Raw genomic sequence first — 70,492 nt, forward strand, 5'->3', positions numbered from 1 at the left:
TGCCCTTCTCTGATTTCACTCTAGCACCTCAAGGTCTTTCCTGTAGTGAGGGGCCCAAAACTGGCCCCTGGGTTCAAGGTGGGACTTCAGCAGGGCCGAGTACAGGAGGATGATTACTTCCCTCATCCTGCTGGACACTGTATTGCTGATACACGCCAGGATGCTGTTGGCCTTCTTGGCCACCTGGGCACGCTCCCGGCCCATGTTCAGCTAGCTGTCGATGTCTTTTTCTGCTGGGCAGCTTTCCAGCCACTCTTTCCTGAGCCTATAGTGTTGTATGAGGTGGTTATGACTCAAGTCCAGGATCCAGAACTCAGCCTGTTCAACCTCCTACAGCTGGCCTCGGCCCATAGATCCAGCCAGTCCAGATCTCTCTCTAGAGCCTTTCTACCCTCATGCACATCAACAATCCCACCCAACGTGGTGTCATCTGCAGACATACTGACCATGCACTGGGATGCAGCTCCCACTTTGCCCTTTGCCCTTCTCCAGTCTGGAGCACCCAGGAATTGGAATAAAGGTGGAGGAAGAGGAGGAGCAGGATTTGAGTGTGCCCCATGCAGGCTGCTAGTCAGACCATGAGGCTCTATGAACTACAAGCATCACTGCCATAAACAGGATGGGCAGTCAGCACCTTTCATTAAAAAAATTGTGCTTCAAGTCTGTGCAGCCTAGAATTATCTATTTTCCCCTCCAAGTTTATTGGGACTCAATATTCACTACAGAGAGACTGGAGGGGAAAAGGGTAGATATTGATCTGAACATGCCTCCCCAGCACATCTGCGACTCTTCAGGTCTTCTAGTCTCTAAGATATAGAATCATAGAATAGTTGGGGTTTGAAGGGAGCTTCAAAGGTCCTCTAGTTCAATGCCTACCCTGAGCAGGGACATCTTCACCCAGATCAGGTTGCTCAGAGTCCCATCCAGCCTGGCCTGGGATGTCTTCAGGGATGAGGTATCTACCACCTCTCTCAGCAATCTCTGACAGAATTTTTCCACCCGCATTGTAAAAAATTTCTTCCTCGTGTCTTCAAAGTGTAGTCTGGCTCTGAACAGTTGCATTACCCTTAAGATTAATTTTATGAGCAACCTGGTTGAAAGACTAATTCATATGACACAACTACAGCTAAAATAAGTTCCAATGCCAAAGTTGTCTTAATACACATCTTAAGTATTGCACAGGGGCTTCTTCTTCATCTGTTTTCCTCTTGAGACAATCTAATTGCATGCAGTGGAATTAGTTACTTTGAGAATGGGAAAGATCATACTCATGAATACCAATCCGCAGCCTTTATTATACTGAAGTTAAAGGATGGGGGTGGGGTGAGGAGGAAGAGAAAGCGGTGCTTGAAATGTAAGCCAGAACAAACCTGCAAGAGGAACCTTTTCTCTGTGCACTCCTCAGGTGTTATAAGAACAGTAGAGCACCGCACGTGTGTGTGTGTGTGTGTGTGTGTGTGTGTGTGTGTGTGTGTATGTGTGTGTGTGTGTGTAATTGAACTTATTTGTGGCTCGATGCACAGACCGAAATGGGAGTGCTACACTGACTGTAATATGCAAAAGCAGAAGTAGCTTCATGACTGGCATCTTTGCCTAAGTCTTCACCATAACCTTTTTCTATTCCTATTGCATTAAAGTGTCTTTAACTGGTTATGCAGGATCTCAGCCTGCTATGTGATCCTGTTACCTTCAGGCATAATTGCAAATGAGACAAGAAATCTCAGCTGCACTGCTCCTTATAATGTTATTCATTCTTTTTCCAATGTTAATTATTCCTTGCAGTTGACAATGAAGCACAAAGACCAAAGAGTTGATTTTCAGTGTAATGAAAAACCAGTACATGCTAATATGTTCCATGTTACTTTGCTTATTAACATCGAAAAGCACTATTTTGTTTTTCTCTATAAATACTTAAAAGCCAGACACTAAATAAAAGGTGAGAACAAAAGACACATAGAAAAACATCAGATTTGTGTGCAAACCAAAGAGGATGTGCCACAAGCTGTGCTCAGAGAAAGCACTAACTGAGTAGAAACATCATACGTTTTCTTTCGTACCTTTGATGCTGCATTTCCCCCCGTTGCACAGGATATTGGCCACCACACCATGCAGCACTGCAGTGGAGGTGTGCAGCTCACCTGACGGATGGGAGGGAGGATGGAGACGCCCTCATGAACCCCATCCTAAGCCTCCCCAACAGCCATGGCAGAGGGAAGAAGGAGATCTTCCATGGAGACTCCTCCTTCTCATTGGAAGTTCTGCAGAGGGCTGCAAGTGGATCACCCTCTTGACACTGGGGCTGTCCAGGATGCAGATGCGATTGTCCTGGAATAGAGAACTGAGAGCACTGCGTAACAGGCAGGATCCAGGAGAAGGCGGGCAAACAGAGCTGAGCCGCCCACTGCCTGCATTAGAACCAAGGCCACCAAGAAAGGGGCACACATGGGGCAGACCAGCATCCAGACTGATCAGTTAGGTCATTGCATGCCATTAGCAACATGCTTCCTATTTAAGGAGAATCGGGATCTTCCGGCTAGTGTCAGAGCTGGGACGGAGACCTGTTTGGAGGAGTTCTGGTTGGGAGGTTCTTTATTTCAGTCTTTTGCCATTCTGCCATTTTGCAGAGGCCTCTGGGCCTTTCTGCCTCTTTCTCTCTTCTCTCTCTGGGATCGCTTGTTCTGGACGAGGGTGCTGCTTCCTTGGATGGGCTGCTCGGTGCAGACAGAGTTCAAGAGGAATTGCACTGGTTGCCTTTTATGTTTTATTTCCATTTTATAGACATTATTTTTACTAGTGGTGTATTAGTGATTCTGGCAGAATGCAAACCCTCCTCTCTCCCCCTCCCTCCTTCAGCAGGCATCAGTGAGCCGCTGGGCACCTGCGACCAGTGTGGGGGATGTTTGGAGGCTTCAGGGGCACCCACAGCCAGTGTGGGGGTGCAGAGAAGCTTCTAGAATGCCTACAGTCAGATCTGATCAGCCAATAGAAATGGGATTCTCATCGAGACTCCGCCCATTGTCACGGGTCTCTCGGAGCACGAGCAAGTGGCTGCCGCCGAGAGCCCCCCGGGATGGAGACTGCGCTTGCCTCGCCACCATGTGTGTAATTAAAAATAATCCCACACCGTGTTTAGGCAAGTGTGTATTTCTCCGGGACTCAGGGCCGGCTCCGGCATTGTTTTGAGTGAAGCCACGTGCATGCACTCTGTGGACCACCTGTTGGAGTAGTTGCTGCCCCTTAATAATTTTCCTCAACTGATATCCGAACCTTTATTTAAGTCACTTTGGAGTGCTAAAACGCTGTATCTTACTGGTTTAATAAAAGTTGTTTTGGACCCTGTTGTCCCTTAAACTAACCTCGGGGTGCCTCCGTGACAATTTTGGCGCAGCGAGCAGGGTATCAGAGAACAAAGAGGAGGCACTGGTAACCGCCCCCCTCCCTGAGGACAAATGAAACATTAACCCTTTCGTATCCTCACAAAGGGAGCCAAAAAACTGGTAGAAGCGGATGGTAACCAGGACCGCCCCACCCGCTTTGTATTTTCTTGCCAATGGTCCAGTGGTAAAGAACCATACATACATATCCCCGTTGGTCCAAGGCGGATAAGTGTGAAATTTCTAATGGACACGGGCGCACAAATCAGTGTTTTGAATAGGCGACAAACTGACAAACTCGGGATTAAACCATCAAGGAAAGCCCGGTTCCGCCACCCGGGACCGAGGTCTGTTCTTGTGTTTTCTTGCAGGGCGAAGAAAGATGACAGGGTGGAAGAGGATCCAGATGCCTACGGGGCCTTGGTGCGGTGCCTGAGCAGGGACAAGCTGAGGAACTGTCAGCTGCCTCTGGGAACCCGTCACGCTGGCTCTGGGCATGTTCTCTGGAGGCTTTGTGCACAGGAGCCGACCCATGGGAGTGCAAGAGCTCCTGCAGATATCTTGCACAGACCTTGTTCTGGCAGTTTCAAACGGAGCCTTTACTCCAGGGGAGCTGGATCCCTTCTGAGTCCAAAGCGCAGGAAAACTTGCTCTTTGAGTTTTTGCTTTTCTTGACATTTCTGGATTTGACTGTTCAGCTGTCGATTGTACGCACCGAGCAGTAACAGTGCAGAAACGTTCAGGGCTCCATCACTGGGTCTTTTTTCTGCCTCTATGCTGGAGTTAAGGAAGGCAGCCGATAAAAGGGCACACTAATGAACTGTGACTGATATTTGGACTCAATAATTACCTCGGGCAATTGTTGATTGTTGTAATTCTTTCAGTTCTATTTTTGTTTGTTGCAATTACTTTAATTCTATTGTTTATTGTTATTAATAACTGTTTTGCAGGGGTAAGTCAACACATGAGATATGGTGATCCACAGTGGACATTAAGGCTCACCGGAAGAAGTGTCCCCTTTGTACTTTGGAGGCAAGAGGTGGCTGCCACAGCACTCCAGAGTTATATCAGATCATGACTGTAGTCACAGGGTGGGATTGTGGCAGAATGCAAACCCCTCTCTCTCCCCCTCCTTCCTTCAGTAGGCGCCAGTGAGCCGCCAGGCACCTGCGGTCAGTGTGGGGAATGTTTGGAGGCTTCAGGGGCACCCACAGCCAGTGTGGGGGTGCAGAGAAGCTTCTAGAATGCCTACAGTCAGATCTGATCAGCCAATAAAAACGGGACTCTCGTCAAGACTCCGCCCATTGTCGCGGGTCTCTCAGAGCACGAGCAAGATGCTGCCGCCGAGAGCCCCCCGGGATGGAGACTGCACTTGCCTCGCCGCCACGGGTGTAAGTAAAAATAATCCCACACCGTGTTTAGGCAAGTGTGTATTTCTCCGGGACTCAGGGCCGGCTGCGGCATTGTTTTGGTGAAGCCACGTGCATGCACTCTCCGGACCGCCTGTTGGAGTAGTTGCTGCCCCTTAATAATTTTCCTGAACTGATATCCGAACCTTTATTTAAGTCACTTTGGAGTGCTAAAACGCTGTATCTTACTGGTTTAATAAAAGTTGTTTTGGACCCTGTTGTTCCCTTAAACTAACCTTGGGGTGCCTCCGTGACAATTTTGGCGCAGCGAGCAGGGTATCAGAGAACAAAGATGAGGCACCGGTAACCGCCCCACTCCCTGAGGACGAACGAAACATTAACCTTTTCGTATCCTCACAAAGGGAGCCAAAAAACTGGTAGAAGCAGATGGTAACCAGGACCGCCCCACCCGCTTTGTATTTTCTTGCCAATGGTCCAGTGGTAAAGAACCATACATACATATCCCCGTTGGTCCAAGGCGGATAAGTGTGAAATTTCTAATGGACACGGGCGCACAAATCAGTGTTTTGAATAGGCGACAAGCTGACAAACTCGGGATTAAACCATCAAGGAAAGCCCGGTTCCGCCACCCGGGACCGAGGTCTGTTCTTGTGTTTTCTTGCAGGGCGAAGAAAGATGACAGGGTGGAAGAGGATCCAGATGCCTACGGGGCCTTGGTGCGGTGCCTGAGCAGGGACAAGCTGAGGAACTGTCAGCTGGCTCTGGGAACCCGTCACGCTGGCTCTGGGCATGTTCTCTGGAGGCTTTGTGCACAGGAGCCGACCCATGGGAGTGCAAGAGCTCCTGCAGATATCTTGCACAGACCTTGTTCTGGCAGTTTCAAACGGAGCCTTTACTCCAGGGGAGCTGGATCCCTTCTGAGTCCAAAGCGCAGGAAAACTTGCTCTTTGAGTTTTTGCTTTTCTTGACATTTCTGGATTTGACTGTTCAGCTGTCGATTGTACGCACCGAGCAGTAACAGTGCAGAAACGTTCAGGGCTCCATCACTGGGTCTTTTTTCTGCCTCTATGCTGGAGTTAAGGAAGGCAGCCGATAAAAGGGCACACTAATGAACTGTGACTGATATTTGGACTCAATAATTACCTCGGGCAATTGTTGATTGTTGTAATTCTTTCAGTTCTATTTTTGTTTGTTGCAATTACTTTAATTCTATTGTTTATTGTTATTAATAACTGTTTTGCAGGGGTAAGTCAACACATGAGATATGGTGATCCACAGTGGACATTAAGGCTCACCGGAAGAAGTGTCCCCTTTGTACTTTGGAGGCAAGAGGTGGCTGCCACAGCACTCCAGAGTTATATCAGATCATGACTGTAGTCACAGGGTGGGATTGTGGCAGAATGCAAACCCCTCTCTCTCCCCCTCCTTCCTTCAGTAGGCGCCAGTGAGCCGCCAGGCACCTGCGGTCAGTGTGGGGAATGTTTGGAGGCTTCAGGGGCACCCACAGCCAGTGTGGGGGTGCAGAGAAGCTTCTAGAATGCCTACAGTCAGATCTGATCAGCCAATAAAAACGGGACTCTCGTCGAGACTCCGCCCATTGTCGCGGGTCTCTCAGAGCACGAGCAAGATGCTGCCGCCGAGAGCCCCCCGGGATGGAGACTGCACTTGCCTCGCCGCCATGTGTGTAATTAAAAATAATCCCACACCGTGTTTAGGCAAGTGTGTATTTCTCCGGGACTCAGGGCCGGCTCCGGCATTGTTTTGGTGAAGCCACATGCATGCACTCTCTGGACCGCCTGTTGTAGTAGTTGCTGCCCCTTAATAATTTTCCTGAACTGATATCCGAACCTTTATTTAAGTCACTTTGGAGTGCTAAAACGCTGTATCTTACTGGTTTAGTAAAAGTTGTTTTGGACCCTGTTGTCCCTTAAACTAACCTCAGGGTGCCACCGTGACAATGATAATTTCACAGAATCACAGAATCGACTGGGTTGGAAAAGACCTCAGAGATCATCGAGTCCAACCCGTGGTCCAACTCTAGTCCATGTATTAGATCACGGCACTAAGTGCCATGTCCAATCTGAGTTTAAAAACCTCCAGGGACGGCGAGTCCACCACCTCTCTGGGCAGGCCATTCCAATGCCTGACCACTCTCTCTGTAAAGAATTTCTGATGAATTTGCTGATGATGGTCTCAATCCCGTCATCTAAATCATCAATAAAGATGTTAAACAGGACTGGACCTAACACTGACCCCTGGGGAACACCACTAGTGACTGGCCGCCAGCTGGATGCAGCCCCATTCACCAGCACTCTCTGGGCCCGGCCCTCCAGCCAGTTCTTAACCCAGCATAGAGTGCACTTGTCCAAGCCACGGGCTACCAGCTTTTGCAGGACTATATTATGGGAGACAGTGTCAAAGGCCTTGCTGAAGTCCAGATAGACCACATCCACGGCTTTCCCCTCATCCACCAGGTGAGTCACCTGATCATTAAAGGAGATCAGGTTGGTCAGACAGGACCTGCCCCTCCTAAACCCATGCTGGCTGGGTCTGATCCCTTGTCCATCCTGAAGGTGCTGTGTGATTCCATTCAGGATGATCTGCTCCATAACCCTGCCAGGCACCGAGGTCAAGCTGACAGGCCTGTAGTTGCCAGGGTCAGCTTTGCAGCCCTTTTTGTGGACTGGGGTAACATTGGCCAATTTCCAATCATATGGGACCTCCCCAGTGAGCCAGGACTGTTGGAAGATGATGGAGAGCAGCTTGGCAAGTTCTTCCGCTAGCTCCCTCATCACCCTAGGATGGATCCCATCTGGTCCCATAGACTTGTGAGGATCCAGATGGCTCAGTAAATCACCAGCTATTTCCTCCTGGAATACAAGAGGCCTATTTGGCTTCCTATCTCTGTCGACCACCTCCAGAGATGAGCTGTCCTGAGGGCCACCTGTCTTACTGGTAAAAACTGAGGCAAAGTAGGTATTAAGTACCTCAGCTTTCTCCTCATCTTTGTTAACTACATTTCCCTCAAAGTCCAACAGAGAATGGAGGTTTTCCTTGCCCCTCCTTTTGTTATTAACATATTTGAAGAAGGACTTTTTATTATCCCTGACAGAATTGGCCAAATTAACTTCAAATTGCACTTTTGTTTCCCTGATTTTTTTCCTGCATGATCTAGCTATTTCCATAAATTCTTCATAAGTAGCCAGCCCATTTTTCCACAGTCGGTAAAGTCTCTTTTTATTTCTGATTTCATTCAGAATCTCCCTGTTTAACCAAGCCGGTTGTCTTCCCCGCCGGCTAGCCTTTCGGCACACTGGTATAGCCTGTTCCTGCGCACTCAAAACCTCCTGCTTGAAGCATGTCCAACCCTCCTGGGCCCCCTTGTTTTTAAGCATTGTTTCCCAGGGTATGCTCTGAACTAGACTTCTGAATAGGCAAAAATCTGCCCTCCATTTGCTATTTTATTAAACTGTGTTTGTTTCATTTGCACGAGTTTCTCCCTTCCCTTTCACGTCTCTCCCCTAGTTGGGGATGGGAGGAGGGGGGGAGTCAACAAGTGGCTATCATGGCTCTGTTGCTAGCTGGAGCTTCACCATGACATGGAGCTGCGAGATCGCTCACGAGACTGCTCATCACCAGACAGGCTCTGAAAGAGCTCTTCATGCCCAGAGCTGTGTTTGCGAGGCTCACAGCTGACTGCAGGCGACAACTTCATACCATAGGGACATGGTGTGGAGACTAGGGTGGCTACAAAGATGATTTTTTCCCTACTTTCCCTCACACTCTCACAACTGTGGTGGCGATTTCACATGGGAAAAGAAACTCCTTGGCAGCTCCAACTGCAGTGGGACCAAGAGAGAGACACCGCTGATGTGTCTCCGCGTGTTCACTGGGGTCCAGGTGGAGAATCTGCTGATCCCAGACACACTCCCGGGAGCTGGTACCACAGAACTGAACATGCCGGACGTGGAGAAACCAGTGCTCTATCGGCAGAGGGAGCTGCCCACTGGGAAAACTCCACCTGCAACCCCTCATCACCCGTAGGAATTGTCTCTTTGGAAGCAACGTCCTCTCTCAGTGGCACAGCAGGAAGAGAGATCCTGCCACGGAGAGGCCCCATCTCCCAGTCACAATTTCCACCATCACCCATCCCGGAGTGTCATGAAGGCAACAAGGGCCCATCCATGACCACCAGAGCAGCGGCCAGCAGCAAGGGAGCTGATCCCATCTCACGGGATAGGATGTCAGGGAGCAAAGCATCCATGGGTCACATCGCCCAGTTTTATACTTGGGAAGGGTCTGGGGGGCTTCCGTCTGCTTGGTAAACAGAACCCTGGGAGTGCTGTCCGGCTCGCTGGCTCTGTGCATTGTCAGGGTTGGTGTTTGGCTGCCAGGGGCAGCTGCGAGTGGCTGGGCCAGGGTGGTCCGGACGGGCAGGGCCGGCGGGCGTGCCTGTGACGCGCTCTGGCGCCTGTGACATCACAGGGGACCAGTCCTCACGGGGCGGTTATCAGGGGCGCCAGCAGCAGCGCTGCCTCAGTCCGGCTTGGTCCAGCGGTGAGTGCGCAGGCGGGGGGAGGCCGGGCTGGACGGGGCCGGGGCAGAAACGCGGCCCCCGGGGGTGGGTTCTCACCCTGCATGGAGGGCCCGGCCGCTCGCGGGAGCACCTTGGCCAGGGCACGGAGCCACCGGGCCGGGGCAGCCCTTGCTGCCTCCCAGCTGCCTCGGCCCCGTTCCTACCTGCCCCCAGCTCCTTGCGGCCCCCGGCCCCGCTCCCCCTTCACCTGCCCCCTCCCTCTCACCCAGCCCCACTGAGCCCCTTCTCTCCCTTCTCCTGCAGGACATGGCTCTCTTGGACATTTTCGTCGGGCTTTTTCAAATTCTTACCCTCAACGTGCAGTTGGTGGGCTATGACCTGGATGAAGAGACACACGAGCGCATGGAGCAGCGTGCGCAGATGCTGAAACGGGAGATGACTCGGCTGTGGCAGGAGATAGAGGAGAGGAGCCGCGAGCAGAGGATCCAGGAGCAGAGTGGCTTTGCCTGGGCACCCCTGCTCCTCTCTGCCTTGCAACACTGGCTGTGCTGGGCCCTTGCTGCACTCCTGGTCGTGCTCTTTGTGCTCTGCTGGTGTCTCAGGAAACGGAGCCGTGAGTCAGAGACAGAAGAGGAGAGCTCTGGTAAACAGGTGGAGAAGGAGAAACAGGAAGGAGAGAATGAGGACGCAAATGAAGCTGAAGAAGCAAGTGATCATGCAAATGAAGCTGAAGAGAATGGTGATGCAAATGAAGACGAAGAAGGCAATGATGATGCAAACGAAGCTCAAGAAGAGCGTGATGATGCCAATGAACCTGACGAAGACAACGATGATGCAAATGAAGATGAAGGAGAGAATGATGATGAGAATGAAGATGAAGACGACAATGATGATGAAAATGAAGATGAAGAAGAGGATAATGATGAAGACGATGATGATGAAGAGGATGATGATGAAGACGAAGATGGAGATGAAGAAGAGAATGATGATGAAGATGAAGCTGAAGAAGCGAATGATAATGCAAATGACCTGGGAAGGTTTTTTGAGGAGGACATGCCGTGGCCAGTTTGGCAGCTGCACAGAGATTGCAAGGCGGTGACGAGCTTTATGGAAATCTTCATCTATGTCTACCAGCGTATCTTCTCAAATACCTGTTTCCCAGTGCTGGAAAAAGCCATCAAGGTGGGCAGTGCCTTTGAAGGTTGGAGTCCCCGTGAGGAAGACGTCACCTACCGCCTGATTTTGCCCCTGAAGCCTCCCCGTGGACACATCTTCCACCTGGAGCCGGGCCGCGTGTGGCCAATGAGGAACTTCCGCATCCGTGTGGAGTTGGTGTGTACCTGTGAGATGGAGCAGCCGGCAGGAGAGACACGTTGCTTCCTCCACCACCCCGAGCAAGAGCACGGGAGGAATGCAGGCTTCAGCATCCTAGACGACCTCTGCACTGCCTCCTACCTGGATGTGCAGAAAACGGCGCACTATTTCCAGATGTTCGTGAGACGTTCCTGGAGGGTTATGCATTTCTCAGCCATATGCCGCCTAACAGTGCTGCCCTCTGACCGCTCCTGCAAATTCTGTGTGACAAATCGCCGGGGGAAAAGGTTTTTGATTGAGTTGATGTTTGGGGTGCAAGAAGGTAACTCAGACATCTTCGTGAGCAGCCAGTATTCAGAGGCTGCCTACACTCCAAGCACGATGTGGCCAGAGACCTATGCTGTGGCAGAGAAGAAGTTCTTCAGGTATATTGCCAGAAAGGCACATCCTGACACCTGCTACCTCAGGTGCCTGCAGCTCTGTGTCCGCTGCCTGCTGGGCAGAGACTTTTCCACCTATACGCTGAAGACAGTTATGATGCACGTGCTGACCACCATGCCGCTGTCACCCTGGCACAGGAGGTATTCCTGGGAATGGCTGAATGACATCCTGTTCTACCTGCAGAGATGTCTGCACGAGAGACGCCTGAACCACTTCTTTATTGGCAACGAGAACGTGCCTGAGGAGATCATCTTGCCCCTAGAATTGCGAACGGCTGAACCCTTCAACCTCTTCCAGCACCTGACGCAGAATCCTTACGCCTCTGAGCACGCAAAGCTTGAGTTTGAGGAGCTGCGAAGTCGGGTTCGTAGGATGCTTCTCGACGGACGTTGAAAGAGGCCATCCTGCAAAGAGCTGTGTCTGTGCAGGTCACAGCTGCTGGCAGACGACCGTGTCTTCCAGGAAGAAGAAAGAGAATGCAGGGCACGGAAAGGGAAGGAAAGGAAAGGGTGCCACACCTTTCCTGCCCAGCAAAAGCGCATCCTGGGGAGTGGGACACGATGCAGCTGAAGAGGCCATCACGAGGAGTCTTGTGACAGGGACTCCATTACCACCCGGACAGCAACTGCCCTCTCTCCCTCTTCAACAGTGTCCATTCCATGCATTCTGGGAGCTTTACCATGTGCAAAGCTGTCCATAAGTGTTGTGTTTGAATAAAGGTTGTGTTGTGAGTGATTGCATCGCTTTTGTGGGGATCGTGGGCATAAGGTGCTGACTGCTCAGCTGCCACAGAGTCAGGGAGTGTTGTGCAGAAGACCTGATGGGATGGGCTGTGGTCTCTCTGATTCTGTAAATCAGGCTCCTCCTCACGTCCACGCGTCCTCATCAGGGCAATGAGAATAACTCATCAGCCTCTGGAAGGTGGTCCATCCAGTGCAGCAGAGGGAGCAGAGGACGCAGGAGCAGAGTGGCGTGGCCTTGGGAGCACTGTGCTTTTCTGCCTTGCAGCAGTGGCAGGTCTAGTCTTTCTCCTGCTCTTTGGGCTCTGCTGGCAGCTAGGAAAAGGAGCTGTGCCTGTGTCGGTATTAATGAGGAGGAGAGATCCAGCAGCAACACAGCACAGTAGAAGGTAGAGGAGACAGGAGCAACATGAGGAAGAGGAAGGTGAAGAACACCACTCTGATGATAGTCATTTGAGCATGGTTTCTGACAAGCACATTCAGTATCCAGTGCGGAACATGGCCAGCAAGTGCCAGGTGGCAGAGGAAGTAGCGGTGACTTCCTCCATGTTTTCAGATTGCTCTTCTTCAATAGTTTCTTCCTCACACTGCAGCCCGTCATTGAGGCAGGCAGCACTTTTGAAAGCTGGAATCCTCATGGGAACCATGCTGTCTACCCCCTGCTTGTGCCCCTGCATCCTGCCCTTGGCCATGCCTTCCACCTCGATCTGAGCATCGTGGAGCAGGTGCTGGCAAGAGACCCCTGCAACCATGTGGAGCTGCAGCATGCCTGGATGAGGAAACATCTGGTGGAGAATGTGCTGAGCATGTGCATATCCCTGAGGACACTCTGAGTAAAATCACCCTGCATCACCTCTCTTCCACGTTATGGTGCTCCCCTTCTCCCGCTAATGCTGGATTGACGCCAGCTCCACATCGAGCACTCAAGATTGGTTTTGTATATTTTGTGTCTATATTCTCTTTCTAGTAGTAGTATTAGTAAAAGCCTTTAAAACCTTTCAACTTGAAGTCTAAGTCTCCCTTCCTTCCTCCTTATTTTTCCTATCATCTCGCTGATGTACAGGAAGTGGGTGGCGGGAGGTGAGGGGGTAACAGGGAGTGTCCACCACAGCTTTTTGCTGACTTGCCTTAAAGCGTGACACACTCCAGATGGGTTCACGTGTAGGAGGTAGGAACCACTCTGCTGCCAGGCAGTTGTACATATTACAGATGAAAGACCTAACTACTCTCAGTGGCAGTTCCCACCAACTTTGTTGCAAACCCTGCTCGTGATCCTGTTGCAAGAGGGACAAGCTCAGACAGGCAGCAGAGCTCCTGTGGGCTTTCTGGGTTGGTGTAGCTTTCTCTTAGCACTTGAGTAGACTTAAAGGAAGGGAGGGGGTTATTGGTGGATATAGAAGAAAACAATACACGGAATTGAAAGGGAGAAATAAACTTAACAGCTGAGTCAATTATACTGTTAAGTAGGCGTCTTTTCTTGTATCAGCACTGGGGAACACTGGGGATCATCCTCCGTAAGTGCTCCAATGACTGGACGCTCTTGCATTGCTTATATTCCTATAATTATGTATGCATTACAATTTTTGGAAATTTTGACACAGTCCCTAAGTTTCGTGTCTACACATCTTTTGAGTACCTCCAGCCACTGTGCCTCCAGCACTTCCCTGGGTATCTTCTTTGAATGCTCATTAACCCTTTCAATGTAGAACTTTTTCCTGAGAGCCCATCCAAACTTCCTCTGGAGAAACTTGAGGCCATTCCTCTCTTCCTATCACTTGTTACCTGCCAAAAGAGACCAACCCCCACCTCGCCACAACCTCCTTTCAGGCAGCTGGACACAGTGATAAGGTCTGCCCTCAGCCTCCTTTTCTCCAGGCTGAACCCCCCCCGGTCCTTCAGCTGCTCCCATCACACTTGTGCTCCAGACCCTTCGCCAGCCTCATTGCCCTTCTCTGATTTCACTCTAGCACCTCAAGGTCTTTCCTGTAGTGAGGGACCCAAAACTGGCCCCTGGGTTCAAGGTGTGACTTCAGCAGGGCCGAGTACAGGAGGATGATTACTTCCCTCATCCTGCTGGACACTGTAGTGCTGATACACGCCAGGATGCTGTTGGCCTTCTTGGCCACCTGGGCACGCTCCTGGCCCATGTTCAGCTAGCTGTCGATGTCTTTTTCTGCTGGGCAGCTTTTAGCCACTCTTTCCTGAGCCTATAGTGTTGTATGAGGTGGTTATGACTCAAGTCCAGGACCAGAACTCAGCCTTGTTGAACCTCCTACAGCTGGCCTCGGCCCATAGATCCAGCCAGTCCAGATCTCTCTCTAGAGCCTTTCTACCCTCATGCACATCAACAATCCCACCCAACGTGGTGTCATCTGCAGACATACTGACCATGCACTGGGCTGCAGCTCCCACTTTGCCCTTTGCCCTTCTCCAGTCTGGAGCACCCAGGAATTGGAATAAAGGTGGAGGAAGAGGAGGAGCAGGATTTGAGTGTGCCCCATGCAGGCTGCTAGTCAGACCATGAGGCTCTATGAACTACAAGCATCACTGCCATAAACAGGATGGGCAGTCAGCACCTTTCATTAAAAAAATTGTGCTTCAAGTCTGTGCAGCCTAGAATTATCTATTTTCCCCTCCAAGTTTATTGGGACTCAATATTCACTACAGAGAGACTGGAGGGGAAAAGGGTAGATATTGATCTGAACATGCCTCCCCAGCACATCTGCGACTCTTCAGGTCTTCTAGTCTCTAAGATATAGAATCATAGAATAGTTGGGGTTTGAAGGGAGCTTCAAAGGTCCTCTAGTTCAATGCCTACCCTGAGCAGGGACATCTTCACCCAGATCAGGTTGCTCAGAGTCCCATCCAGCCTGGCCTGGGATGTCTTCAGGGATGAGGTATCTACCACCTCTCTCAGCAATCTCTGACAGAATTTTTCCACCCGCATTGTAAAAAATTTCTTCCTCGTGTCTTCAAAGTGTAGTCTGGCTCTGAACAGTTGCATTACCCTTAAGATTAATTTTATGAGCAACCTGGTTGAAAGACTAATTCATATGACACAACTACAGCTAAAATAAGTTCCAATGCCAAAGTTGTCTTAATACACATCTTAAGTATTGCACAGGGGCTTCTTCTTCATCTGTTTTCCTCTTGAGACAATCTAATTGCATGCAGTGGAATTAGTTACTTTGAGAATGGGAAAGATCATACTCATGAATACCAATCCGCAGCCTTTATTATACTGAAGTTAAAGGATGGGGGTGGGGTGAGGAGGAAGAGAAAGCGGTGCTTGAAATGTAAGCCAGAACAAACCTGCAAGAGGAACCTTTTCTCTGTGCACTCCTCAGGTGTTATAAGAACAGTAGAGCACCGCACGTGTGTGTGTGTGTGTGTGTGTGTGTGTGTGTGTGTGTGTGTATGTGTGTGTGTGTGTGTAATTGAACTTATTTGTGGCTCGATGCACAGACCGAAATGGGAGTGCTACACTGACTGTAATATGCAAAAGCAGAAGTAGCTTCATGACTGGCATCTTTGCCTAAGTCTTCACCATAACCTTTTTCTATTCCTATTGCATTAAAGTGTCTTTAACTGGTTATGCAGGATCTCAGCCTGCTATGTGATCCTGTTACCTTCAGGCATAATTGCAAATGAGACAAGAAATCTCAGCTGCACTGCTCCTTATAATGTTATTCATTCTTTTTCCAATGTTAATTATTCCTTGCAGTTGACAATGAAGCACAAAGACCAAAGAGTTGATTTTCAGTGTAATGAAAAACCAGTACATGCTAATATGTTCCATGTTACTTTGCTTATTAACATCGAAAAGCACTATTTTGTTTTTCTCTATAAATACTTAAAAGCCAGACACTAAATAAAAGGTGAGAACAAAAGACACATAGAAAAACATCAGATTTGTGTGCAAACCAAAGAGGATGTGCCACAAGCTGTGCTCAGAGAAAGCAGTAACTGAGTAGAAACATCATAGGTTTTCTTTCGTACCTTTGATGCTGCCTTTCCCCCCGTTGCACAGGATATTGGCCACCACACCATGCAGCACAGCAGTGGAGGTGTGTGGCTCACCTGACGGATGGGAGGGAGGATGGAAATGCCCTCATGAACCCCATCCTAAGCCTCCCCAACAGCCATGGCAGAGGGAAGAAGGAGATCTTCCATGGAGACTCCTCCTTCTCACTGGAAGTTCTGCAGAGGGCCGCAAGTGGAGCACCCTCTTGACACTGGGGCTGTCTTTTACTCATCACACATCACAGGATGAGCCCAATTGAAGGTTTATATTAATCATTGAGCTTAAGTAAGTACGTTTGGAATAGAATCAATCACTTCGAATTACAAGGTTGTGGGATTTTTAATACACTGTCTGTTTCACGTTACTTAGTAAGCGAAATTTGCTGAAATCTTAAACCACATGTTGAAAATTCTGCCTCATTCTTGATCTAAACACCCCCAGAGCTGCTGTTCCTACAGGTACTTATCTATGATGTTAGATACTGGGGGGTTTCACAGAGGTGAAAGAGGGTCCAGGATGCAGAAGAGATTGTCCTGGAATAGAGAACTGAGAGCACTGCGTAACAGGCAGGATCCAGGAGAAGGAGGGCAAGCAAAGCTGAGCCACCCACTGCCCGCACTAGAACCAAGGCCACCAGGAAAGGGGCACACATGGGGCAGACCAGCATCCAGTCTGATCAGTTAGGCCATTGCATGCTATTAGCATCATGCTTCCTATTTAAGGAGAATCGGGATCTTCCGGCTAGTGTCAGAGCTGGGACGGAGACCTGTTTGGAGGAGTTCTGGTTGGGAGGTTCTTTATTTCAGTCTTTTGCCATTCTGCCATTTTGCAGAGGCCTCTGGGCCTTTCTGCCTCTTTCTCTCTTCTCTCTCTGGGATCACTTGTTCTGGACGAGGGTGCTGCTTCCTTGGATGGGCTGCTCGGTGCAGACAGAGTTCAAGAGGAATTGCACTGGTTGCCTTTTATGTTTTATTTCCATTTTATAGACATTATTTTTACTAGTGGTGTATTACTGATTCTGGCAGAATGCAAACCCTCCTCTCTCCCCCTCCCTCCTTCAGCAGGCATCAGTCAGCCGCTGGGCACCTGCGGCCAGTGTGGGGGATGTTTGGAGGCTTCAGGGGCACCCACAGCCAGTGTGGGGGTGCAGAGAAGCTTCTGGAATGCCTAAAGTCAGATCTGATCAGCCAATAGAAATGGGATTCTCATCGAGACTCCGCCCATTGTCACGGGTCTCTCGGAGCACGAGCAAGATGCTGCCGCCGAGAGCCCCCCGGGATGGAGACTGCGCTTGCCTCGCCACCACGGGTGTAAGTAAAAATAATCCTACACCGTGTTTAGGCAAGTGTGTATTTCTCTGGGACTCAGGGACGGCTCCTGCATTGTTTTGAGTGAAGCCACGTGCATGCACTCTCTGGACCGCCTGTTGTAGTAGTTGCTGCCCCTTAATAATTTTCCTGAACTGATATCCGAACCTTTATTTAAGTCACTTTGGAGTGCTAAAACGCTGTATCTTACTGGTTTAATAAAAGTTGTTTTGGACCCTGTTGTCCCTTAAACTAACCTCAGGGTGCCACCGTGACAATGATAATTTCACAGAATCACAGAATCGACTGGGTTGGAAAAGACCTCAGAGATCATCAAGTCCAACCCTTGGTCCAACTCTAGTCCGTTTATTAGATCATGGCACTAAGTGCCATGTCCAATCTCAGTTTAAAAACCTCCAGGGACGGCGAGTCCACCACCTCCCTGGGCAGCCATTCCAATGCCTGACCACTCTCTCTGTAAAGAATTTCTTTCTAATATCCAGCCTAAATTTCCCCTGGCAGAGTTGAAGCCCATGCCCCCTTGTCCTATTGCTGATGCCTGGGAGAAGAGACCAATCCCCACCTGGCTATAACTTCCCTTCAGGTAGTTATAGAGAGTGCTGAGCTCACCTCTAAGCCTCCTTTTCTCTAGACTAAACAACCCCAGCTCCCTCAGCCTCTCCCCATAGGTCTTATGCTCAAGTCCCTTCACCAGTCTTGTTGCTCTTCTCTGGACTCACTCCAGCACTTCAATGTCTTTCCTGAACTGAGGGGCCCAGAACTGAACACAATACTCCAGGTGTGGCCTCCCCAATGCAGAGTACAGGGGAAGGATCACTTCCCTTGTCCTGCTGACCACGCTATTTTTGATACAGGACAGGATACCATTGGCCTTTTTGGCCACCTGGGCACACTGATGGCTCATGTTGAGCTTCCTGTCAATTAGTACCCCCAGGTCCCTTTCTGTCCGACTGCTCTCCAGCCACTCTGTGCCCAGCCTGTAGCGCTGCAGGGGGTTGTTGTGACCAAAGTGCAGCACCCGGCACTTGGCCTTATTGAACTTCATCCCATTGGAATCAGCCCATTTTTCCAGTCTGTCCAGATCCCTCTGCAGAGCCCTCCTGCCTTCCAGCAGGTCGACACTCCCTCCCAACTTGGTGTCATCAGCAAACTTGCTGATGATGATCTCAATCCCCTCATCTAAATCATCAATAAAGATGTTAAATAGGACTGGACCCAACACCGACCCCTGGGGAACACCACTAGTGACTGGCCACCAGCGAGATGCAGCCCCATTCACCAGCACTCTCTGGGCCCGGCCCTCCAGCCAGTTCTTAACCCAGCGTAGAGTGCACTTGTCCAAGCCATGGGCTACCAGCTTTTGCAGGAGTATATTATGGGAGACAGTGTCAAAGGCCTTGCTGAAGTCCAGATAGACCACATCCATGGCTTTCCCCTCAGCCACCAGGTGAGTCACCTGATCATTAAAGGAGATCAGGTTTGTCAGACAGGACCTGCCTCTCCTAAACCCATGCTGGCTGGGTCTGATCCCTTGTCCATCCTGAAGGTGCTGTGTGATTCCATTCAGGATGATCTCCTCCATAACCCTGCCAGGCACTGAGGTCAGGCTGACAGGCCTGTAGTTGCCAGGGTCAGCTTTGCAGCCCTTTTTGTGGACTGGGGTAACATTGGCCAATTTCCAATCATATGGGACCTCCCCAGTGAGCCAGGACTGTTGGAAGATGATGGAGAGAGGCTTGGCAAGTTCTTCTGCTAGCTCCCTCATCACCCTAGGATGGATCCCATCTGGTCCCATAGACTTGTGAGGATCCAGATGGCTCAGTAAATCACCAGCTATTTCCTCCTGGAATACAAGGGGCCTGTTTGGCTTCCAATCTCTGTTGACCACCTCCAGAGATGAGTTGTCCTGAGGGCCACCTGTCTTACTGGTAAAAACTGAGGCGCTTTCTCCTCATCTTTGTTAACTACATTTCCCTCAAAGTCCAACAGAGAATGGAGGTTTTCCTTGCCCCTCCTTTTGTTGTTAACATATTTGAAGAGGGACTTTTTATTATCCCTGACAGAATTGGCCAAATTAACTTCAAATTGCACTTTTGTTTCCCTGATTTTTTTCCTGCATGATCTAGCTATTTCCATAAATTCTTCATAAGTAGCCAGCCCTTTTTTCCACAGTCGGTAAAGTCTCTTTTTATTTCTGATTTCATTCAGAATCTCCCTGTTTAGCCAAGCCGGTTGTCTTCCAATCCGGCTAGCCTTTCGGCACACTGGTATAGCCTGTTCCTGTGCACTCAAAACCTCCTGCTTGAAGCATGTCCAACCCTCCTGGGCCCCCTTGTTTTTAAGCATTGTTTCCCAGGGTATGCTCTGAACTAGACTTCTGAATAGGCAAAAATCTGCCCTCCATTTGCTATTTTATTAAACTGTGTTTGTTTCATTTCCACGAGTTTCTCCCTTCCCTTTCACGTCTCTCCCCTCGTTGGGGATGGGAGGAGGGGGGGAGTCAACAAGTGGCTATCGTGGCTCTGTTGCTAGCTGGAGCTTCACCATGACCTGGAGCTGCGAGATCGCTCACGAGACTGCTCATCACCAGACAGGCTCTGAAAGAGCTCTTCATGCCCAGAGCTGTGTTTGCGAGGCTCACAGCTGACTGCAGGCAACAACTTCATACCATAGGGACATGGTGTGGAGACTAGGGTGGCTACAAAGATGATTTTTTCCCTACTTTCCCTCACACTCTCACAACTGTGGTGGCGATTTCACACGGGAAAAGAAACTCCTTGGCAGCTCCAACTGCAGTGGGACCAAGAGAGAGACACCGCTGATGTGTCTCCGCGTGTTCACTGGGGTCCAGGTGGAGAATCTGCTGATCCCAGACACACTCCGGGGAGCTGGTACCACAGAAATGAACATGTCGGACATGGAGAAACCAGTGCTCTATCGGCAGTGGGAGCTGCCCACTGGGAAAACTCCACCTGCACCCCCTCATCACCCGTAGGAATTGTCTCTTTGGAAGCAACGTCCTCTCTCAGTGGCACAGCAGGAAGAGAGATCCTGCCACGGAGAGGCCCCATCTCCCAGTCACAATTTCCACCATCGCCCATCCCGGAGTGTCATGAAGGCAACAAGGGCCCATCCATGACCACCAGAGCAGCGGCCAGCAGCAAGGGAGCTGATCCCATCTCACGGGATAGGATGTCAGAGAGCAAAGCATCCATGGGTCACATCGCCCAGTTTTATACTTGGGAAGGGTCTGGGGGGCTTCCGTCTGCTTGGTAAACAGAACCCTGGGAGTGCTGTCTGGCTCGCTGGCTCTGTGCATTGTCAGGGTTGGTGTTTGGCTGCCAGGGGCAGCTGCGAGTGGCTGGGCCAGGGTGGTCCGGACGGGCAGGGCCGGCGGGCGTGCCTGTGACGCGCTCTGGCGCCTGTGACATCACAGGGGACCAGTCCCCACGGGGCGGTTATCAGGGGCACCAGCAGCAGCGCTGCCTCAGTCCGGCTTGGTCCAGCGGTGAGTGCGCAGGCGGGGGGAGGCCGGGCTGGACCGGGCCGGGGCAGAAACGCGGCCCCCGGGGGTGGGTTCTCACCCTGCATGGAGGGCCCGGCCGCTCGCGGGAGCACCTTGGCCAGGGCACGGAGCCGCCGCCACCGGGGCCGGGGCAGCCCTTGCTGCATCCCAGCTGCCTCGGCCCCGTTCCTACCTGCCCCCAGCTCCTTGCGGCCCCCGGCCCCGCTCCCCCTTCACCTGCCCCCTCCCTCTCACCCAGCCCCACTGAGCCCCTTCTCTCCCTTCTCCTGCAGGACATGGCTCTCTTGGACATTTTCGTCGGGCTTTTTCAAATTCTTACCCTCAACGTGCAGTTGGTGGGCTATGACCTGGATGAGGAGACACACGAGCGCATGGAGCAGCGTGCGCAGATGCTGAAACGGGAGATGACTCGGCTGTGGCAGGAGATAGAGGAGAGGAGCCGCGAGCAGAGGATCCAGGAGCAGAGTGGCTTTGCCTGGGCACCCCTGCTCCTCTCTGCCTTGCAACACTGGCTGTGCTGGGCCCTTGCTGCACTCCTGGTCGTGCTCTTTGTGCTCTGCTGGTGTCTCAGGAAACGGAGCCGTGAGCCAGAGACAGAAGAGGAGAGCTCTGGTAAAAAGGTGGAGAAGGAGAAACAGGAAGGAGAGAATGAGGACGCAAATGAAGCTGAAGAAGCAAGTGATCATGCAAATGAAGCTGAAGAGAATGGTGATGCAAATGAAGACGAAGAAGGCAATGATGATGCAAACGAAGCTCAAGAAGAGCGTGATGATGCCAATGAACCTGACGAAGACAACGACGATGCAAATGAAGATGAAGGAGAGAATGATGATGAGAATGAAGATGAAGATGAGAATGATGATGAAAATGAAGATGAAGAAGAGGATGATGATGAAGACGAAGACGAAGATGGAGATGATGAAGAGAATGATGATGAAGATGAAGCTGAAGAAGCGAATGATAATGCAAATGACCTGGGAAGGTTTTTTGAGGAGGACATGCCGTGGCCGGTTCGGCACCTGGACAGAGATTGCAAGTTTGTGACGAGCTTTATGGAAATCTTCATCCGTGTCTACCAGTATATCTTCTCAAATACCTGTTTCCCAGTGCTGGAAAAAGCCATCGAGGTGGGCAGTGCCTTTGAAGGTTGGAGTCCCCGTGAGGAAGACATCACCTACCGCCTGATTTTGCCCCTGAAGCCTCCCCATGGACACATCTTCCACCTGGAGCCGGGCCGCGTGTGGCCAATGAGGAACTTCCGCATCCGTGTGGAGTTGGTGTGTACCTGTGAGATGGAGCAGCCGGCAGGAGAGACACGTTGCTTCCTCCACCACCCCGAGCAAGAGCACGGGAGGAATGCAGGCTTCAGCATCCTAGACGACCTCTGCACTGCCTCCTACCTAGATGTGCAGAAAACTGCGCGCTATTTCCAGATGTTCGTGAGACGTTCCTGGAGGGCTCTGCCTCTTTCAGGCATACGCCGCCTAACAGTGCTGCCCTCTGACCGCTCCTGCAAATTCTGTGTGACAAATCGCCGGGGGAAAAGGATTTTATTTGAGTTGATATTTGGGGTGCAAGAAGGCGACTCGGACATCTTTGTGAGCAGCCAGTATACAGAGGCTGCCTACACTCCAAGCACGATGTGGCCAGAGACCTATGCTGTGGCAGAGATGAAGTTCTTCAGGTATATTGCCAGAAAGGCACATCCTGACACCTGCTACCTCAGGTGCCTGCAGCTCTGCGTCCGCTGCCTGCTGGGCAGAGACTTTTCCACCTATACGCTGAAGACAGTTATGATGCACGTGCTGACCACCATGCCGCTGTCACCCTGGCACAGGAGGTATTTCTGGGAATGGCTGAATGACATCCTGCTCTACCTGCAGAGATGTCTGTACGAGAGACGCCTGAACCACTTCTTCATTGGCAATGAGAATGTGCCTGAGGAGATCATCTTGCCCCTGGAATTGCGAATGGCTGAACCCTTCAACCTCTTCCAGCACCTGACGCAGAATCCTTACGCCTCTGAGCACGCAAAGCTCGAGTTTGAGGAGCTGCGTAGTCGGGTTCATAGGATGCTTCTCGACGGACGCTGAAAGAAGCCATCCTGCACAGAGCTGTGTCTGCGCAGGTCACAGCTGCTGGCAGACGACCGTGTCTTCCAGGAAGAAGAAAGAGGGGAGAATGCAGGGCACGGAAAGGGAAGGAAAGGAAAGGGTGCCACACCTTTCCTGCCCAGCAAAAGCGCATCCTGCGGAGTGGGACACGATGCAGCTGAAGAGGCCATCAAGAGGAGTCTTGTGACAGGGACTCCATTACCACACGGACAGCAACTGCCCTCTCTCTCTCTTCAACAGCGTCCATTCCATTCCTTCTGGGAGCTTTACCATGAGCTAAGCTGCCCATAAGTGTTGTGTTTGAATAAAGGTTGTGTTGTGAGCGCTTGCATCACTTTTGTGGGGATCGTGGGCATAAGGTGCTGACTGCTCAGCTGCCACAGAGTCAGGGAGCGTTGTGCAGAAGACCTGATGGGATGGGCTGTGGTCTCTCTGATTCTGTAAATCAGGCTCCTCCTTGCGTCCATGCTTCCTCATCAGGGCAATGAGAATAACTCATCAGCCTCCGGAAGGTGGTCCATCCATTGCAGCAGAGGGAGCAGAGGACGCAGGAGCAGAGCGGCGTGGCCTTGGGAGACTGTGCTTTTCTGCCTTGCAGCAGTGGCAGGTCTAGTCTTTGTCCTGCTCTTTGGGCTCTGCTGGCGACTAGAGAAAAGGAGCTGTGCCTGTGTCGGTATTAATGAGGAGGAGAGATCCAGCAGCAACACAGCGCAGGAAACGGAAGAGGAGACAGGGTTGAGCAACACGAGGAAGAGGAAAGTGTAGAAGATCCCTGTGATGATAGTCATTTGAGCATGGTTCCTCAAAAGCACATTCAGTATCCAGTGCGGAACATGGCCAGCAAGTGCCAGGTGGCAGAGGAAGTAGCGGTGACTTCCCTCATGTTTTCAGATTGCTCTTCTTCAATAGTTTCTTCCTCACACTGCAGCCAGTCTTTGAGGCGCGCAGCACTTTTGAAGGCTGGAATCCTCATGGGAACCATGCTGTCTACCTCCTGCTTGTGCCCCTGCATCCTGCCCTTGGCCATGCCTTCCACCTCGATCTGAGCATCGTGGAGCAGGTGCTGGCAAGAGACCCCTGCAACCATGTGGAGCTGCAGCATGCCTGGATGAGGAAACATCTGGTGGAGAATGTGCTGAGCATGTGCATATCCCTGAGGACACTCTGAGTAAATGTCACCCTGTATCACCCCTTGTCGTAAGACGATGTGGAGAATGCAAAATTGCCGGCAGGGCAATACCCTTTCATGAACTCTTAACAACACTGAATATCAATGTCCGCCAGACCACGTTTTTCCAACCCTTCTATACTCTATACCCAAAAGGCCATGCAGCAAGTACAGGCTACGATTAGTTACACTTGCAGTCACTCTTCCCCCCCCACTATGGTGATCAGCTGCAGGGCACTGTCCACACACTATTCATGCGCAGCGACCACGGCGGTGCTCCTGCAGCCTGGGTTGAGGGCAGACCAGCTTCTGTTTACTTCCTTTCAGCCTTTGGTGTCTCTAGGAAAAACCTCCGTGCAGGTGCTAGCCCAAGCGCTGGCTTGTTCATAGCACACAGCCAAAAACTTTCCACAATTCCTACTTTTTTCTTTTTTTTTCTTTTTGGACAAGCCAGGCTTGCTTAGCTATGCATTCTAACTCCTCTTTGATACGTGATAGAAAACAACTTATACATAACATATCAATTACAACAACAATCAACATAAACAATGCACTTTGCAATAAACTCTTAATCCACCCTCCTAGGCCAAGCCAATTTGTTAAACTTTTTAAACCAAAAATCAATCGGTTTGATTTCCTGTGGCTCTGGCCCTACGGAAAGGCGATCATTGCAATTGTCATGGTTGTCAAACCATGCGCTAATATTTTGATTCTTAGTAAACCTGAGGTATTCTATTGCCGTTTAAATATCACAATGGATTGATTAAACAAATTTCAAGAACTTTGGTTTAATGGTACTCCTATTTAGCATGTAACAAGCGATGTGCTGGGTGTTGATAAACTTACTCAGAAGGTAGTGGTGTTTAAAGGCCTACTTATATAACTACATTACACATACATGTCACAGCTAAATTAATGCAAAGGTTACGCCTCACTCTGTGTCCTCCGAAGGTTCTGTTGCAGGGAGTTGATTCGGTTGAATTTGTTTCAACTCCGGCTTTACTGCTCGGCTTGGAACCCACAATGGACCTTGATCTGTGGAGAGACGCATGTACCCTCTACCGTTAAAAATAACAGGTACTGGTCCCTTCCACATTCCAGTGGTGGGATCACGATATCTCACCACGAATTCCGGTAAAGTGTTCTTCCTTCCTAGTCTGATCTGATAATGATGAATGATCACAGGAGGCTCCTCATGATCTCCAGTTAAACATAAATAATTCAAGGTAAACAACACCTTTGATAAGCGCTGTTGACAATCTGACTCTTCCTGCTTCTGTTTGTTCAAATACCCCTTAATCATTTGATGTGAAAGTTCTAACTTTCTGGCTAACATAGGCAGGGCCACTGTCTGTCTTAATCTTTTCTGGGACACCCATTACAGCAAAGCAAGCTGTGAGATGTTTACATACATGTTGTGCTTTTTCTCCTGGTAAAGCAGTAGCCCATATCATTTTTGAAAAAGTATCAATTGTGACATGCACATATTTAAGTCTTCCAAATTCTGGCACATGTGTCACATCCATTTGCCATACTTCTAAGGCTTTTAAACCTCGAGGATTGACACCGATTCCTATACCTAACATCTGGCCTCCACGCTGAGGACATGCCTGTACAATACTTCTTGCTTCATTTAAAGTTAAATCGAATTGTCTTTGCAGACCTCTGGCATTTTGATGAAAGTTCTCATGACTTTGTCTTGCTTGTTGGAATTTATCTGTTGGAGGCATGTGCTGTACTGAACTTACTAAACTATCTGCAATTTGATTTCCTTCACCTAGACCAAGATTCCATTGATGACTACGAACGTGAATCACACAGCAGGGTTCTTTTCTTTGATTTAAAATAGCTCTCAACTGTACAAACAATTTTCCTAATCGAGGATTATTTTATTGTCTTAACAGAGCATTTTCCATTCGGGGTATTACACCTGCTACATACAAAGAATCTGTGACAACATTTAAAGCAGATTTCAGCCAATTATTTAAGGCCCATATTACTGCCGTGAGCTCTATAGTCTGCAATGAATCCTCTTTTGAACCTTCAATTAAATGCTGTTTCCACTGACTATTCTCTTGCCAGACACATGCTGCCTGGTGTCTTCGTTTTCCTGCATCTGTATATACTGTAAGCCCTTCAGCAGGTTTTGCTTTTACTTTGCTTCTCTAACCACTGATTTGTTCTAAGAAATTGCCATAGCTTCCCTTTTGGTTGTCGTGAAGGTACCTTGCCTATAAATCCTAAGAATGCATTCTGAATAGGCACCGAATTTCTCAGCCACCATTCTAAATCGGCTCCATTTATCGGAATACTGATGTCATCTGGTTCCTGACCGCTAATTTCTATTATTCGAGATCTTCCTTTTCGAATCAATTCTCCAACGGCTTCTGGTCTTGGTTGAATGCTGAATTCTGGTTGGACACTGAGAAAAAGCCATTCTAATAATCATAAATCATTTTCTGTTTTCAATCTGACAGTGGCACAAAAGGAAGAATCTGTAGCAAGATCTATGGGGAATTCCCCGTCTTTGTTTTGCCACTGGCAGATGATTGCACATGGATGTTCTAGATTGTTAATAAGAAGAGAAATTGGTCGATCAGAAAGTCTTTGGCTAGACCAATATTTCTGTACCTTTTGTATAATATCAGAAAGACATTTGAGCTTAGCTGGATCACCTCCTTTTAGAAGTGAAGTAAGAGGTGCTATATCATTGTTAGTAATGCCTACACACTTTCTAATCCATTGTACATCCCCTCATCATTTAATGTCTGTAAATCAGTATGTAATTCGATTTTTTGTGGACGAAGATCACTGAATTGCTGCTACAACTGGTTGTATTGTAGATGAGACTTGCTGGCTAACTTGTCGAAGAGATCTCTGCATGACCCCTTCAAAAGCGGCAGCCATCACCTCCGCACTTTGGTGTTCTTCTGATCTGGCTACTCGCGTTAGCATTTGTTCCACTGAAGATCCCGGGGGCAGAGTTGCTAATATTTGTTTAGTCTTTGAATTTGCATTAGCGAAAGCTAGCAACCGAAACATTTGATTTTTCATTTCTTCTGACAAGTCCAGGTTTTGCATTACTCCTTCATGTAGCCGGTCAATAAAATGCAAGAAATTTTCTGTAGTGCCTTGGCGTATTCCGCTGAATGAGGGAGCTAAGGGTCCTGGTAAGGTTAAGAAAGCATCTAGGGCAAGTTGTGCAGCTTTCCGGAGAACTTCAGCACCAAATCGCAGTTGGACTTCTATTGTAGCATACTGTCCACGACCCGTATAGGCGTCCGGTACCACATTGGTTAATGGGTCATTTGGACTGGGGTGTTTGGCTGTTTCTTGCTGCGCTCGTTGATACCAGGCCGATTCCCACAGGAGGAATTGTGCCGGCGTTAGTAATAAGCACATTAAATTTTGGCAGTCCATGGGACACAATAAGTCAGCGGTAAAAATCCAGTGCAGTATTTGTCTGGTCGCTTCTGAACGTATACCATAGTTGGTGATTGTTTGTTTTGCTTGCTGTAAAATTTTCCATTCATGTGGTTCCCATACCGCTCTCTGGGTGTTCATATTCCGAATTAGCGGTAGGGCTAATTTTGCTGGAGACCAATCACCTTCTAAGATGGCATCTTTGATGACCCCCGACCATCTGCCAGGTCGGGGCTGTGGTTGGTCAGTAGAACCTATAGGTACCCTTGGTTGCATTGTTTGTGGAAGGCAAGCTGGTTTTTGAAACTCTATTTGTCTCTTATTTTTCTCTACATCTGACATTCGCAAGTCAAGTTGTCCACGCTTGCTGGTAATCTCTTGCAGTAACTGCTCTACTACTTGGGGTGAGCGCAATGATGTAGAAGGAGGCTCACAAGAAACTTCCACAGGTGTTTGTGGAGGCAGGTTGTGGGGCAACCCCGACCCCAGCGGCCTGGCCGTGCCCGGCCCGGCTGACGCGATGGTCTGAGAGGGGCGCGTGTCTGGCTCGGGGCAGGCCAGAGGGGGAGCTGTAGGTGAAGGGCGGCACTCAGGGCCTCCCGCATCTGGACAGTCCCCTAGCTGCACTTCCGCTTTCTTGTCACGTTGCCCCAGAGAATCAGAGGGGGAAACTTCCGGTTCTTTGCTTACGGACGGCAAAGTTTCCAACTCCCGCCGCAGATCGGATTGCGAGAGTGTAGGCTGAGCCGGGACCCCTCGGCCACCCCGAACGGCAGGCAGACCCCACAGAGTAGCCCACAGGGCCCTCTTCTCTTTTGGCCGACAAGTTTTATCAGTCCAGCTTTGTTCTGGGACAAGCGCCCTCGCGGCTCTCAGGGCAGCGCTTTGTTCGGACTTCATTACTTCTCATGATTCTAACACGTTTCTCCACAATTCTCTCAGAGCTTTAATTTCTTTCTCTTCTTCCCCTCTGATAGTCTTATGGTGTCCCACTCCGTTGGGGAAAACGAAAGTGGAATTTCTCCAAAGTGTCCCCACTCCAGAGCTAAAAAAATCAATGTGATTAGGTTTTCCTGTGACGATCCGATACCTCTCTTAGAGAGTATACTCGTCGACAGTGCCGCTGTGGCCTCGAGCTCCAAATTTTGTGCTTATAGGCAAATGGTCTTTTTGGTAGAAGGCGAGTAGTCAGCTCATCTGGTGCTTGTCTTTTGACATCGGACAAAGCACACACTCCTACCACCCCGGCTTGGCTCTGTCTTTGTGAATGCTGCTTACCGCAGTAAATTGTGCTCCAGACATCCTGCTTTGCGAACCATCCTCTGCTACCATTTGTTGTAAGACAATGTGGAGAATGCAAAATTGACAGCAGGACCTCTTTGAGCACAACGGGCGGGCCGGCGAGAGTAATGAGTCTAATTCAATATGAATTTAACATCAATACCCTTTCATGAACTCTTAACAACACTGAATATCAATGTCCGCCAGACCACGTTTTTCCAACCCTTCTATACTCTATACCCAAAAGGCCATGCGGCAAGCACAGGCTATGATTGGTTACACTTGCAGTCACTCTTCCCCCCCCACTATGGTGATCAGCTGCAGGGCACTGTCCACACACTATTCATGCGCAGCGACCACGGTGGTGCTCCTGCAGCCTGGGTTGAGGGCAGACCAGCTTCTGTTTACTTCCTTTCAGTCTTTGGTGTCTCTAGGAAAAACCTCCGTGCAGGTGCTAGCCTAAGCGCTGGCTTATTCATAGCACACAGCCAAAAACTCTCCACGACCCCTCTTCCATGTTATGGTGCTGCCCTTCTCCCGCTAACGCAATCTTCAGCTAGCTGACTGCTTCAACAGGGCTGTTTTCATTGTGTGAACAAGCGGCGGGGAGAAAGGCAAGTCGGACAACTTCGTGAGCATTTGGTAGACCGAGGCGGCTTTCCATCAGATTCATTTGAAAACCAAAGAGGATGTGCCACAAGCTGTGCTCAGAGAAAGCAGTAACTGAGTAGAAACATCATAGGTTTTCTTTCGTACCTTTGATGCTGCCTTTCCCCCCGTTGCACAGGATATTGGCCACCACACCATGCAGCACAGCACTGGAGGTGTGCGGCTCACCTGACGGATGGGAGGGAGGATGGAGACACCCTCATGAACCCCATCCTAAGCCTCCCCAACAGCCATGGCAGAGGGAAGAAGGAGATCTTCCATGGAGACTCCTTCCTCTCACTGGAAGATCTGCAGAGGGCCGCAAGTGGATCACCCTCTTGACACTGGGGCTGTCTTTTACCCATCGCACATCACAGGATGAGCCCAATTGCAGGTTTATATTATAAGTACGTTTGGAATAGAATCAATCACTTCGAATTACAAGGTTGTGGGATTTTTAATACACTGTCTGTTTCACGTTACTTAGTAAGCGAAATGTGTTGAAATCTTAAACCGCATATTGAAAATTCTGCTCCTACTTCTCAAACTTGTATCTGCTTCACGAACACAACGCAGCTACAAACCATCAGCACCTGCAAGATAAGGCCTGTGTCCCTCACAACCTTGGGCTGGCGTGGAAGGGACTGGCCAGCAGGTCTTGGCAGACTTGGGTGCTGCTGACCATGCTCGCGGTGTCTTCCTGCCATGGGAAGCATTAAGAAACTTCTGATTTTTTCCCTACTTTCCCCTCACACTCTCACAACTGTGGTAGCAATTTCACATGGGAAAAGAAACTCCTTGGCACCTCCACCTGCAGTGTGACCAAGAGAGAGACACCGCTGATGTGTCTCCGTGTGTTCACTGGGGTCCAGGTGGAGAATCTGCTGATCCCAGACACACTCTGGGGAGCTGGTACCACAGAACTGAACATGCCGGACGTGGAGAAACCAGTGCTCTATCGGCAGTGGGAGCTGCCCACTGGGAAAACTCCACCTGCACCCCCTCATCACCCGTAGGAATTGTCTCTTTGGAAGCAACGTCCTCTCTCAGTGGCACAGCAGGAAGAGAGATCCTGCCACGGAGAGGCCCCATCTCCCAGTCACAATTTCCACCATCACCCATCCCGGAGTGTCATGAAGGCAACAAGGGCCCATCCATGACCACCAGAGCAGCGGCCAGCAGCAAGGGAGCTGATCCCATCTCACGGGATAGGATGTCAGGGAGCAAAGCATCCATGGGTCACATCGCCCAGTTTTATACTTGGGAAGGGTCTGGGGGGCTTCCGTCTGCTTGGTAAACAGAACCCTGGGAGTGCTGTCCGGCTCGCTGGCTCTGTGCATTGTCAGGGTTGGTGTTTGGCTGCCAGGGGCAGCTGCGAGTGGCTGGGCCAGGGTGGTCCGGACGGGCAGGGCCGGCGGGCGTGCCTGTGACGCGCTCTGGCGCCTGTGACATCACAGGGGACCAGTCCCCACGGGGCGGTTATCAGGGGCGCCAGCAGCAGCGCTGCCTCAGTCCGGCTTGGTCCAGCGGTGAGTGCGCAGGCGGGGGGAGGCCGGGCTGGACGGGGCCGGGGCAGAAACGCGGCCCCCGGGGGTGGGTTCTCACCCTGCATGGAGGGCCCGGCCGCTCGCGGGAGCACCTTGGCCAGGGCACGGAGCCGCCGCATCCGGGCCGGGGCAGCCCTTGCTGCCTCCCAGCTGCCTCGGCCCCGTTCCTACCTGCCCCCAGCTCCATTCGGCCCCCGGCCCCACTCCCCCTTCACCTGCCCCCTCCCTCCCGCCCAGCCCCACTGAGCCCCTTCTCTCCCTTCTCCTGCAGGACATGGCTCTCTTGGACATTTTCGTCGGGCTTTTTCAAATTCTTACCCTCAACGTGCAGTTGGTGGGCTATGACCTGGATGAAGAGACGCACGAGCGCATGGAGCAGCGTGCGCAGATGCTGAAACGGGAGATGACTCGGCTGTGGCAGGAGATAGAGGAGAGGAGCCACGAGCAGAGGATCCAGGAGCAGAGTGGCTTTGCCTGGGCACCCCTGCTCCTCTCTGCCTTGCAACACTGGCTGTGCTGGGCCCTTGCTGCACTCCTGGTCGTGCTCTTTGTGCTCTGCTGGTGTCTCAGGAAACGGAGCCGTGAGCCAGAGACAGAAGAGGAGAGCTCTGGTAAAAAGGTGGAGAAGGAGAAACAGGAAGGAGAGAATGAGGACGCAAATGAAGCTGAAGAAGCAAGTGATCATGTAAATGAAGCTGAAGAGAATGGTGATGCAAATGAAGACGAAGAAGGCAATGATGATGCAAATGAAGCTCAAGAAGAGCGTGATGATGCCAATGAACCTGACGAAGACAACGATGATGCAAATGAAGATGAAGGAGAGAATGATGATGAGAATGAAGATGAAGATGAGAATGATGATGAAAATGAAGATGAAGAAGAGGATGATGATGAAGACGAAGAGGAAGATGGAGATGATGAAGAGAATGATGATGAAGATGAAGCTGAAGAAGCGAATGATAATGCAAATGACCTGGGAAGGTTTTTTGAGGAGGACATGCCGTGGCCGGTTCGGCACCTGGACAGAGATTGCAAGTTTGTGACGAGCTTTATGGAAATCTTCATCCGTGTCTACCAGTATATCTTCTCAAATACCTGTTTCCCAGTGCTGGAAAAAGCCATCGAGGTGGGCAGTGCCTTTGAAGGTTGGAGTCCCCGTGAGGAAGACGTCACCTACCGCCTGATTTTGCCCCTGAAGCCTCCCCGTGGACACATCTTCCACCTGGAGCCGGGCCGCGTGTGGCCAATGAGGAACTTCCGCATCCGTGTGGAGTTGGTGTGTACCTGTGAGATGGAGCAGCCGGCAGGAGAGACACGTTGCTTCCTCCACCACCCCGAGCAAGAGCACGGGAGGAATGCAGGCTTCAGCATCCTAGACGACCTCTGCACTGCCTCCTACCTAGATGTGCAGAAAACTGCACGCTATTTCCAGATGTTCGTGAGACGTTCCTGGAGGGCTCTGCCTCTTTCAGCCATACGCCGCCTAACAGTGCTGCCCTCTGACCGCTCCTGCAAATTCTGTGTGACAAATCGCCGGGGGAAAAGGATTTTATTTGAGTTGATATTTGGGGTGCAAGAAGGCGACTCGGACATCTTTGTGAGCAGCCAGTATACAGAGGCTGCCTACACTCCAAGCACGATGTGGCCAGAGACCTATGCTGTGGCAGAGATGAAGTTCTTCAGGTATATTGCCAGAAAGGCACATCCTGACACCTGCTACCTCAGGTGCCTGCAGCTCTGTGTCCGCTGCCTGCTGGGCAGAGACTTTTCCACCTATACGCTGAAGACAGTTATGATGCACGTGCTGACCACCAGGCCGCTGTCACCCTGGCACAGGAGGTATTCCTGGGAATGGCTGAACGACATCCTGCTCTACCTGCAGAGATGTCTGCACGAGAGACGCCTGAACCACTTCTTTATTGGCAACGAGAACGTGCCTGAGGAGATCATCTTGCCCCTAGAATTGCGAACGGCTGAACCCTTCAACCTCTTCCAGCACCTGACGCAGATTCCTTACGCCTCTGAGCACGCAAAGCTTGAGTTTGAGGAGCTGCGAAGTCGGGTTCGTAGGATGCTTCTCGACGGACGCTGAAAGAGGCCATCCTGCACAGAGCTGTGTCTGCGCAGGTCACAGCTGCTGGCAGACGACCGTGTCTTCCAGGAAGAAGAAAGAGGGGAGAATGCAGGGCACGGAGAGGGAAGGAAAGGAAAGGGTGCCACACCTTTCCTGCCCAGCAAAAGCGCATCCTGGGGAGTGGGACACGATGCAGCTGAAGAGGCCATCATGAGGAGTCTTGTGACCGGGACTCCATTACCACCCAGACAGCAACTGCCCTCTCTCTCTCTTCAACAGCGTCCATTTCATTCCTTCTGGGAGCTTTACCATGTGCAAAGCTGCCCATAAGTGTTGTGTTTGAATAAAGATTGTGTTGTGAGCGCTTGCATCACTTTTGTGGGGATCGTGGGCATAAGGTGCTGACTGCTCAGCTGCCACAGAGTCAGGGAGCGTTGTGCAGAAGACCTGATGGGATGAGCTGTGGTCTCTCTGATTCTGTAAATCAGGCTCCTCCTTGCGTCCATGCTTCCTCATCAGGGCAATGAGAATAACTCATCAGCCTCCGGAAGGTGGTCCATCCATTGCAGCAGAGGGAGCAGAGGACGCAGGAGCAGAGTGGCGTGGCCTTGGGAGCACTGTGCTTTTCTGCCTTGCAGCAGTGGCAGGTCTAGTCTTTGTCCTGCTCTTTGGGCTCTGCTGGCGACTAGAGAAAAGGAGCTGTGCCTGTGTCGGTATTAATGAGGAGGAGAGATCCAGCAGCAACACAGTGCAGGAAACGGAAGAGGAGACAGGGTTGAGCAACACAAGGAAGAGGAAAGTGAAGAAGATCACTGTGATGATAGTCATTTGAGCATGGTTCCTCAAAAGCACATTCAGTATCCAGTGCGGAACATGGCCAGCAAGTGCCAGGTGGCAGAGGAAGTAGCGGTGACTTCCTCCATGTTTTCAGATTGCTCTTCTTCAATAGTTTCTTCCTCACACTGCAGCCAGTCATTGAGGCGGGCAGCATTTTTGAAGGCTGGAATCCTCATGGGAACCATGCTGTCTACCCCCTGCTTGTGCCCCTGCATCCTGCCCTTGGCCATGCCTTCCACCTCGATCTGAGCATCGTGGAGCAGGTGCTGGCAAGAGACCCCTGCAACCATGTGGAGCTGCAGCATGCCTGGATGAGGAAACATCTGGTGGAGAATGTGCTGAGCATGTGCATATCCCTGAGGACACACTGAGTAAATGTCACCCTGCATCACCTCTCTTCCACGTTATGGTGCTCTCCTTCTCCCGCTAATGCTGGATTGACGGCAGCTCCACATCGAGCATTCAAAATTGGTTTTGTATCTTTTGTGTCTATATTCTCTTTCTAGTAGTAGTATTAGTAAAAGCCTTTAAAACCTTTCAACTTGAAGTCTAAGTCTCTCTTCCTTCCTCCTTATTTTTCCTATCATCTCGCTGATGTACAGGAAGTGGGTGGCGGGAGGTGAGGGGGTAACAGGGAGCGTCCACCACAGCTTTTTGCTGACTTGCCTTAAAGCGTGACACACTCCAGATGGGTTCACGTGTAGGAGGTAGGAACCACTCTGCTGCCAGGCAGTTGTACATATTACAGATGAAAGACCTAACTACTCTCAGTGGCAGTTCCCACCAACTTTGCTGCAAACCCTGCTCGTGATCCTGTTGCAAGAGGGACAAGCTCAGACAGGCAGCAGAGCTCCTGTGGGCTTTCTGGGTTGGTGTAGCTTTCTCTTAGCACTTGAGTAGACTTAAAGGAAGGGAGGGGGTTATTGGTGGATATAGAAGAAAAAAATACATGGAATTGAAAGGGAGAAATAAACTTAACAGCTGAGTCAATTATACTGTTAAGTAGGCGTCTTTTCTTGTATCAGCACTGGGGAACACTGGGGATCATCCTCCGTAAGTGCTCCAATGACTGGACGCTCTTGCGTTGCTTATAATCCTATAATTATTACGTATGCATTACAATTTTTGGAAATTTTGACACAGTCCCTAAGTGCCGTGTCTACACATCTTTTGGGTACCTCCAGCCACTGTGCCTCCAGCACTTCCCTGGGTATCTTCTTTGAATGCTCATTAACCCTTTCAATGTAGAACTTTTTCCTGAGAGCCCATCCAAACTTCCTCTGGAGAAACTTGAGGCCATTTCCTCTCTTCCTATCACTTGTTACCTGCCAAAAGAGACCAACCCCCACCTCGCCACAACCTCCTTTCAGGCAGCTGGACACAGTGATAAGGTCTCCCCTCAGCCTCCTTTTCTCCAGGCTGAACCCCCCAGGTCCTTCAGCTGCTCCCATCACACTTGTGCTCCTGACCCTTCGCCAGCCTCATTGCCCTTCTCTGATTTCACTCTAGCACCTCAAGGTCTTTCCTGTAGTGAGGGACCCAAAACTGGCCCCTGGGTTCAAGGTGTGACTTCAGCAGGGCCGAGTACAGGAGGATGATTACTTCCCTCATCCTGCTGGACACTGTAGTGCTGATACACGCCAGGATGCTGTTGGCCTTCTTGGCCACCTGGGCACGCTCCCGGCCCATGTTCAGCTAGCTGTCGATGTCTTTTTCTGCTGGGCAGCTTTCCAGCCACTCTTTCCTGAGCCTATAGTGTTGTATGAGGTGGTTATGACTCAAGTCCAGGATCCAGAACTCAGCCTTGTTGAACCTCCTACAGCTGGCCTCGGCCCATAGATCCAGCCAGTCCAGATCTCTCTCTAGAGCCTTTCTACCCTCATGCACATCAACAATCCCACCCAACGTGGTGTCATCTGCAGACATACTGACCATGCACTGGGATGCAGCTCCCACTTTGCCCTTTGCCCTTCTCCAGTCTGGAGCACCCAGGAATTGGAATAAAGGTGGAGGAAGAGGAGGAGCAGGATTTGAGTGTGCCCCATGCAGGCTGCTAGTCAGACCATGAGGCTCTATGAACTACAAGCATCACTGCCATAAACAGGATGGGCAGTCAGCACCTTTCATTAAAAAATTGTGCTTCAAGTCTGTGCAGCCTAGAATTATCTATTTTCCCCTCCAAGTTTATTGGGACTCAATATTCACTACAGAGAGACTGGAGGGGAAAAGGGTAGATATTGATCTGAACATGCCTCCCCAGCACATCTGCGACTCTTCAGGTCTTCTAGTCTCTAAGATATAGAATCATAGAATAGTTGGGGTTTGAAGGGAGCTTCAAAGGTCCTCTAGTTCAATGCCTACCCTGAGCAGGGACATCTTCACCCAGATCAGGTTGCTCGGAGTCCCATCCAGCCTGGCCTGGGATGTCTTCAGGGATGAGGTATCTACCACCTCTCTCAGCAATCTCTGACAGAATTTTTCCACCCGCATTGTAAAAAATTTCTTCCTCGTGTCTTCAAAGTGTAGTCTGGCTCTGAACAGTTGCATTACCCTTAAGATTAATTTTATGAGCAACCTGGTTGAAAGACTAATTCATATGATAAAATTACAGCTAAAATAAGTTCCAGGGCCAAAGTTGTCTTAATACACATCTTAAGTATTGCACAGGGGCTGCTTCTTCATCTGTTTTCCTCTTGAGACAATCTAATTGCATGCAGTGGAATTAGTTACTTTGAGAATGGGAAAGATCATACTCACGAATACCAATCCGCAGCCTTTATTATACTGAAGTTAAAGGATGGGGGTGGGGTGAGGAGGAAGAGAAAGCGGTGCTTGAAATGCAAGCCAGAACAAACCTGCAAGAGGAACCTTTTCTCTGTGCACTCCTCAGGTGTTATAAGAACAGTAGAGCACCGCACGTGTGTGTGTGTGTGTGTGTGTGTGTGTGTGTAATTGAACTTATTTGTGGCTCGATGCACAGACCGAAATGGGAGTGCTACACTGACTGTAATACGCAAAAGCAGAAGTAGCTTCATGACTGGCATCTTTGCCTAAGTCTTCACCATAACCTTTTTCCATTCCTATTGCATTAAAGTGTCTTTAACTGGTTATGCAGGATCTCAGCCTGCTATGTGATCCTGTTACCTTCAGGCATAATTGCAAATGATACAAGAAATCTCAGCTGCACTGCTCCTTATAATGTTATTCATTCTTTTTCCAATGTTAATTATTCCTTGCAGTTGACAATGAAGCACAAAGACCAAAGAGTTGATTTTCAGTGTAATGAAAAACCAGTACATGCTAATATGTTCCATGTTACTTTGCTTATTAACATCGAAAAGCACTATTTTGTTTTTCTCTATAAATACTTAAAAGCCAGACACTAAATAAAAGGTGAGAACAAAAGACACATAGAAAAACATCAGATTTGTGTGCAAACCAAAGAGGATGTGCCACAAGCTGTGCTCAGAGAAAGCAGTAACTGAGTAGAAACATCATAGGTTTTCTTTCGTACCTTTGATGCTGCCTTTCCCCCCGTTGCACAGGATATTGGCCACCACACCATGCAGCACAGCAGTGGAGGTGTGCGGCTCACCTGACAAATGGGAGGGAGGATGGAGACGCCCTCATGAACCCCATCCTAAGCCTCCCCAACAACCATGGCAGAGGGAAGAAGGAGATCTTCCATGGAGACTCCTCCTTCTCACTGGAAGTTCTGCAGAGGGCTGCAAGTGGAGCACCCTCTTGACACTGGGGCTGTCTTTTACTCCTCACACATCACAGGATGAGCCCAATTGAAGGTTTATATTAATCATTGAGCTTAAGTAAGTACGTTTGGAACAGAATCAATCACTTCGAATTACAAGGTTGTGGGATTCTTAATACACTGTCTGTTTCACATTAATTAGTAAGTGAAATTTGCTGAAATCTTAAACCACATGTTGAAAATTCTGCCTCATTCTTGATCTAAACACCCCCAGAGCTGCTCTTCCTACAGGTACTTATCTATGATGTCAGATACTGGGGGGTTTCACAGAGGTGAAAGAGGGTCCAGGATGCAGAAGAGATTGTCCTGGAATAGAGAACTGAGAGCACTGCGTAACAGGCAAGATCCAGGAGAAGGAGGGCAAGCAGAGCTGAGCCACCCACTGCCCTCATTAGAAGCAAGGCCACCAGGAAAGGGGCACAGATGGGGCAGACCAGCATCCAGACTGATCAGTTAGGCCATTGCATGCCATTAGCATCATGCTTCCTATTTAAGGAGAATCGGGAACTTCCGGCTAGTGTCAGAGCTGGGACGGAGACCTGTTTGGAGGAGTTCTGGTTGGGAGGTTCTTTATTTCAGTCTTTTGCCATTCTGCCATTTTGCGGAGGCCTGTGGGCCTTTCTGCCTCTTTCTCTCTTCTCTCTCTGGGATCGCTTGTTCTGGACGAGGGTGCTGCTTCCTTGGATGGGCTGCTCGGTGCAGACAGAGTTCAAGAGGAATTGCACTGGTTGCCTTTTATGTTTTATTTCCATTTTATAGACATTATTTTTACTAGTGGTGTATTAGTGATTCTGGCAGAATGCAAACCCTCCTCTCTCCCCCTCCCTCCTTCAGCAGGCGCCAGTGAGCCGCTGGGCACCTGCGGCCAGTGTGGGGGATGTTTGGAGGCTTCAGGGGCACCCACAGCCAGTGTGGGGGTGCAGAGAAGCTTCTGGAATGCCTACAGTCAGATCTGATCAGCCAATAGAAATGGGATTCTCATCGAGACTCCGCCCATTGTCACGGGTCTCTCGGAGCACGAGCAAGATGCTGCCGCCGAGAGCCCCCCGGGATGGAGACTGCGCTTGCCTCGCCGCCACGGGTGTAAGTAAAAATAATCCTACACCGTGTTTAGGCAAGTGTGTATTTCTCTGGGACTCAGGGACGGCTCCGGCATTGTTTTGAGTGAAGCCACGTGCATGCACTCTCTGGACCGCCTGTTGTAGTAGTTGCTGCCCCTTAATAATTTTCCTGAACTGATATCCGAACCTTTATTTAAGTCACTTTGGAGTGCTAAAACGCTGTATCTTACTGGTTTAATAAAAGTTGTTTTGGACCCTGTTGTCCCTTAAACTAACCTCGGGGTGTCACCGTGACAATGATAATTTCACAGAATCACAGAATCACAGAATCGACTGGGTTGGAAAAGACCTCAGAGATCATCAAGTCCAACCCTTGGTCCAACTCTAGTCCGTTTATTAGATCATGGCACTAAATGCCATGTCCAATGTCAGTTTAAAAACCTCCAGGGACGGCGAGTCCACCACCTCCCTGGGCAGCCATTCCAATGCCTGACCACTCTCTCTGTAAAGAATTTCTTTCTAATATCCAGCCTAAATTTCCCCTGGCAGAGTTGAAGCCCATGCCCCCTTGTCCTATTGCTGATTCCTGGGAGAAGAGACCAATCCCCACCTGGCTATAACTTCCCTTCAGGTAGTTATAGAGAGTGCTGAGCTCACCTCTAAGCCTCCTTTTCTCTAGACTAAACAACCCCAGCTCCCTCAGCCTCTCCCCATAGGTCTTATGCTCAAGTCCCTTCACCAGTCTTGTTGCTCTTCTCTGGACTCACTCCAGCACTTCAATGTCCTTCCTGAACTGAGGGGCCCAGAACTGAACACAATACTCCAGGTGTGGCCTCCCCAATGCAGAGTACAGGGGAAGGATCACTTCCCTTGTCCTGCTGACCACGCTATTTTTGATACAGGACAGGATACCATTGGCCTTTTTGGCCACCTGGGCACACTGATGGCTCATGTTGAGCTTCCTGTCAATTAGTACCCCCAGGTCCCTTTCTGTCCGACTGCTCTCCAGCCACTCTGTGCCCAGCCTGTAGCGCTGCAGGGGGTTGTTGTGACCAAAGTGCAGCACCCGGCACTTGGCCTTATTGAACTTCATCCCATTGGAATCAGCCCATTTTTCCAGTCTGTCCAGATCCCTCTGCAGAGCCCTCCTGCCTTCCAGCAGGTCGACACTCCCTCCCAACTTGGTGTCATCAGCAAACTTGCTGATGATGATCTCAATCCCCTCATCTAAATCGTCAATAAAGATGTTAAATAGGACTGGACCCAACACCGACCCCTGGGGAACACCACTAGTGACTGGCCGCCAGCTGGATGCAGCCCCATTCACCAGCACTCTCTGGGCCCGGCCCTCCAGCCAGTTCTTAACCCAGCGTAGAGTGCACTTGTCCAAGCCATGGGCTACCAGCTTTTGCAGGAGTATATTATGGGAGACAGTGTCAAAGGCCTTGCTGAAGTCCAGATAGACCACATCCATGGCTTTCCCCTCAGCCACCAGGTGAGTCACCTGATCATTAAAGGAGATCAGGTTGGTCAGACAGGACCTGCCTCTCCTAAACCCATGCTGTCTGGGTCTGATCCCTTGTCCATCCTGAAGGTGCTGTGTGATTCCATTCAGGATGATCTCCTCCATAACCCTGCCAGGCACCGAGGTCAGGCTGACAGGCCTGTAGTTGCAAGGGTCAGCTTTGCAGCCCTTTTTGTGGACTGGGGTACCATTGGCCAATTTCCAATCATATGGGACCTCCCCAGTGAGCCAGGACTGTTGGAAGATGATGGAGAGCGGCTTGGCAAGTTCTTCTGCTAGCTCCCTCGTCACCCTAGGATGGATCCCATCTGGTCCCATAGACTTGTGAGGATCCAGATGGCTCAGTAAATCACCAGCTATTTCCTCCTGGAATACAAGGGGCCTGTTTGGCTTCCAATCTCTGTCGACCACCTCCAGAGATGAGTTGTCCTGAGGGCCACCTGTCTTACTGGTAAAAACTGAGGCGCTTTCTCCTCATCTTTGTTAACTACATTTCCCTCAAAGTCCAACAGAGAATGGAGGTTTTCCTTGCCCCTCCTTTTGTTGTTAACATATTTGAAGAGGGACTTTTTATTATCCCTGACAGAATTGGCCAAATTAACTTCAAATTGCACTTTTGTTTCCCTGATTTTTTTCCTGCATGATCTAGCTATTTCCATAAATTCTTCATAAGTAGCCAGCCCTTTTTTCCACAGTTGGTAAAGTCTCTTTTTATTTCTGATTTCATTCAGAATCTCCCTGTTTAGCCAAGCCGGTTGTCTTCCAATCCGGCTAGCCTTTCGGCACACTGGTATAGCCTGTTCCTGTGCACTCAAAACCTCCTGCTTGAAGCATGTCCAACCCTCCTGGGCCCCCTTGTTTTTAAGCATTGTTTCCCAGGGTATGCTCTGAACTAGACTTCTGAATAGGCAAAAATCTGCCCTCCATTTGCTATTTTATTAAACTGTGTTTGTTTCATTTCCACGAGTTTCTCCCTTCCCTTTCACGTCTCTCCCCTAGTTGGGGATGGGAGGAGGGGGGGAGTCAACAAGTGGCTATCGTGGCTCTGTTGCTAGCTGGAGCTTCACCATGACCTGGAGCTGCGAGATCGCTCACGAGACTGCTCATCACCAGACAGGCTCTGAAAGAGCTCTTCATGCCCAGAGCTGTGTTTGCGAGGCTCACAGCTGACTGCAGGCGACAACTTCATACCATAGGGACATGGTGTGGAGACTAGGGTGGCTACAAAGATGATTTTTTCCCTACTTTCCCTCACACTCTCACAACTGTGGTGGCGATTTCACATGGGAAAAGAAACTCCTTGGCAGCTCCAACTGCAGTGGGACCAAGAGAGAGACACCGCTGATGTGTCTCCGCGTGTTCACTGGGGTCCAGGTGGAGAATCTGCTGATCCCAGACACACTCCGGGGAGCTGGTACCACAGAAATGAACATGCCGGACATGGAGAAACCAGTGCTCTATCGGCAGTGGGAGCTGCCCACTGGGAAAACTCCACCTGCACCCCCTCATCACCCGTAGGAATTGTCTCTTTGGAAGCAACGTCCTCTCTCAGTGGCACAGCAGGAAGAGAGATCCTGCCACGGAGAGGCCCCATCTCCCAGTCACAATTTCCACCATCGCCCATCCCGGAGTGTCATGAAGGCAACAAGGGCCCATCCATGACCACCAGAGCAGCAGCCAGCAGCAAGGGAGCTGATCCCATCTCACGGGATAGGATGTCAGAGAGCAAAGCATCCATGGGTCACATCACCCAGTTTTATACTTGGGAAGGGTCTGGGGGGCTTCCGTCTGCTTGGTAAACAGAACCCTGGGAGTGCTGTCCGGCTCGCTGGCTCTGTGCATTGTCAGGGTTGGTGTTTGGCTGCCAGGGGCAGCTGCGAGTGGCTGGGCCAGGGTGGTCCGGACGGGCAGGGCCGGCGGGCGTGCCTGTGACGCGCTCTGGCGCCTGTGACATCACAGGGGACCAGTCCCCACGGGGCGGTTATCAGGGGCGCCAGCAGCAGCGCTGCCTCAGTCCGGCTTGGTCCAGCGGTGAGTGCGCAGGCGGGGGGAGGCCGGGCTGGACGGGGCCGGGACAGAAACGCGGCCCCCGGGGGTGGGTTCTCACCCTGCATGGAGGGCCCGGCCGCTCGCGGGAGCACCTTGGCCAGGGCACGGAGCCACCGGGCCGGGGCAGCCCTTGCTGCCTCCCAGCTGCCTCGGCCCCGTTCCTACCTGCCCCCAGCTCCATTCAGCCCCCAGCCCCGCTCCCCCTTCACCTGCCCCCTCCCTGCCGCCCAGCCCCACTGAGCCCCTTCTCTCCCTTCTCCTGCAGGACATGGCTCTCTTGGACATTTTCGTCGGGCTTTTTCAAATTCTTACCCTCAACGTGCAGTTGGTGGGCTATGACCTGGATGAGGAGACGCACGAGCGCATGGAGCAGCGTGCGCAGATGCTGAAACGGGAGATGACTCGGCTGTGGCAGGAGATAGAGGAGAGGAGCCGCGAGCAGAGGATCCAGGAGCAGAGTGGCTTTGCCTGGGCACCCCTGCTCCTCTCTGCCTTGCAACACTGGCTGTGCTGGGCTGTTGCTGCACTCCTGGTCGTGCTCTTTGTGCTCTGCTGGTGTCTCAGGAAACGGAGCCGTGAGCCAGAGACAGAAGAGGAGAGCTCTGGTAAAAAGGTGGAGAAGGAGAAACAGGAAGGAGAGAATGAGGACGCAAATGAAGCTGAAGAAGCAAGTGATCATGCAAATGAAGCTGAAGAGAATGCTGATGCAAATGAAGACGAAGAAGGCAATGATGATGCAAACGAAGCTCAAGAAGAGCGTGATGATGCCAATGAACCTGACGAAGACAATGACGATGCAAATGAAGATGAAGGAGAGAATGATGATGAGAATGAAGATGAAGATGAGAATGATGATGAAAATGAAGATGAAGAAGAGGATGATGATGAAGACGAAGAGGAAGATGGAGATGATGAAGAGAATGATGATGAAGATGAAGCTGAAGAAGCGAATGATAATGCAAATGACCTGGGAAGGTTTTTTGAGGAGGACATGCCGTGGCCGGTTCGGCACCTGGACAGAGATTGCAAGTTTGTGACGAGCTTTATGGAAATCTTCATCCGTGTCTACCAGTATATCTTCTCAAATACCTGTTTCCCAGTGCTGGAAAAAGCCATCGAGGTGGGCAGTGCCTTTGAAGGTTGGAGTCCCCGTGAGGAAGACGTCACCTACCGCCTGATTTTGCCCCTGAAGCCTCCCCGTGGACACATCTTCCACCTGGAGCCGGGCCGCGTGTGGCCAATGAGGAACTTCCGCATCCGTGTGGAGTTGGTGTGTACCTGTGAGATGGAGCAGCTGGCAGGAGAGACACGTTGCTTCCTCCACCACCCCGAGGAAGAGCAGGGGAGGAATGCAGGCTTCAGCATCCTAGACGACCTCTGCACTGCCTCCTACCTAGATGTGCAGAAAACTGCACGCTATTTCCAGATGTTCGTGAGACGTTCCTGGAGGGCTCTGCCTCTTTCAGCCATACGCCGCCTAACAGTGCTGCCCTCTGACCGATCCTGCAAATTCTGTGTGACAAATCGCCAGGGGAAAAGGATTTTATTTGAGTTGATATTTGGGGTGCAAGAAGGCGACTCGGACATCTTTGTGAGCAGCCAGTATACAGAGGCTGCCTACACTCCCAGCACGATGTGGCCAGAGACCTATGCTGTGGCAGAGATGAAGTTCTTCAGGTATATTGCCAGAAAGGCACATCCTGACACCTGCTACCTCAGGTGCCTGCAGCTCTGTGTCCGCTGCCTGCTGGGCAGAGACTTTTCCACCTATACGCTGAAGACAGTTATGATGCACGTGCTGACCACCATGCCGCTGTCACCCTGGCACAGGAGGTATTTCTGGGAATGGCTGAATGACATCCTGCTCTACCTGCAGAGATGTCTGTACGAGAGACGCCTGAACCACTTCTTCATTGGCAATGAGAACGTGCCTGAGGAGATCATCTTGCCCCTGGAATTGCGAATGGCTGAACCCTTCAACCTCTTCCAGCACCTGACGCAGAATCCTTACGCCTCTGAGCACGCAAAGCTCGAGTTTGAGGAGCTGCGTAGTCGGGTTCGTAGGATGCTTCTCGACGGACACTGAAAGAGGCCATCCTGCACAGAGCTGTGTCTGCGCAGGTCACAGCTGCTGGCAGACGACCGTGTCTTCCAGGAAGAAGAAAGAGGGGAGAATGCAGGGCACGGAAAGGGAAGGAAAGGAAAGGGTGCCCCACCTTTCCTGCCCAGCAAAAGCGCATCCTGGGGAGTGGGACACGATGCAGCTGAAGAGGCCATCACGAGGAGTCTTGTGACAGGGACTCCATTACCACCCGGACAGCAACTGCCCTCTCTCTCTCTTCAACAGCGTCCATTCCATTCCTTCTGGGAGCTTTACCATGAGCAAAGCTGCCCATAAGTGTTGTGTTTGAATAAAGGTTGTGTTGTGAGCGCTTGCATCACTTTTGTGGGGATCGTGGGCATAAGGTGCTGACTGCTCAGCTGCCACAGAGTCAGGGAGCGTTGTGCAGAAGACCTGATGGGGTGGGCTGTGGTCTCTCTGATTCTGTAAATCAGGCTCCTCCTTGCGTCCATGCTTCCTCATCAGGGCAATGAGAATAACTCATCAGCCTCCGGAAGGTGGTCCATCCAGTGCAGCAGAGGGAGCAGAGGACGCAGGAGCAGAGTGGCGTGGCCTTGGGAGCACTGTGCTTTTCTGCCTTGCAGCAGTGGCAGGTCTAGTCTTTGTCCTGCTCTTTGGGCTCTGCTGGCGACTAGAGAAAAGGAGCTGTGCCTGTGTCGGTATTAATGAGGAGGAGAGATCCAGCAGCAACACAGCGCAGGAAACGGAAGAGGAGACAGGGTTGAGCAACACGAGGAAGAGGAAAGTGTAGAAGATCCCTGTGATGATAGTCATTTGAGCATGGTTCTTCAAAAGCACATTCAGTATCCAGTGCGGAACATGGCCAGCAAGTGCCAGGTGGTAGAGGAAGTAGCGGTGACTTCCTCCATGTTTTCAGATTGCTCTTCTTCAATAGTTTCTTCCTCACACTGCAGCCAGTCATTGAGGCGTGCAGCACTTTTGAAGGCTGGAATCCTCATGGGAACCATGCTGTCTACCTCCTGCTTGTGCCCCTGCATCCTGCCCTTGGCCATGCCTTCCACCTCGATCTGAGCATCGTGGAGCAGGTGCTGGCAAGAGACCCCTGCAACCATGTGGAGCTGCAGCATGCCTGGATGAGGAAACATCTGGTGGAGAATGTGCTGAGCATGTGCATATCCCTGAGGACACTCTGAGTAAATGTCACCCTGTATCACCCCTTGTCGTAAGACGATGTGGAGAATGCAAAATTGCCGGCAGGGCAATACCCTTTCATGAACTCTTAACAACACTGAATATCAATGTCCGCCAGACCACGTTTTTCCAACCCTTCTATACTCTATACCCAAAAGGCCATGCAGCAAGTACAGGCTACGATTAGTTACACTTGCAGTCACTCTTCCCCCCCCACTATGGTGATCAGCTGCAGGGCACTGTCCACACACTATTCATGCGCAGCGACCACGGCGGTGCTCCTGCAGCCTGGGTTGAGGGCAGACCAGCTTCTGTTTACTTCCTTTCAGCCTTTGGTGTCTCTAGGAAAAACCTCCGTGCAGGTGCTAGCCCAAGCGCTGGCTTGTTCATAGCACACAGCCAAAAACTCTCCACAATTCCTCCTTTTTTCTTTTTTTTTCTTTTTGGACAAGCCAGGCTTGCTTAGCTATGCATTCTAACCCCTCTTTGATACGTGATAGAAAACAACTTATACATAACATATCAATTACAACAACAATCAACATAAACAATGCACTTTGCAATAAACTCTTAATCCACCCTCCTAGGCCAAGCCAATTTGTTAAACTTTTTAAACCAAAAATCAATCGGTTTGATTTCCTGTGGCTCTGGCCCTACGGAAAGGCGATCATTGCAATTGTCATGGTTGTCAAACCATGCGCTAATATTTTGATTCTTAGTAAACCTGAGGTATTCTATTGCCGTTTAAATATCACAATGGATTGATTAAACAAATTTCAAGAACTTTGGTTTAATGGTACTCCTATTTATCATGTAACAAGCGATGTGCTGGGTGTTGATAAACTTACTCAGAAGGTAGTGGTGTTTAAAGGCCTACTTATATAACTACATTACACATACATGTCACAGCTAAATTAATGCAAAGGTTACGCCTCACTCTGTGTCCTCCGAAGGTTCTGTTGCAGGGAGTTGATTCGGTTGAATTTGTTTCAACTCCGGCTTTACTGCTCGGCTTGGAACCCACAATGGACCTTGATCTGTGGAGAGACGCATGTACCCTCTACCGTTAAAAATAACAGGTACTGGTCCCTTCCACATTCCAGTGGTGGGATCACGATATCTCACCACGAATTCCGGTAAAGTGTTCTTCCTTCCTAGTCTGATCTGATAATGATGAATGATCACAGGAGGCTCCTCATGATCTCCAGTTAAACATAAATAATTCAAGGTAAACAAGCTAAGCGCTGTTGACAATCTGACTCTTCCTGCTTCTGTTTGTTCAAATACCCCTTAATCATTTGATGTGAAAGTTCTAACTTTCTGGCTAACACAGGCAGGGCCACTGTCTGTCTTAATCTTTTCTGGGACACCCATTACAGCAAAGCAAGCTGTGAGATGTTTACATACATGTTGTGCTTTTTCTCCTGGTAAAGCAGTAGCCCATATCATTTTTGAAAAAGTATCAATTGTGACATGCACATATTTAAGTCTTCCAAATTCTGGCACATGTGTCACATCCATTTGCCATACTTCTAAGGCTTTTAAACCTCGAGGATTGACACCGATTCCTATACCTAACATCTGGCCTCCACGCTGAGGACATGCCTGTACAATACTTCTTGCTTCATTTAAAGTTAAATCGAATTGTCTTTGCAGACCTCTGGCATTTTGATGAAAGTTCTCATGACTTTGTCTTGCTTGTTGGAATTTATCTGTTGGAGGCATGTGCTGTACTGAACTTACTAAACTCTCTGCAATTTGATTTCCTTCACCTAGACCAAGATTCCATTGATGACTACGAACGTGAATCACACAGCAGGGTTCTTTTCTTTGATTTAAAATAGCTCTCAACTGTACAAACAATTTTCCTAATCGAGGATTATTTTATTGTCTTAACAGAGCATTTTCCATTCGGGGTATTACACCTGCTACATACAAAGAATCTGTGACAACATTTAAAGCAGATTTCAGCCAATTATTTAAGGCCCATATTACTGCCGTGAGCTCTATAGTCTGCAATGAATCCTCTTTTGAACCTTCAATTAAATGCTGTTTCCACTGACTATTCTCTTGCCAGACACATGCTGCCTGGTGTCTTCGTTTTCCTGCATCTGTATATACTGTAAGCCCTTCAGCAGGTTTTGCTTTTACTTTGCTTCTCTAACCACTGATTTGTTCTAAGAAATTGCCATAGCTTCCCTTTTGGTTGTCGTGAATGTACCTTGCCTATAAATCCTAAGAATGCATTCTGAATAGGCACCGAATTTCTCAGCCACCATTCTAAATCGGCTCCATTTATCGGAATACTGATGTCATCTGGTTCCTGACCGCTAATTTCTATTATTCGAGATCTTCCTTTTTGAATCAATTCTCCAACGGCTTCTGGTCTTGTTTGAATGCTGAATTTTGGTTGGACACTGAGAAAAAGCCATTCTAATAATCATAAATCATTTTCTGTTTTCAATCTGACAGTGGCACAAAAGGAAGAATCTGTAGCAAGATCTATGGGGAATTCCCCGTCTTTGTTTTGCCACTGGCAGATGATTGCACATGGATGTTCTAGATTGTTAGTAAGAAGAGAAATTGGTCGATCAGAAAGTCTTTGGCTAGACCAATATTTCTGTACCTTTTGTATAATATCAGAAAGACATTTGAGCTTAGCTGGATCACCTCCTTTTAGAAGTGAAGTAAGAGGTGCTATATCATTGTTAGTAATGCCTACGCAATTTCTAATCCATTGTATGTCCCCTCATCATTTAATGTCTGTAAATCAGTATGTAATTCGATTTTTTGTGGACGAAGATCGCTGAATTGCTGCTACAACTGGTTGTATTGTAGATGAGGCTTGCTGGCTAACTTGTCGAAGAGATCTCTGCATGACCCCTTCAAAAGCGGCAGCCATCACCTCCGCACTTTGGTGTTCTTCTGATCTGGCTACTCGCGTTAGCATTTGTTCCACTGAAGATCCCGGGGGCAGAGTTGCTAATATTTGTTTAGTCTTTGAATTTGCATTAGCGAAAGCTAGCAACCGAAACATTTGATTTTTCATTTCTTCTGACAAGTCCAGGTTTTGCATTACTCCTTCATGTAGCCGGTCAATAAAATGCAAGAAATTTTCTGTAGTGCCTTGGCGTATTCCGCTGAATGAGGGAGCTAAGGGTCCTGGTAAGGTTAAGAAAGCATCTAGGGCAAGTTGTGCAGCTTTCCGGAGAACTTCAGCACCAAATCGCAGTTGGACTTCTATTGTAGCATACTGTCCACGACCCGTATAGGCGTCCGGTACCACATTGGTTAATGAGTCATTTGGACTAGGGTGTTTGGCTGTTTCTTGCTGCGCTCGTTGATACCAGGCCGATTCCCACAGGAGGAATTGTGCCGGCGTTAGTAATAAGCGCATTAAATTTTGGCAGTCCATGGGACACAATAAGTCAGCGGTAAAAATCCAATGCAGTATTTGTCTGGTCGCTTCTGAACGTATACCATAGTTGGTGATTGTTTGTTTTGCTTGCTGTAAAATTTTCCATTCATGTGGTTCCCATACCGCTCTCTGGGTGTTCATATTCCGAATTAGCGGTAGGGCTAATTTTGCTGGAGACCAATCACCTTCTAAGATGGCATCTTTGATGACCCCCGACCATCTGCCAGGTCGGGGCTGTGGTTGGTCAGTAGAACCTATAGGTACCCTTGGTTGCATTGTTTGTGGAAGGCAAGCTGGTTTTTGAAACTCTATTTGTCTCTTATTTTTCTCTACATCTGACATTCGCAAGTCAAGTTGTCCACGCTTGCTGGTAATCTCTTGCAGTAACTGCTCTACTACTTGGGGTGAGCGCAATGATGTAGAAGGAGGCTCACAAGAAACTTCCACAGGTGTTTGTGGAGGCAGGTTGTGGGGCAACCCCGATCCCAGCGGCCTGGCCGTGCCCGGCCCGGCTGACGCGATGGTCTGAGAGGGGCGCGTGTCTGGCTCGGGGCAGGCCAGAGGGGGAGCTGTAGGTGAAGGGCGGCACTCAGGGCCTCCCGCATCTGGACAGTCCCCTAGCTGCACTTCCGCTTTCTTGTCACGTTGCCCCAGAGAATCAGAGGGGGAAACTTCCGGTTCGTTTACGGACAGCAAAGTTTCCAACTCCCGCTGCAGATCGGATTGCGAGAGTGTAGGCTGAGCCGGGACCCCTCGGCCACCCCAAACGGCAGGCAGAGCCCACAGAGTAGCCCACAGGCCCCTCTTCTCTTTTGGCCAACAAGTTTTATCAGTCCAGCTTTGTTCTGGGACAAGCGCCCTCGCGGCTCTCAGGGCAGCGCTTTGCTCGGACTTCATTACTTCTCATGATTCTAACACATTTCTCCACAATTCTCTCAGAGCTTTAATTTCTTTCTCTTCTTCCCCTCTGATAGACTTACGGTGTCCCACTCCGTTGGGGAAAACGAAAGTGGAATTTCTCCAAAGTGTCCCCACTCCAGAGCTAAAAAAATCAATGTGATTAGGTTTTCCTGTGACGATCCCATACCTCTCTTAGAGAGTATACTCGTCGACAGTGCCGCTGTTGCCTCGAGCTCCAAATTTTGTGCTTATAGGCAAATGGTCTTTTTGGTAGAAGGCGAGTAGTCAGCTCATCTGGTGCTTGTCTTTTGACACCGGACAAAGCACATTCTCCTACCACCCCGGCTTGGCTCTGTCTTTGTGAATGCTGCTTACCGCAGTAAATTGTGCTCCAGACATCCTGCTTTGCGAACCATCCTCTGCTACCATTTGTTGTAAGACGATGTGGAGAATGCAAAATTGACAGCAGGACCTCTTTGAGCACAACGGGCGGGCCGGCGAGAGTAATGAGTCTAATTCAATATGAATTTAACATCAATACCCTTTCATGAACTCTTAACAACACTGAATATCAATGTCCGCCAGACCACGTTTTTCCAACCCTTCTATACTCTATACCCAAAAGGCCATGCGGCAAGCACAGGCTATGATTGGTTACACTTGCAGTCACTCTTCCCCCCCCACTATGGTGATCAGCTGCAGGGCACTGTCCACACACTATTCATGCGCAGCGACCACGGCGGTGCTCCTGCAGCCTGGGTTGAGGGCAGACCAGCTTCTGTTTACTTCCTTTCAGTCTTTGGTGTCTCTAGGAAAAACCTCCGTGCAGGTGCTAGCCTAAGCGCTGGCTTATTCATAGTACACAGCCAAAAACTCTCCACGACCCCTCTTCCATGTTATGGTGCTGCCCTTCTCCCGCTAACGCAATCTTCAGCTAGCTGACTGCTTCAACAGGGCTGTTTTCATTGTGTGAACAAGCGGCGGGGAGAAAGGCAAGTCGGACAACTTCCTGAGCATTTGGTAGGCCGAGGCGGCTTTCCATCAGATCCGTTTGAAAACCAAAGAGGATGTGCCACAAGCTGTGCTCAGAGAAAGCACTAACTGAGTAGAAACATCATAGGTTTTCTTTCGTACCTTTGATGCTGCCTTTCCCCCCGTTGCACAGGATATTGGCCACCACACCATGCAGCACAGCAGTGGAGGTGTGCGGCTGACCTGACGGATGGGACAGAGGATGGAAATGCCCTCATGAACCCCATCCTAAGCCTCCCCAACAGCCATGGCAGAGGGAAGAAGGAGATCTTCCATGGAGACTCCTTCCTCTCACTGGAAGTTCTGCAGAGGGCCGCAAGTGGATCACCCTCTTGACACTGGGGCTGTCTTTTACCCATCGCACATCACAGGATGAGCCCAATTGAAGGTTTATATTATAAGTACGTTTGGAATAGAATCAATCACTTCGAATTACAAGGTTGTGGGATTTTTAATACACTGTCTGTTTCACGTTACTTAGTAAGCGAAATGTGTTGAAATCTTATACCGCATATTGAAAATTCTGCTCCTACTTCTCAAACTTGTATCTGCTTCATGAACACAACGCAGCTACAAACCATCAGCACCTGCAAGATAAGGCCTGTGTCCCTGACACCCTTGGGCTGGCGTGGAGGGGACTGGCCAGCAGGTCTTGGCAGACTTGGGTGCTGCTGACCGTGCTCGCGGTGTCTTCCTGCCATGGGAAGCATTAAGAAACTTCTGATTTTTTCCCTACTTTCCCCTCACACTCTCACAACTGTGGTAGCAATTTCACATGGGAAAAGAAACTCCTTGGCAGCTCCACCTGCAGTGTGACCAAGATAGAGACACCGCTGATGTGTCTCCGCGTGTTCACTGGGGTCCAGGTGGAGAATCTGCTGATCCCAGACACACTCCGGGGAGCTGGTACCACAGAACTGAACATGCCGGACGTGGAGAAACCAGTGCTCTATCGGCAGTGGGAGCTGCCCACTGGGAAAACTCCACCTGCACCCCCTCATCACCCGTAGGAATTGTCTCTTTGGAAGCAACGTCCTCTCTCAGTGGCACAGCAGGAAGAGAGATCCTGCCACGGAGAGGCCCCATCTCCCAGTCACAATTTCCACCATCACCCATCCCGGAGTGTCATGAAGGCAACAAGGGCCCATCCATGACCACCAGAGCAGCGGCCAGCAGCAAGCGAGCTGATCCCATCTCACGGGATAGGATGTCAGGGAGCAAAGCATCCATGGGTCACATCGCCCAGTTTTATACTTGGGAAGGGTCTGGGGGGCTTCCGTCTGCTTGGTAAACAGAACCCTGGGAGTGCTGTCCGGCTCGCTGGCTCTGTGCATTGTCAGGGTTGGTGTTTGGCTGCCAGGGGCAGCTGCGAGTGGCTGGGCCAGGGTGGTCCGGACGGGCAGGGCCGGCGGGCGTGCCTGTGACGCGCTTTGGCGCCTGTGACATCACAGGGGACCAGTCCCCACGGGGCGGTTATCAGGGGCGCCAGCAGCAGCGCTGCCTCAGTCCGGCTTGGTCCAGCGGTGAGTGCGCAGGCGGGGGGAGGCCGGGCTGGACGGGGCCGGGGCAGAAACGCGGCCCCCGGGGGTGGGTTCTCACCCTGCATGGAGGGCCCGGCCGCTCGCGGGAGCACCTTGGCCAGGGCACGGAGCCGCCGCCACCGGGGCCGGGGCAGCCCTTGCTGCCTCCCAGCTGCCTCGGCCCCGTTCCTACCTGCCCCCAGCTCCTTGCGGCCCCCAGCCCCGCTCCCCCTTCACCTGCCCCCTCCCTCTCACCCAGCCCCACTGAGCCCCTTCTCTCCCTTCTCCTGCAGGACATGGCTCTCTTGGACATTTTCGTCGGGCTTTTTCAAATTCTTACCCTCAACGTGCAGTTGGTGGGCTATGACCTGGATGAAGAGACGCACGAGCGCATGGAGCAGCGTGCGCAGATGCTGAAACGGGAGATGACTCGGCTGTGGCAGGAGATAGAGGAGAGGAGCCGCGAGCAGAGGATCCAGGAGCAGAGCAGCTTTGCCTGGGCACCCCTGCTCCTCTCTGCCTTGCAACACTGGCTGTGCTGGGCCCTTGCTGCACTCCTGGTCGTGCTCTTTGTGCTCTGCTGGTGTCTCAGGAAACGGAGCTGTGAGCCAGAGACAGAAGAGGAGAGCTCTGGTAAAAAGGTGGAGAAGGAGAAACAGGAAGGAGAGAATGAGGACGCAAATGAAGCTGAAGAAGCAAGTGATCATGCAAATGAAGCTGAAGAGAATGGTGATGCAAATGAAGACGAAGAAGGCAATGATGATGCAAACGAAGCTCAAGAAGAGCGTGATGATGCCACTGAACCTGACGAAGACAACGATGATGCAAATGAAGATGAAGGAGAGAATGATGATGAGAATGAAGATGAAGATGAGAATGATGATGAAAATGAAGATGAAGAAGAGGATGATGATGAAGACGAAGAGGAAGATGGAGATGATGAAGAGAATGATGATGAAGATGAAGCTGAAGAAGCGAATGATAATGCAAATGACCTGGGAAGGTTTTTTGAGGAGGACATGCCGTGGCCGGTTCGGCACCTGGACAGAGATTGCAAGTTTGTGACGAGCTTTATGGAAATCTTCATCCGTGTCTACCAGTATATCTTCTCAAATACCTGTTTCCCAGTGCTGGAAAAAGCCATCGAGGTGGGCAGTGCCTTTGAAGGTTGGAGTCCCCGTGAGGAAGACGTCACCTACCGCCTGATTTTGCCCCTGAAGCCTCCCCGTGGACACATCTTCCACCTGGAGCCGGGCCGCGTGTGGCCAATGAGGAACTTCCGCATCCGTGTGGAGTTGGTGTGTACCTGTGAGATGGAGCAGCCGGCAGGAGAGACACGTTGCTTCCTCCACCACCCCGAGCAAGAGCACGGGAGGAATGCAGGCTTCAGCATCCTAGACGACCTCTGCACTGCCTCCTACCTAGATGTGCAGAAAACTGCACGCTATTTCCAGATGTTCGTGAGACGTTCCTGGAGGGCTCTGCCTCTTTCAGCCATACGCCGCCTAACAGTGCTGCCCTCTGACCGCTCCTGCAAATTCTGTGTGACAAATCGCCGGGGGAAAAGGATTTTATTTGAGTTGATATTTGGGGTGCAAGAAGGCGACTCGGACATCTTTGTGAGCAGCCAGTATACAGAGGCTGCCTACACTCCCAGCACGATGTGGCCAGAGACCTATGCTGTGGCAGAGATGAAGTTCTTCAGGTATATTGCCAGAAAGGCACATCCTGACACCTGCTACCTCAGGTGCCTGCAGCTCTGTGTCCGCTGCCTGCTGGGCAGAGACTTTTCCACCTATACGCTGAAGACAGTTATGATGCACGTGCTGACCACCATGCCGCTGTCACCCTGGCACAGGAGGTATTCCTGGGAATGGCTGAATGACATCCTGCTCTACCTGCAGAGATGTCTGTACGAGAGACGCCTGAACCACTTCTTCATTGGCAATGAGAATGTGCCTGAGGAGATCATCTTGCCCCTGGAATTGCGAATGGCTGAACCCTTCAACCTCTTCCAGCACCTGACGCAGAATCCTTACGCCTCTGAGCACGCAAAGCTCGAGTTTGAGGAGCTGCGTAGTCGGGTTCGTAGGATGCTTCTCGACGGACGCTGAAAGAGGCCATCCTGCACAGAGCTGTGTCTGCGCAGGTCACAGCTGCTGGCAGACGACCGTGTCTTCCAGGAAGAAGAAAGAGGGGAGAATGCAGGGCACGGAAAGGGAAGGAAAGGAAAGGGTGCCACACCTTTCCTGCCCAGCAAAAGCGCATCCTGGGGAGTGGGACACGATGCAGCTGAAGAGGCCATCACGAGGAGTCTTGTGACAGGGACTCCATTACCACCCGGACAGCAACTGCCCTCTCTCTCTCTTCAACAGTGTCCATTCCATTCCTTCTGGGAGCTTTACCATGAGCAAAGCTGCCCATAAGTGTTGTGTTTGAATAAAGGTTGTGTTGTGAGCGCTTGCATCGCTTTTGTGGGGATCGTGGGCATAAGGTGCTGACTGCTCAGCTGCCACAGAGTCAGGGAGCGTTGTGCAGAAGAGCTGATGGGATGGGCTGTGGTCTCTCTGATTCTGTAAATCAGGCTCCTCCTTGCGTCCATGCTTCCTCATCAGGGCAATGAGAATAACTCATCAGCCTCCGGAAGGTGGTCCATCCAGTGCAGCAGAGGGAGCAGAGGACGCAGGAGCAGAGTGGCGTGGCCTTGGGAGCACTGTGCTTTTCTGCCTTGCAGCAGTGGCAGGTCTAGTCTTTGTCCTGCTCTTTGGGCTCTGCTGGTGGCTAGAGAAAAGGAGCTGTGCCTGTGTCAGTATTAATGAGGAGGAGAGATCCAGCAGCAACACAGCGCAGGAGACGGAAGAGGAGACAGGGTTGAGCAACACGAGGAAGAGGAAAGTGAAGAAGATCCCTGTGATGATAGTCATTTGAGCATGGTTCCTGAAAAGCACATTCAGTATCCAGTGCGGAACATGGCCAGCAAGTGCGAGGTGGCAGAGGAAGTAGCGGTGACTTCCTCCATGTTTTCAGATTGCTCTTCTTCAATAGTTTCTTCCTCACACTGCAGCCCGTCATTGAGGCGTGCAGCACTTTTGAAGGCTGGAATCCTCATGGGAACCATGCTGTCTACCTCCTGCTTGTGCCCCTGCATCCTGCCCTTGGCCATGCCTTCCACCTCGATCTGAGCATCGTGGAGCAGGTGCTGGCAAGAGACCCCTGCAACCATGTGGAGCTGCAGCATGCCTGGATGAGGAAACATCTGGTGGAGAATGTGCTGAGCATGTGCATATCCCTGAGGACACTCTGAGTAAAATCACCCTGCATCACCTCTCTTCCACGTTATGGTGCTCCCCTTCTCCCGCTAATGCTGGATTGACGCCAGCTCCACATCGAGCATTCAAAATTGGTTTTGTATATTTTGTGTCTATATTCTCTTTCTAGTAGTAGTATTAGTAAAAGCCTTTAAAACCTTTCAACTTGAAGTCTAAGTCTCCCTTCCTTCCTCCTTATTTTTCCTATCATCTCGCTGATGTACAGGAAGTGGGTGGCGGGAGGTGAGGGGGTAACAGGGAGCGTCCACCACAGCTTTTTGCTGACTTGCCTTAAAGCATGACACACTCCAGATGGGTTCACGTGTAGGAGGTAGGAACCACTCTGCTGCCAGGCAGTTGTACATATTACAGATGAAAGACCTAACTACTCTCAGTGGCAGTTCCCACCAACTTTGCTGCAAACCCTGCTCCTGATCCTGTTGCAAGAGGGACAAGCTCAGACAGGCAGCAGAGCTCCTGTGGGCTTTCTGGGTTGGTGTAGCTTTCTCTTAGCACTTGAGTAGACTTAAAGGAAGGGAGGGGGTTATTGGTGGATATAGAAGAAAACAATACATGGAATTGAAAGGGAGAAATAAACTTAACAGCTGAGTCAATTATACTGTTAAGTAGGCGTCTTTTCTTGTATCAGCACTGGGGAACACTGGGGATCATCCTCCGTAAGTGCTCCAAAGACTGGACGCTCTTGCGTTGCTTATAATCCTATAATAATTACGTATGCATTACAATTTTTGGAAATTTTGACACAGTCCCTAAGTGCCGTGTCTACACATCTTTTGGGTACCTCCAGCCACTGTGCCTCCAGCACTTCCCTGGGTATCTTCTTTGAATGCTCATTAACCCTTTCAATGTAGAACTTTTTCCTGAGAGCCCATCCAAACTTCCTCTGGAGAAACTTGAGGCCATTCCTCTCTTCCTATCACTTGTTACCTGGCAAAAAAGACCAACCCCCACCTCGCCACAACCTCCTTTCAGGCAGCTGGACACAGTGATAAGGTCTGCCCTCAGCCTCCTTTTCTCCAGGCTGAACCCCCCCAGGTCCTTCAGCTGCTCCCATCACACTTGTGCTCCAGACCCTTCGCCAGCCTCATTGCCCTTCTCTGATTTCACTCTAGCACCTCAAGGTCTTTCCTGTAGTGAGGGACCCAAAACTGGCCCCTGGGTTCAAGGTGGGACTTCAGCAGGGCCGAGTACAGGAGGATGATTACTTCCCTCATCCTGCTGGACACTGTATTGCTGATACACGCCAGGATGCTGTTGGCCTTCTTGGCCACCTGGGCACGCTCCCGGCCCATGTTCAGCTAGCTGTCGATGTCTTTTTCTGCTGGGCAGCTTTCCAGCCACTCTTTCCTGAGCCTATAGTGTTGTATGAGGTGGTTATGACTCAAGTCCAGGATCCAGAACTCAGCCTTGTTGAACCTCCTACAGCTGGCCTCGGCCCATAGATCCAGCCAGTCCAGATCTCTCTCTAGAGCCTTTCTACCCTCATGCACATCAACAATCCCACCCAACGTGGTGTCATCTGCAGACATACTGACCATGCACTGGGATGCAGCTCCCACTTTGCCCTTTGCCCTTCTCCAGTCTGGAGCACCCAGGAATTGGAATAAAGGTGGAGGAAGAGGAGGAGCAGGATTTGAGTGTGCCCCATGCAGGCTGCTAGTCAGACCATGAGGCTCTATGAACTACAAGCATCACTGCCATAAACAGGATGGGCAGTCAGCACCTTTCATTAAAAAAATTGTGCTTCAAGTCTGTGCAGCCTAGAATTATCTATTTTCCCCTCCAAGTTTATTGGGACTCAATATTCACTACAGAGAGACTGGAGGGGAAAAGGGTAGATATTGATCTGAACATGCCTCCCCAGCACATCTGTGACTCTTCAGGTCTTCTAGTCTCTAAGATATAGAATCATAGAATAGTTGGGGTTTGAAGGGAGCTTCAAAGGTCCTCTAGTTCAATGCCTACCCTGAGCAGGGACATCTTCACCCAGATCAGGTTGCTCAGAGTCCCATCCAGCCTGGCCTGGGATGTCTTCAGGGATGAGGTATCTACCACCTCTCTCAGCAATCTCTGACAGAATTTTTCCACCCGCATTGTAAAAAATTTCTTCCTCGTGTCTTCAAAGTGCAATCTGGCTCTGAACAGTTGCATTACCCTTAAGATTAATTTTATGAGCAACCTGGTTGAAAGACTAATTCATATGACACAATTACAGCTAAAATAAGTTCCAGGGCCAAAGTTGTCTTAATACACATCTTAAGTATTGCACAGGGGCTTCTTCTTCATCTGTTTTCCTCTTGAGACAATCTAATTGCATGCAGTGGAATTAGTTACTTTGAGAATGGGAAAGATCATACTCATGAATACCAATCCGCAGCCTTTATTATACTGAAGTTAAAGGATGGGGGTGGGGTGAGGAGGAAGAGAAAGCGGTGCTTGAAATGTAAGCCAGAACAAACCTGCAAGAGGAACCTTTTCTCTGTGCACTCCTCAGGTGTTATAAGAACAGTAGAGCACCACACGTGTGTGTGTGTGTGTGTGTGTGTGTGTGTGTGTGTGTGTGTGTGTGTGTGTGTATGTGTGTGTGTGTGTGTAATTGAACTTATTTGTGGCTCGATGCACAGACCGAAATGGGAGTGCTACACTGACTGTAATATGCAAAAGCAGAAGTAGCTTCATGACTGGCATCTTTGCCTAAGTCTTCACCATAACCTTTTTCTATTCCTATTGCATTAAAGTGTCTTTAACTGGTTATGCAGGATCTCAGCCTGCTATGTGATCCTGTTACCTTCAGGCATAATTGCAAATGAGACAAGAAATCTCAGCTGCACTGCTCCTTATAATGTTATTCATTCTTTTTCCAATGTTAATTATTCCTTGCAGTTGACAATGAAGCACAAAGACCAAAGAGTTGATTTTCAGTGTAATGAAAAACCAGTACATGCTAATATGTTCCATGTTACTTTGCTTATTAACATCGAAAAGCACTATTTTGTTTTTCTCTATAAATACTTAAAAGCCAGACACTAAATAAAAGGTGAGAACAAAAGACACATAGAAAAACATCAGATTTGTGTGCAAACCAAAGAGGATGTGCCACAAGCTGTGCTCAGAGAAAGCAGTAACTGAGTAGAAACATCATAGGTTTTCTTTCGTACCTTTGATGCTGCCTTTCGCCCCGTTGCACAGGATATTGGCCACCACACCATGCAGCACAGCAGTGGAGGTGTGCGGCTCACCTGACGGATGGGAGGGAGGATGGAGACGCCCTCGTGAACCCCATCCTAAGCCTCCCCAACAGCCATGGCAGAGGGAAGAAGGAGATCTTCCATGGAGACTCCTCCTTCTCACTGGAAGTTCTGCAGAGGGCTGCAAGTGGAGCACCCTCTTGACACTGGGGCTGTCTTTTACTCATCACACATCACAGGATGAGCCCAATTGAAGGTTTATATTAATCATTGAGCTTAAGTAAGTACGTTTGGAATAGAATCAATCACTTCGAATTACAAGGTTGTGGGATTTTTAATACACTGTCTGTTTCACGTTACTTAGTAAGCGAAATTTGCTGAAATCTTAAACCACATGTTGAAAATTCTGCCTCATTCTTGATCTAAACACCCCCAGAGCTGCTGTTCCTAAAGGTACTTATCTATGATGTCAGATACTGGGGGGTTTCACAGAGGTGAAAGAGGGTCCGCGATGCAGATGCGATTGTCCTGGAATAGAGAACTGAGGGCACTGCGTAACAGGCAGGATCCAGGAGAAGGCGGGCAAGCAAAGCTGAGCCGCCCACTGCCCTCATTAGAACCAAGGCCACCAGGAAAGGGGCACAGATGGGGCAGACCAGCATCCAGTCTGATCAGTTAGGCCATTGCATGCCATTAGCATCATGCTTCCTATTTAAGGAGAATCGGGATCATCCGGCTAGTGTCAGAGCTGGGATGGAGACCTGTTTGGAGGAGTTCTGGTTGGGAGGTTCTTTATTTCAGTCTTTTGCCATTCTGCCATTTTGCAGAGGCCTCTGGGCCTTTCTGCCTCTTTCTCTCTTCTCTCTCTGGGATCGCTTGTTCTGGACGAGGGTGCTGCTTCCTTGGATGGCCTGCTTGGTGCAGACAGAGTTCAAGAGGAATTGCACTGGTTGCCTTTTATGTTTTATTTCCATTTTATATACATTATTTTTACTAGCGGTGTATTAGTGATTCTGGCAGAATGCAAACCCTCCTCTCTCCCCCTCCCTCCTTCAGCAGGCGCCAGTGAGCCGCTGGGCACCTGCGGCCAGTGTGGGGGATGTTTGGAGGCTTCAGGGGCACCCACAGCCAGTGTGGGGGTGCAGAGAAGCTTCTAGAATGCCTACAGTCAGATCTGATCAGCCAATAGAGATGGGATTCTCATCAAGACTCCGCCCATTGTCGCGGGTCTCTCAGAGCACGAGCAAGATGCTGCCGCCGAGAGCCCCCCGGGATGGAGACTGCGCTTGCCTCGCCGCCACGGGTGTAAGTAAAAATAATCCCACACCGTGTTTAGGCAAGTGTGTATTTCTCTGGGACTCAGGGCCGGCTCCGGCATTGTTTTGGTGAAGCCACATGCATGCACTCTCTGGACCGCCTGTTGGAGTAGTTGCTGCCCCTTAATAATTTTCCTGAACTGATATCCGAACCTTTATTTAAGTCACTTTGGAGTGCTAAAACGCTGTATCTTACTGGTTTAATAAAAGTTGTTTTGGACCCTGTTGTCCCTTAAACTAACCTCAGGGTGCCACCGTGACAATGATAATTTCACAGAATCACAGAATCGACTGGGTTGGAAAAGACCTCAGAGATCATCGAGTCCAACCCTTGGTCCAACTCTAGTCCATGTATTAGATCACGGCACTAAGTGCCATGTCCAATCTCAGTTTAAAAACCTCCAGGGACGGCGAGTCCACCACCTCTCTGGGCAGGCCATTCCAATGCCTGACCACTCTCTCTGTAAAGAATTTCTGATGAATTTGCTGATGATGGTCTCAATCCCGTCATCTAAATCATCAATAAAGATGTTAAACAGGACTGGACCTAACACTGACCCCTGGGGAACACCACTAGTGACTGGCCGGCAGCTGGATGCAGCCCCATTCACCAGTACTCTCTGGGCCAGGCCCTCCAGCCAGTTCTTAACCCAGCATAGAGTGCACTTGTCCAAGCCAAGGGCTACCAGCTTTTGCAGGACTATATTATGGGAGACAGTGTCAAAGGCCTTGCTGAAGTCCAGATAGACCACATCCATGGCTTTCCCCTCATCCACCAGGTGAGTCACCTGATCATTAAAGGAGATCAGGTTGGTCAGACAGGACCTGCCCCTCCTAAACCCATGCTGTCTGGGTCTGATCCCTTGTCCATCCTGAAGGTGCTGTGTGATTCCATTCAGGATGATCTGCTCCATAACCCTGCCAGGCACCGAGGTCACGCTGACAGGCCTGTAGTTGCCAGGGTCAGCTTTGCAGCCCTTTTTGTGGACTGGGGTAACATTGGCCAATTTCCAATCATATGGGACCTCCCCAGTGAGCCAGGACTGTTGGAAGATGATGGAGAGCAGCTTGGCAAGTTCTTCTGCTAGCTACCTCATCACCCTAGGATGGATCCCATCTGGTCCCATTGACTTGTGAGGATCCAGATGGCTCAGTAAATCACCAGCTATTTCCTCCTGGAATACAAGGGGCCTATTTGGCTTCCTATCTCTGTCGACCACCTCCAGAGATGAGCTGTCCTGAGGGCCACCTGTCTTACTGGTAAAAACTGAGGCAAAGTAGGTATTAAGTACCTCAGCTTTCTCCTCATCTTTGTTAACTACATTTCCCTCAAAGTCCAACAGAGAATGGAGGTTTTCCTTGCCCCTCCTTTTGTTGTTAACATATTTGAAGAAGGACTTTTTATTACCCCTGACAGAATTGGCCAAATTAACTTCAAATTGCACTTTTGTTTCCCTGATTTTTTTCCTGCATGATCTAGCTATTTCCATAAATTCTTCATAAGTAGCCAGCCCATTTTTCCACAGTCGGTAAAGTCTCTTTTTATTTCTGATTTCATTCAGAATCTCCCTGTTTAGCCAAGCCGGTTGTCTTCCCCGCCGGCTAGCCTTTCGGCACACTGGTATAGCCTGTTCCTGCGCACTCAAAACCTCCTGCTTGAAGCATGTCCAACCCTCCTGGGCCCCCTTGTTTTTAAGCATTGTTTCCCAGGGTATGCTCTGAACTAGACTTCTGAATAGGCAAAAATCTGCCCTCCATTTGCTATTTTATTAAACTGTGTTTGTTTCATTTCCACGAGTTTCTCCCTTCCCTTTCACGTCTCTCCCCTATTTGGGGATGTTTGGAGGAGGGAGGGAGTCAACAAGTGGCTATCGTGGCTCTGTTGCTAGCTGGAGCTTCACCATGACCTGGAGCTGCGAGATCGCTCACGAGACTGCTCATCACCAGACAGGCTCTGAAAGAGCTCTTCATGCCCAGAGCTGTGTTTGCAAGGCTCACAGCTGACTGCAGGCGACAACTTCATACCATAGGGACATGGTGTGGAGACTAGGGTGGCTACAAAGATGATTTTTTCCCTACTTTCCCTCACACTCTCACAACTGTGGTGGCGATTTCACATGGGAAAAGAAACTCCTTGGCACCTCCACCTGCAGTGGGACCAAGAGAGAGACACCGCTGATGTGTCTCCGCGTGTTCACTGGGGTCCAGGTGGAGAATCTGCTGATCCCAGACACACTCCGGGGAGCTGGTACCACAGAACTGAACATGCCGGACGTGGAGAAACCAGTGCTCTATCGGCAGTGGGAGCTGCCCACTGGGAAAACTCCACCTGCAACCCCTCATCACCCGTAGGAATTGTCTCTTTGGAAGCAACGTCCTCTCTCAGTGGCACAGCAGGAAGAGAGATCCTGCCACGGAGAGGCCCCATCTCCCAGTCACAATTTCCACCATCACCCATCCCGGAGTGTCATGAAGGCAACAAGGGCCAATCCATGACCACCAGAGCAGCGGCCAGCAGCAAGGGAGCTGATCCCATCTCACGGGATAGGATGTCAGGGAGCAAAGCATCCATGGGTCACATCGCCCAGTTTTATACTTGGGAAGGGTCTGGGGGGCTTCCGTCTGCTTGGTAAACAGAACCCTGGGAGTGCTGTCCGGCTCGGTGGCTCTGTGCATTGTCAGGGTTGGTGTTTGGCTGCCAGGGGCAGCTGCGAGTGGCTGGGCCAGGGTGGTCCGGACGGGCAGGGCCGGCGGGCGTGCCTGTGACGCGCTCTGGCGCCTGTGACATCACAGGGGACCAGTCCCCACGGGGCGGTTATCAGGGGCGCCAGCAGCAGCGCTGCCTCAGTCCGGCTTGGTCCAGCGGTGAGTGCGCAGGCGGGGGGAGGCCGGGCTGGACGGGGCCGGGGCAGAAACGCGGCCCCCGGGGGTGGGTTCTCACCCTGCATGGAGGGCCCGGCCGCTCGCGGGAGCACCTTGGCCAGGGCACGGAGCCGCCGCCTCCGGGGCCGGGGCAGCCCTTGCTGCCTCCCAGCTGCCTCGGCCCCGTTCCTACCTGCCCCCAGCTCCATTCGGCCCCCGGCCCCGCTCCCCCTTCACCTGCCCCCTCCCTCCCGCCCAGCCCCACTGAGCCCCTTCTCCCCCTTCTCCTGCAGGACATGGCTCTCTTGGACATTTTCGTCGGGCTTTTTCAAATTCTTACCCTCAACGTGCAGTTGGTGGGCTATGACCTGGATGAGGAGACGCACGAGCGCATGGAGCAGCGTGCGCAGATGCTGAAACGGGAGATGACTCGGCTGTGGCAGGAGATAGAGGAGAGGAGCCGCGAGCAGAGGATCCAGGAGCAGAGCGGCTTTGCCTGGGCACCCCTGCTCCTCTCTGCCTTGCAACACTGGCTGTGCTGGGCCCTTGCTGCACTCCTGGTCGTGCTCTTTGTGCTCTGCTGGTGTCTCAGGAAACGGAGCCGTGAGCCAGAGACAGAAGAGGAGAGCTCTGGTAAAAAGGTGGAGAAGGAGAAACAGGAAGGAGAGAATGAGGACGCAAATGAAGCTGAAGAAGCAAGTGATCATGCAAATGAAGCTGAAGAGAATGGTGATGCAAATGAAGACGAAGAAGGCAATGATGATGCAAACGAAGCTCAAGAAGAGCGTGATGATGCCAATGAACCTGATGAAGACAACGATGATGCAAATGAAGATGAAGGAGAGAATGATGATGAGAATGAAGATGAAGACGAGAATGATGATGAAAATGATGATGAAGAAGAGGATGATGATGAAGACAATGATGATGAAGAGGATGATGATGAAGACGAAGATGGAGATGAAGAAGAGAATGATGATGAAGATGAAGCTGAAGAAGCGAATGATAATGCAAATGACCTGGGAAGGTTTTTTGAGGAGGACATGCCGTGGCCAGTTCGGCACCTGGACAGAGATTGCAAGGCGGTGACGAGCTTTATGGAAATCTTCATCTATGTCTACCAGCGTATCTTCTCAAATACCTGTTTCCCAGTGCTGGAAAAAGCCATCAAGGTGGGCAGTGCCTTTGAAGGTTGGAGTCCCCGTGAGGAAGACATCACCTACCGCCTGATTTTGCCCCTGAAGCCTCCCCGTGGACACATCTTCCACCTGGAGCCGGGCCGCGTGTGGCCAATGAGGAACTTCCGCATCCGTGTGGAGTTGGTGTGTACCTGTGAGATGGAGCAGCCGGCAGGAGAGACACGTTGCTTCCTCCACCACCCCGAGCAAGAGCACGGGAGGAATGCAGGCTTCAGCATCCTAGACGACCTCTGCACTGCCTCCTACCTAGATGTGCAGAAAACTGCGCGCTATTTCCAGATGTTCGTGAGACGTTCCTGGAGGGCTATGCCTCTTTCAGCCATATGCCGCCTAACAGTGCTGCCCTCTGACCGCTCCTGCAAATTCTGTGTGACAAATCGCCGGGGGAAAAGGTTTTTGATTGAGTTGATATTTGGGGTGCAAGAAGGCGACTCGGACATCTTTGTGAGCAGCCAGTATTCAGAGGCTGCCTACACTCCAAGCACGATGTGGCCAGAGACCTATGCTGTGGCAGAGAAGAAGTTCTTCAGGTATATTGCCAGAAAGGCACATCCTGACACCTGCTACCTCAGGTGCCTGCAGCTCTGTGTCCGCTGCCTGCTGGGCAGAGACTTTTCCACCTATACGCTGAAGACAGTTATGATGCACGTGCTGACCACCATGCCGCTGTCACCCTGGCACAGGAGGTATTTCTGGGAATGGCTGAACGACATCCTGCTCTACCTGCAGAGATGTCTGCACGAGAAACGCCTGAACCACTTCTTTATTGGCAATGAGAACGTGCCTGAGGAGATCATCTTGCCCCTGGAATTGCGAATGGCTGAACCCCTCAACCTCTTCCAGCACCTGACGCAGAATCCTTACGCCTCTGAGCACGCAAAGCTCGAGTTTGAGGAGCTGCGTAGTCGGGTTCGTAGGATGCTTCTCGACGGACACTGAAAGAGACCATCCTGCACAGAGCTGTGTCTGCGCAGGTCACAGCTGCTGGCAGACAACCGTGTCTTCCAGGAAGAAAAAAGGAGAATGCAGGGCACGGAAAGGGAAGGAAAGGAAAGGGTGCCACACCCTTCCTGCCCAGTAAAAGCACATCCTGGGGAGTGGGACACGATGCAGCTGAAGAGGCCATCACGAGGAGTCTTGTGACAGGGACTCCATTACCACACGGACAGCAACTGCCCTCTCTCTCTCTTCAACAGTGTCCATTCCATTCCTTCTGGCAGCTTTACCATGTGCAAAGCTGCCCATAAGTGTTGTGTTTGAATAAAGGTTGTGTTGTGAGAGCTTGCATCGCTTTTGTGGGGATCGTGGGCATAAGGTGCTGACTGCTCAGCTGCCACAGAGTCAGGGAGCGTTGTGCAGAAGAGCTGATGGGATGGGCGGTGGTCTCTCTGATTCTGTAAATCAGGCTCCTCCTTGCGTCCATGCTTCCTCATCAGGGCAATGAGAATAACTCATCAGCCTCCGGAAGGTGGTCCATCCAGTGCAGCAGAGGGAGCAGAGGACGCAGGAGCAGAGTGGCGTGGCCTTGGGAGCACTGTGCTTTTCTGCCTTGCAGCAGTGGCAGGTCTAGTCTTTGTCCTGCTCTTTGGGCTCTGCTGGCGGCTAGAGAAAAGGAGCTGTGCCTGTGTCGGTATTAATGAGGAGGAGAGATCCAGCAGCAACACAGCGCAGGAGAAGGAAGAGGAGACAGGGCTGAGCAACACGAGGAAGAGTAAAGTGAAGAAGATCCTTGTGATGATAGTCATTTGAGCATGGTTCCTGAAAAGCACATTCAGTATCCAGTGCAGAACATGGCCAGCAAGTGCCAGGTGGCAGAGGAAGTAGCGGTGACTCCTCCATGTTTTCAGATTGCTCTTCTTCAATAGTTTCTTCCTCACACTGCAGCCAGTCATTGAGGCAGGCAGCACTTTTGAAAGCTGGAATCCTCATGGGAACCATGCTGTCTACCCCCTGCTTGTGCCCCTGCATCCTGCCCTTGGCCATGCCTTCCACCTCGATCTGAGCATCGTGGAGCAGGTGCTGGCAAGAGACCCCTGCAACCATGTGGAGCTGCAGCATGCCTGGATGAGGAAACATCTGGTGGAGAATGTGCTGAGCATGTGCATATCCCTGTGGACACTCTGAGTAAAATCACCCTGCATCACCTCTCTTTCACATTATGGTGCTCCCCTTCTCCCGCTAATGCTGGATTGACGCCAGCTCCACATCGAGCATTCAAAATTGGTTTTGTATATTTTGTGTCTATATTCTCTTTCTAGTAGTAGTATTAGTAAAAGCCTTTAAAACCTTTCAACTTGAAGTCTTAGTCTCTCTTCCTTCCTCCTTATTTTTCCTATCATCTCGCTGATGTACAGGAAGTGGGTGGCGGGAGGTGAGGGGGTAACAGGGAGCGTCCTATAAATACTTAAAAGCCAGACACTAAATAAAAGGTGAGAACAAAAGACACATAGAAAAACATCAGATTTGTGTGCAAACCAAAGAGGATGTGCCACAAGCTGTGCTCAGAGAAAGCACTAACTGAGTAGAAACATCATAGGTTTTCTTTCGTACCTTTGATGCTGCATTTCCCCCCGTTGCACAGGGTATTGGCCACCACACCATGCAGCACAGCAGTGGAGGTGTGCGGCTGACCTGACGGATGGGAGGGAGGATGGAGACGCCCTCGTGAACCCCATCCTAAGCCTCCCCAACAACCATGGCAGAGGGAAGAAGGAGATCTTCCATGGAGACTCCTCCTTCTCACTGGAAGTTCTGCAGAGGGCTGCAAGTGGAGCACCCTCTTGACACTGGTGCTGTCTTTTACTCATCACACATCACTGGATGAGCCCAATTGAAGGTTTATATTAATCATTGAGCTTAAGTAAGTACGTTTGGAATAGAATCAATCACTTCGAATTACAAGGTTGTGGGATTTTTAATACACTGTCTGTTTCACGTTACTTAGTAAGCGAAATTTGCTGAAATCTTAAACCACATGTTGAAAATTCTGCCTCATTCTTGATCTAAACACCCCCAGAGCTGCTCTTCCTACAGGTACTTATCTATGATGTCAGATACTGGGGGGTTTCACAGAGGTGAAAGAGGGTCCACGATGCAGATGCGATTGTCCTGGAATAGAGAACTGAGAGCACTGCGTAACAGGCAGGATCCAGGAGAAGGCGGGCAAGCAGAGCTGAGCCACCCACTGCCCTCATTAGAACCGAGGCCACCAGGAAAGGGGCACAGATGGGGCAGACCAGCATCCAGACTGATCAGTTAGGCCATTGCATGCCATTAGCATCATGCTTCCTATTTAAGGAGAATCGGGATCTTCCGGCTAGTGTCAGAGCTGGGACGGAGACCTGTTTGGAGGAGTTCTGGTTGGGAGGTTCTTTATTTCAGTCTTTTGCCATTCTGCCATTTTGCAGAGGCCTCTGGGCCTTTCTGCCTCTTTCTCTCTTCTCTCTCTGGGATCGCTTGTTCTGGACGAGGGTGCTGCTTCCTTGGATGGGCTGCTCGGTGCAGACAGAGTTCAAGAGGAATTGCACTGGTTGCCTTTTATGTTTTATTTCCATTTTATATACATTATTTTTACTAGTGGTGTATTAGTGATTCTGGCAGAATGCAAACCCTCCTCTCTCCCCCTCCCTCCTTCAGCAGGCATCAGTGAGCCGCTGGGCACCTGCGGCCAGTGTGGGGGATGTTTGGAGGCTTCAGGGGCAGCCACAGCCAGTGTGGGGGTGCAGAGAAGCTTCTGGAATGCCTACAGTCAGATCTGATCAGCCAATAGAAATGGGATTCTCATCGAGACTCCGCCCATTGTCACGGGTCTCTCGGAGCACGAGCAAGATGCTGCCGCCGAGAGCCCCCCGGGATGGAGACTGCGCTTGCCTCGCCACCACGGGTGTAAGTAAAAATAATCCTACACCGTGTTTAGGCAAGTGTGTATTTCTCTGGGACTCAGGGACGGCTCCGGCATTGTTTTGAGTGAAGCCACGTGCATGCACTCTCTGGACCGCCTGTTGTAGTAGTTGCTGCCCCTTAATAATTTTCCTGAACTGATATCCGAACCTTTATTTAAGTCACTTTGGAGTGCTAAAACGCTGTATCTTACTGGTTTAATAAAAGTTGTTTTGGACCCTGTTGTCCCTTAAACTAACCTCGGGGTGCCACCGTGACAATGATAATTTCACAGAATCACAGAATCACAGAATCGACTGGGTTGGAAAAGATCTCAGAGATCATCGAGTCCAACCCTTGGTCCAACTCTAGTCCGTTTATTAGATCATGGCACTAAGTGCCATGTCCAATCTCAGTTTAAAAACCTCCAGGGACGGCGAGTCCACCACCTCCCTGGGCAGCCATTCCAATGCCTGACCACTCTCTCTGTAAAGAATTTCTTTCTAATATCCAGCCTCAATTTCCCCTGGCAGAGTTGAAGCCCATGCCCCCTTGTCTTATTGCTAACTGCCTGGGAGAAGAGACCAATCCCCACCTGGCTATAACTTCCCTTCAGGTAGTTATAGAGAGTGCTGAGGTCACCTCTAAGCCTCCTCTTCTCTAGACTAAACAACCCCAGCTCCCTCAGCCTCTCCCCATAGGTCTTATGTTCAAGTCCCTTCACCAGTCATGTTGCTCTTCTCTGGACCCGCTCCAGCACTTCAATGTCCTTCCTGAACTGAGGAGCCCAGAACTGAACACAATACTCCAGGTGTGGCCTCCCCAATGCAGAGTACAGGGGAAGGATCACTTCCCTTGTCCTGCTGACCACGCTATTTTTGATACAGGACAGGATACTGTTGGCCTTCTTGGCCACCTGGGCACACTGTTGGCTCATGTTGAGCTTCCTGTCAATTAGTACCCCCAGGTCCCTTTCTGTCTGACTGCTCTCCAGCCACTCTGTGCCCAGCCTGTAGCGCTGCAGGGGGTTGTTGTGACCAAAGTGCAGCACCCGGCACTTGGCCTTATTGAACTTCACCCCATTGGAATCAGCCCATTTTTCCAGTCTGTCCAGATCCCTCTGCAGAGCCCTCCTGCCTTCCAGCAGGTCGACACTCCCTCCCAACTTGGTGTCATCAGCAAACTTGCTGATGATGGTCTCAATCCCATCATCTAAATCGTCAATAAGGATGTTAAACAGGACTGGACCCAACACTGACCCCTGGGGAACACCACTAGTGACTGGCCACCAGCTGGATGCAGCCCCATTCACCAGCACCTTCTGGGCCCGGCCCTCCAGCCAGTTCTTAACCCAGTGTAGAGTACACTTGTCCAAGCCATGGGCTACCAGCTTTTGCAGGAGTATATTATGGGAGACAGTGTCAAAGGCCTTGCTGAAGTCCAGATAGACCACATCCACGGCTTTCCCCTCAGCCACCAGGTGAGTCACCTGATCATTAAAGGAGATCAGGTTGGTCAGACAGGACCTGCCCCTCCTAAACCCGTGCTGGCTGGGTCTGATCCCTTGTCCATCCTGAAGGTGCTGTGTGATTCCACTCAGGATGATCCGCTCCATAACCCTGCCAGGCACCGAGGTCACGCTAACAGGCCTGTAGTTGCCAGGGTCAGCTTTGCAGCCCTTTTTGTGGACTGGGGTAACATTGGCCAATTTCCAATCATATGGGACCTCCCCAGTGAGCCAGGACTGTTGGAAGATGATGGAGAGCAGCTTGGCAAGTTCTTCTGCTAGCTCACTCATCACCCTAGGATGGATCCCATCTGGTCCCATAGACTTGTGAGGATCCAGATGGCTCAGTAAATCACCAGCTATTTCCTCCTGGAATACAAGGGGCCTATTTGGCTTCCTATCTCTGTCGACCACCTCCAGAGATGAGTTGTCATGAGGGCCACCTGTCTTACTGGTAAAAACTAAGGCAAAGTAGGTATTAAGTACCTCAGCTTTCTCCTCATCTTTGTTAACTATATTTCCCTCAAAGTCCAACAGAGAATGGAGGTTTTCCTTGCCCCTCCTTTTGTTGTTAACATATTTGAAGAAGGACTTTTTATTATCCCTGACAGAATTGGCCAAATTAACTTCAAATTGCACTTTTGTTTCCCTGATTTTTTTCCTGCATGATCTAGCTATTTCCATAAATTCTTCATAAGTAGCCAGCCCTTTTTTCCACAGTCGGTAAAGTCTCTTTTTATTTCTGATTTCATTCAGAATCTCCCTGTTTAGCCAAGCCGGTTGTCTTCCCCGCCGGCTAGCCTTTCGGCACACTGGTATAGCCTGTTCCTGTGCACTCAAAACCTCCTGCTTGAAGCATGTCCAACCCTCCTGGGCCTCCTTGTTTTTAAGCATTGTTTCCCAGGGTATGCTCTGAACTAG

At 50.4% G+C, this 70,492-nt stretch overlaps 5 protein-coding genes across 5 annotated transcripts; all 5 read left to right on the forward strand.

The window, feature by feature from the left end:
* Nucleotides 1–9,587: 9,587 nt before the first annotated feature.
* Nucleotides 9,588–11,429, forward strand: LOC309451124 (inositol 1,4,5-trisphosphate receptor-interacting protein-like 1; the record flags this gene model as incomplete). Its single annotated transcript, XM_082074580.1, has 2 exons — nt 9,588–10,115; nt 10,416–11,429. 2 exons carry the CDS (start codon nt 9,588–9,590, stop codon nt 11,427–11,429), a joined length of 1,542 nt encoding a protein of 513 aa, XP_081930706.1.
* Nucleotides 11,430–20,929: 9,500 nt separating this feature from the next.
* LOC309451441 (inositol 1,4,5-trisphosphate receptor-interacting protein-like 1) lies at nt 20,930–22,747 on the forward strand (the record flags this gene model as incomplete). The annotated part of the gene is made up of 2 exons (XM_082075120.1): nt 20,930–21,419; nt 21,528–22,747. The coding sequence occupies 2 exons, from the start codon at nt 20,930–20,932 to the stop codon at nt 22,745–22,747; spliced, it is 1,710 nt and encodes a 569-aa protein (XP_081931246.1).
* Nucleotides 22,748–31,109: 8,362 nt separating this feature from the next.
* On the forward strand, nt 31,110–32,927 carry LOC309451442 (inositol 1,4,5-trisphosphate receptor-interacting protein-like 1; the record flags this gene model as incomplete). The annotated part of the gene is made up of 2 exons (XM_082075121.1): nt 31,110–31,599; nt 31,708–32,927. 2 exons carry the CDS (start codon nt 31,110–31,112, stop codon nt 32,925–32,927), a joined length of 1,710 nt encoding a protein of 569 aa, XP_081931247.1.
* Nucleotides 32,928–42,415: 9,488 nt separating this feature from the next.
* LOC309451443 (inositol 1,4,5-trisphosphate receptor-interacting protein-like 1) lies at nt 42,416–44,233 on the forward strand (the record flags this gene model as incomplete). Its single annotated transcript, XM_082075122.1, has 2 exons — nt 42,416–42,905; nt 43,014–44,233. The coding sequence occupies 2 exons, from the start codon at nt 42,416–42,418 to the stop codon at nt 44,231–44,233; spliced, it is 1,710 nt and encodes a 569-aa protein (XP_081931248.1).
* A 19,049-nt stretch (nt 44,234–63,282) lies between these two features.
* Nucleotides 63,283–66,309, forward strand: LOC309451444 (inositol 1,4,5-trisphosphate receptor-interacting protein-like 1; the record flags this gene model as incomplete). The annotated part of the gene is made up of 3 exons (XM_082075123.1): nt 63,283–63,810; nt 64,027–65,094; nt 66,070–66,309. 3 exons carry the CDS (start codon nt 63,283–63,285, stop codon nt 66,307–66,309), a joined length of 1,836 nt encoding a protein of 611 aa, XP_081931249.1.
* Nucleotides 66,310–70,492: the final 4,183 nt, after the last annotated feature.

Source organism: Streptopelia decaocto (genome assembly GCF_964273445.1).
Source record: "Streptopelia decaocto genome assembly, chromosome: Z".
Classification (NCBI taxonomy): domain Eukaryota; kingdom Metazoa; phylum Chordata; class Aves; order Columbiformes; family Columbidae; genus Streptopelia; species Streptopelia decaocto.